The sequence below is a fragment of the Etheostoma cragini genome, chromosome 8, assembly GCF_013103735.1.
Source record: "Etheostoma cragini isolate CJK2018 chromosome 8, CSU_Ecrag_1.0, whole genome shotgun sequence".
NCBI classification, from domain to species: Eukaryota; Metazoa; Chordata; class Actinopteri; order Perciformes; family Percidae; genus Etheostoma; species Etheostoma cragini.
The window spans coordinates 3053871-3125959 of record NC_048414.1 but is presented as its reverse complement, the minus strand read 5'-3'; the positions used below and the strand labels follow the sequence as shown (position 1 = coordinate 3125959).

The window sequence follows — 72089 nt, the reverse complement described above, 5'->3', positions numbered from 1 at the left end:
ATCTGCTGTACTGTATGTAATGTAAATTCTGGATGATAAAGCACTGGGAATGCAAACTAATGTGTCTTCAACACGTGCAAAACCTGATCCTTTGAGATGTAAACTGTAATAAGCAGAGGGAAAACTTCTGGCATTAGGGTCACTCCAAATATTTGAATTGGATTTCACATCTCCCTCGTCCATTTCAACATGTTCATCATATTCACTTCACCAAAAAGAGAAAGAGGAGGATGATTGTGACACAAAAAAGTGTGAAAGGAGAATCAGCCAAAGGATGTGCAGCTGGTGGCTGTTTCATGCAATCATTTTGCTGAAGTCTTCTTTGATATATTTATACTTTTTGTTTCTGATAGCTTTTTGATCCGCCCATGTCCGCCAGACCTTCCTCCACAGCGCCGCGGAGGAGGGTCTGGCTAGTCTACACGGCATCCCAGGATGGAACAAAAATGTGCTCTGGTTTATTAGCATTCCTTTAAACCAATCACAATCGTCCTGGGCAGTGCTAAGCCCTGGAGACAATGACGGTGCCTCTGCAAAATAGTCTCAGGAAATTAACCTGTTATGGTGGAACGTGTGTACGTTCAAAAGTTGTTTGTCCTGCAACAGAAAACTCAGATTGGACAGATAGTCTAGCCAGCTGTCTGGATTTACCCTGCAGAGATCTGAGGACCAGGTAACCATAGTCCTCAGAAATCCACCAGAGTTTAAAATTTCAACACAAAGAAGGCGGAAGGTGACAAACATCCGGCCAAAATGAGGGACAGGAAATGAGTGGAGCTTTTTCCTCCTCTAACTTGCAATCAAAGAATACTTTAACAAAACAAGGAAGATTTCATTCTATCTTTTTTTAAACTCTTAGGGCTCCTGCTCATTGCCTGCGTGGCATGTCCTTTTTTATTTTGGCTACCATATTAACAGGTTAAAGTTCACACTGCTGTGTGACAAGCTCATCTCAGTCGCGGCTTGAAAACGCGTGCATGCTAGAATTAGGACAGACGCCTATTTTCACGCGACACACAAGCGTGTTGGAAGCGTTTCCAGGCAAAATAGAATATGAAAAGATGTTTGTATGTCATTTTGACAGAAATACATTTAATAAATTACATTTTGATGTCATTTTGAAAGTCTCAAGGTTTCTAATTAAAGTTGAAGAACACGCTATTATTTAATTTTATAAAGAAAAAAAATGTCTTTAATGTAATTCCTCATGTGTGTTTCCTTAATTTGCCGAGGTCCTAGAGCCAGACCATAATATCTCACTAAGATCTTTGGCCAGGATCCTTTATCAAAAATGTTATTTGTGTTCTGTGATAGAAAAAGGATGTGAGAAAGTTAGGTCTGGGGCATAATATTTATCATGTTAACAACATTTTTTTTTATCAGAGATGACTGTAAACGCAGAAGAGTAAACTAGTTAAGACACAAATAATACAAAATGAGCTCACTATGTATTAGGGAAAATGAATAGTGTTGCTTTGAACGTGAATGTGCAGCGCAGGTTACCTGAGTGCCCATTGTTAGCATGTCTCTCGTGTTTACAAAGCATCTTACATACAATGAGAAGAGCTCTGGCTGTCAGTAGATCTGGAAGAACCTGCTCTACATCATCTGTCAGCGCTGGGATGCCAAACGCTTCCTCTTGCATAGCTCTCATACTCAAGAGGTGAAGAAGTGCGTTAGAGCTCTCTGGAGTGATAGCAGGGTTTTGAGTGTTGACGTAAAGCTGAGTTTAACCTCTGACCGTCCGATAAAAAGACATTTAGACACATTAGGAAAAGGATATCTTAGTTCTGGTACATCAACAACAAAAATGATGTCAGGGTGTAGAAGCCCAGGTCAGATCTCTGATAGAATAGAGGGTTATCACTTGAGGCTCGGCTGAGACTTGAGCAGCTTTAATCTTTCTCACGGTGAGTTATTTTTCTGATAAAAGGTGAGCCGTGGCAGAAGCTTTCTTTTGGCAGCGCATTTCCCCCCTCCCATCTCCCGTTCTTGGTGAGTTAGGTAATCGTAAGGAAATTCAGGCTAAATGGGCAGAATTGAGCTTTTCTCTTCTTTGCAGTTTTCTCTGCTGCATAACTTCCCCAAGGCAACAGGAGTGCACAGACTATCCATTTAAGAAATGTTGCTGTTGCTTAAACAAAGGGAACAGATCATACTTAAAGACCTCATATAATATTATTCTCATTTTCAGGTTTTAATTGTATTTAGAGGTTTTACCAGAAAAGGTGTATGTGGTTTAATTTTCAAAAAACAAATTTTTGTTGACTGCACTTTGCTGCAGCTCCTCTTTTCCCCCTGTGTGTTGAGCTCTCTGTTTTAGCTACCGAGTGAGGCATCTTACTTCTATTCCATCTTTTTGGGGAGTTGCACATGCACAGTAGCTAGGTAACGACTGCTAGCCAGTCAGACGCAGAGTATGAGGGCGGGCCATGCTAGCAGCTAGCCTAGGCAAGCATTATAACGTTTGTTACAAAGGGTCTCACGTTTGTCACTGAAGTAAAGGCTGGACTACAACAGAGCTGTTTGGAGCAGTTTGTGTTTTCTGTGTTTTCTGTTGGAGATGGTAAGTCCCTTTAGAGAGGACTTTGTGCTTTTTCACTTTGTAAACCTATATAGTGAAAAAAAAAAGATGTAACCACAATAAAGCAAAGGGAAAAAGCCGAAAAGCATAATCAGAACACTTTAAAGTCTACTTATGGGAGGTTTGTGTGGTGCAATCTTCTCTTGTGAAATCCCCAAAATGTAAACCGATGATGCTTTTTAAATGAGATAGGTCTTAGGTTCCTGGTATGTTACTATTGTAACATACCAGGTCCTAATTGTTTATTAGGACCACCATTCTACCAGTCTACTGTTTACATTATTCTCGAATCAGAATGATCTAAATCAGAATACTTTATTTATTCCATCAAGAGTAAGAAAAGATGTATCATAACATGTATAAAAGTAACACATAGCTAAAGTGCAAGACATTTATAAAAAGAAAAAAAAAAAAAAAAAAGTCAAGCAGAAGTCAGATTAGGTTCAAAAGTAAGACTGGGTTAAAAAGATTATGTTGCTTAAAAATTATTTTTGGAGAAAGCAATTAAATAGAAATGTGTCTGTTTTTCACTACTTGGGTCTTGTTTTAGTAGTAACTGTTACAATCAGTTATGATAAATATGAACAGGCACAGGCACAGTCCTCCAGTTTGAATGTCTAACCTGAAGCACTTAAACTATCTCCTATACAATAAAGTGTAATTTAAGAACAACTTTATCAATACCTTTACCTGCTCTAGTTGTGTTCTCATGCAGTTTTATATCGCAATGGAGGATTTTAATGGCCCGTTTATGAAATGCTTGTGTTTTCAGTTTCACGTGATAGGTGTTAAGATAATTGAATTTAACTGGAAATTTGTTTAAAAGTGTAATTACTAGGATTACGATGGGATGTGAAATCAAAATAAAACACAGGACTACACAAATAGTGTAGTAAAACAAAAAAAACGTACTTCTCCTTATTAGTTTTCTTACTGCTTTAGTATTAATGTCCTTGATTGCTAAAGCACTTTTACAAAAACAAAAATGTTTCCTCTTTCTAAATAGATCTCAGTCAACTTGACAAATTGCTTCACTTGTTGATCTGGAGACCAGATCGGCGTGAAGGCGAGCGACCCTGGCAGACTCCTGCGCTGACTGGGTCATGTGTTTCCCAACCAGCTGTCTAGACAGCTCTCTGAGGCCCCATTGCAACCCCCCCCCCCCCCCCCCCCCCCCCCCCCCCCCCCCCCCCCCCCCCCCCAGTGTCCCTGAAAACAGCCATCTATTGAGCCAACCGACACACTTTCCAAAATGTCATGGACTAATTCATGTCGAAGTGGGGCTCTCCTTCCATGATTGGACTCAATTAAAGCCACTGAGGCGTGAAAGCACAGCCCCAGGAGAGTGAGAATTACACATGTCCACCTAGTAGAATGTGTTGAGCCATTACAAACACACACACACACACCTAAGCACAAACACCTACAGTCATGTAGAATCCCACCCTATGCAGTATGCTTGGTGAATCACTGCCGTACTATGGCTCCATCCCCAAGAGGTATTGTTTTTCCTCCTCTGGTTGTACAATACCCACATTGAGCTTGCCAATGGTTAGGCAGGGATAACTTGTGTTTTGGGCTGGAATGTGCTCAATTAGTTCAACACATAGGTCACTGGAAAAATCCTCTGTAATCTCTCTGACTTTTAAAAAAATGGTTTTCCCCAGATGTCCTCATGGATGTAAAACCATGCAAAACATAATCCATACTCATACAACATAGGGTGGAATTTAATATCTCCACCCTGCTTTTGGGTTGCCCTTTCCCTCCTCCAGCTGTCTCCAGGTGGTACTATATGTTAACTTCTTGGTTCAGGGATGGTGTGGGCAGATTAGGAACACTAACATATCACTATCAGTAGGTGGACAGATGTGGTGGTGAAAAAAATGCAGCAGCTGTTTGACAGTCTGAGCTATTGAGCAGATTGCATCTCGTGCTTTTGGTGTGAGTATCTTCTATACTGAGTTTGAACAACACTGTGCTGGGAGGGTATCCCGCTGTGCACATGCATACCTATATACATGTGCAAAAATATGTCATTAAGACATTTCAATGCATTCAGAGAATATTTATCTTGGGACAACAAAGACATAGAAAACACATTCCCTGTTCCCTGAGACATTTACTTGAAAGACAACTTAAAGTGTGTTGAGTGCCTCCCTACACTAGATTATTACCAAAGGAATTGACATCATTGTTTTTGTTAGACACATTATTTCAGGAACCTTAAAGTACAAGAAAATAGAAATGTATGCGGGAAAAAAACAGGGGCACCAAAAAGTACGATATTTTTTAGCTCCACCTAGATTTTTCAAATTAGGCTTTCTGGGGAGCTTATGTCTCATTGAGGGGAGTTAAGAAATGATTAATTCACCCTTACTGTAACACTGATTATGTGTACAGGATAGATTTTAAGTTAGAACACGTGAAAGTTACATATGTACAGATGTACACATATATATATATATATATATATATATATATATATATATATATATACTGTCTTACTAAGGGCATTCACATTTATTGTACAGTATTGTGTCCTGTGACGTGTTTTAAATTTTAAATGTAAGTGTAGGCTGTGTGTTTCTCTTTTTCCTAACCATACAGTGTACTGTAGGAAATCTCTGGCAGTAGCCAATGGTAAACTAGAATTTGGGTTTATGGCAATACTAAGTATTGATCCAGCCATACCTGCCTCTTCTTGGAAAGTATCAATTTCCCCACAAGTAGTATCAATGCTGCTTTCTACTGATGGCACACATTTGTTCAAACATATTAGAGATTATTGGTGAAAAGATTATGTGGAGCTACAACTGCAGAGAAAAGAGAAGAAAGATGCCGTTCAGAAAAGCAAAGAGGCTTCAAGTTGGTTGCATAAATTTGGTGTCACTGACAGTCTGAACACCCCGGCTTAAGATAAGCAAACTAACACGCCAACATGTCCTCATTTAACACTTGTGTTGTCTTCCCGTCAACCATGAAAAAAAAAAAAACATTATTTTTTCAACATTATCATCCCTTTTTCTGACATTTTTGTCACTTTTTCAATGTTGTGGTTGTTTTTCTTGATGTTTTCTCCAAGGTTTTTTGATGTTTTTAATCTTGACATTTTCAGTGCTTATTTCAACGGTCCATTTTTTGTGTCAAAAAATAAAAATACCTGAAAATGGGTCGATTAGACCCAAGGACAACATTAGGGTTAAAGGCCCTGAAAACAGCAGAGTAAATGCAAACATGCACACAGGTGTTTTCATTTGTTCTACTTAACTAGACTTCGGGTCAAGACGGGAAAAGCCATGCTGGAAAATAAACAAGGTCACCACCAAGAATTTTCCACTCAGGTGAAAAAAAAAGGACAACATAAGAGTAAAAGGCATGTTAATCAAGCACAAACTGTGCATGCCTGCACAGTCCTGAGAAGAGGTCTAATCAGGCCAAACAAGGTACACCTGAATGTTTGTGTGCCATGGTGTTGTAGACCCTGATATCTTCTCAATCAAACAATCGTCTTCAAATTACCACACTTCATTGGAAGTACAATTCTGTGTTAAAAAGTCTTTCTTTCTTCTTCTTGTTCTTGTGGAGATCAGAACATAGAGAGATTTTAGAGGTCATAGCATTGACATCAGTACAGCCAGAGCTAGTGTCTACAGTCGTTCATGAGGGCTGCCACTGTGTCTGATTAGCAACACCCTCAGAAACTCATCATACAGCAGACCAAATGGGATGTTTGACTAGGCAAGGCGAGGCAAGGTGGCTTCTTTTGTATAGCACATTTCAGCAACAGGGCAATTCAAAGTGCTTTACATGAAACATTAAAGTTAAAATGATGAAAAACAGATGAAATACAAGAATAAAATGGACAGTGCATTATAAGAAATTAACAAATATTTTAACCCTTGTGTTGTCCTCCCAGGTGAAAACTGAAAACTTGTTTCTTTAATACTTTTTTCTTGCTTTGTTCAACGTTTTCTATGCTTTTCCCCCAGCTACCGCCAGAATATACGCCCCTTAAATCAACTTATTACCACAAGTTTTACAATTACTTTTCAAAATTCATGTTCAATAAACCTCATTTTATGATTTTATACAAATTGTTTGAGTTTAAAAGCAGAAATTACTAAATATTTTGACAATCAAGCTATAATTCGAGAAATACTTTTGTCAGAGTTTAGTCAGGAAATGGTTTTTAAACCATTTAAACCGTTTTTTTTTTTGTAAATGCTGTAAAATATGATTTAAAATCCCAAATTAAATGATATTATAAAGAATGTTGTAATGAAACAATCATGTTGTTTTTTTGGCAATTTGGATAAAAGAATCCCATGTTTTTTGTGTAGAAAAACGGGTCACATGTGACCCCAAGGACAACAGGAGAATTAAGAAAGGAAACATAAAAAAAAGGTATTCAGCCTTCATTTAAAAGTACGGAGAGTGCGGATCTGCAGTTTTCTCGGAGTTTGTTATGTGTGGAGCATAGAAACTGAACGCTGCTTCACCCTGTTTAGTTCTGACTCTGCGGACAGAAAGCAGACCTGTCCCAGACGACCTGAGAGGTCTGGGGGGGTCATAGTGTAGTGGCAGATCAGACATGTATTTTGGCCCCAACCCGTTTGGTGATTTAAAACCAGCAAAAGTATTTTGTAATCAATGCTTTGAGGCACAGGAAGATCCACTTTCTTGGTCTAATGCTGCGTACCAGACACAGTTTTTATCCCGTATGTTATGATTTCAAGTCATGACTCAGGACTTGGTGGTGTTCCACGCAAAGTCACCACAAACCCTTCTAGCTAGCGTCAGCCGCTATGATATGTGTATTGTTTTGACCACAATGTGTGGAATAACTTAATGTTGCCTATTTATATATTTCTATTTTTATTTCTCACGGCGTCCGTAGGCCTATGGCATCAACAGGGGTTGCCATTGTTGTTAACGTGTGTTTGACGTCAAAACCGGGACTGGGAGTACAATAATCTGGAACAAGTTCACGACTATTAAGCTACGGTTTGACTGCCGTTTCAGGGAACTTTTAAGGTTGTGAAAACACGACTGCAGCTGCAGCTGTCTGATTTTTGTTGGGAGACCTTTAAAGACACCGTTACAGTGTAGTCAAGTCTACTGAAGATAAAAGCCTGGACAAGTTTTTCCAAATTCTGCAGAGACATAAGTCCTTCAACCGTAGATATATTCTTAATTTGATAATAGTATGTTATGATGACTATACCAAGATTTCTGGCTTTGTCTGTGGTCTTTCATCATAGTCATTTGAAGCTGAGTGCTGTTTTTTAGTCCTTCCTCTTTTACTCCAAAACAACCACCTCTAATTGGACACACTGCTTGACTGACAGATAAACTTGGTGTTACAGACAACAGCCATAATCCTCCAAAATCTTTAAATTGTAAGACATAATTTTAGTAGGAAACTTTCGAAATAATGAATAGTAATCATAATGTTAACCTGGACCTAACATAATATTACCCTGGCGGGTTATTAGCAACACTGAAGCATCTGTACTGGAAAAAAAAAAATTTCCCACGATGTACTGTGGTAATGTGTGTGTGTGTGTGTGTGTGTGTGTGCGTGCAAGAGATGGCATTGTTATTAGCTCCACTGTAAAGCTCCTACCATTACTCTTCTAAATGGACACATGAACAGAATCCTCACTGTTTCTGTGTGCCTGTTGGAGTACACACTCGGCCCTCTAGCTGCAATAAATCCTATCGGCTAACAATGCGCAGCACCATGGAGCCGTGGAAGGAATTAACGCTCGGTGCTCTTCCTGTGGCCGTTGAGGCCATGCATGCTTCTGACTGTGGTGATCAGGCTGTGAACACTCTCAATCTGTGATTGTGTGTGTTTAGAACTGCATGCAATGTTGGCGAATAGTATTTGAATGGGTCTTTGTTCCTGCTTTAGCATCCTGAAAGTGTGCATTAATGTGTGTATATGCTTGCATGTATAAACTCTTTACACCCATTGTGTGTGTATGAATGAGTGTTTGTGCCACACCCACCACGCCAACCTTTCCCGATGAGCCCAGCAGACTGAATCTGGTAAACATGTCTTCCATAATATTATCGTCACCCTATTATTTCAGCTGTTTATGCTACTGTCAGTCGAGGGCATTCTCTGCATCCCACCGCACGAGGTTTGTGTCAGCTACATTTACATTAGAAAGTGTCCATAGTCTGACAGAAGCTCTGCCCCCCACCTCAACAGTTTCATAACATATCGTAGAATTCTAACAAAGATCAGTCACATAGTGGATATAATTGATATAAATGTTTATATTTTACTGTATTTTATTTCTGTACAGTCTTCAATTTGCACTCCTGTTTGTTGGACTTGAACCAAGTAGATCATTTGTCAAGTTCTTCATTAACTAGCTTTATTAAAATTTCAGGGTTTTTATGAGAGTAAAATACACTTGTGCAGTCTGCAAATAAGATTTTTAAAGTTTATCTGAGACATTAGGGAGGTCATTACCATATAATAAAAATAACAAGGGACCCAAGATGGAACGCTGTGGTCAGCCACACAGGAGGGGAAGGGGAGGGGATTCTGTCGCATTATAGTTGACAGTTTGATACCGGTCTGAAAGACACTGATATTGATCCTATAATTGTTAAAAATTGCAGGGTCATCTTCTTTATAAACTGGTATAATCATTGCTGTTTACAACTCTACAGGCACAACTCCTTAATCTAGGGAAAGACTGAAAATATAAAGTAATGGTTTAATAATATCAGGGTAAATCGCTTTCAATATTTTACTGTCAATCATATCATGTCCTTTTAAATTGATAATTATATCTCCGATCTCATCCTTGGTAACAGATTTAAAGTTAAACGTTAGACGTTGGAAAATGCATGTATTCTAGTGGTCCAAAATGACTAGATGGAATTTTAGAAGCTAATGTTGGACCTACGTTAGAATAGTCGGTAATTGGTAACTGCTTTCTAGAATGTTTTTTTTTATCAAGAATACAATTGATCCACAAAGAAGATGGATTGTTTTTATGTTCAACTAATTTCACATTATAATAGTGGAATTTTGCTCCAACAGCTGGCGTCAGCCTTCTTTGCAAGCCGATCAGACAGCTCTTTGACGTGGGCTTGCAAAGACTTTACGATGGTTGCGTCCACAACTTCATCCTGTAGCAAAATTACAGTCTCCAGCAGGCGCCTGCTGCAAAATTTATCTTGCAGGTCTTTCAGCACACCATTGCACACTTTCTTGATGCTCTTCCCATTTGGGCCGAAGCTTTCAGTTACAGTTAGCCCCTTCATCGTCTGGTTAATGAGTCTCTTAATGTGGGAGATCCAGTCCTCCTGGCTGCGGTTCTGGAGAGCGTGACACTTGGTCATCACTCTTACTGTCAGCAGGGTAACAAACAACCTGAGACGGTCCTCACGCTCCGCCTCGGTTGTAGACTCACAAACTGCCGAGGCAGAAGGACCAGCCGACTCTGTAGATGTTTGAAGTTGGTCCATGGTGATGTTAGAGTTGTTCTCTCTCCCTTCCTTCTCGATTGTCTCTGATGTATGTTCTTCAAATGCACTTGTTTGCGATTCTTCAGTTTTTTTGTAGACAATGCATACTAATCTTCAGTAGTCTGGTAGTCTCTGGTGTGGGATCTAATTCTCGAAAAATACTTTGTCCTTTTGATAAATTTAGATTCTAGAATCCCAATATGATGTCACAAAAACTAATCATTTCACAACAACAAATTCTCCTCCGAACAAAGTGGAGCTCAGTATTGTGGTTCCGGAAGTAAGAATCCCGTTCATTTTCTCCGTAAAGATTTTAATTATTAGCCACAATGTCTAAATCATCATCATTGATGATGGACTTACTACGAGCTAGGATATTGCGAAACAAAGGTTCATGCATGTAGAAGCCACAAATCTGTTTGATGTTAACTTTGTTTTGAGAAAAACACGCTTATTTGCGATCTTATGAAAAAAGTACTACACTACCCACAATCCAAAGCGCAACAGCGATGTATCTGATTGAAGGAGATGTTACTATTGAAATGTGTACCGCACCCATGAATGGCAATAGGGAATTGTTACCATTGGAGTTTATGATTGTTTCTGCACAGTCTTGTGCCTTGCCTTTTTTTGCAGACCACAAAATAGACATCTTAACTTATGGTCTAAATATGGTAGGAGAAAGGCAAAGCTTTTAATTTCCAATTGCAAAAGAGAAAAGCAGACATTATCCAGCATTGTAAACCGCCAAATAATCTCCAGAAGTTAGATTGTTAGCTCTGGAGGAACATTTGGTGAATGAGCAGGTCACTTGGGGACAGTAGGCCACACTTTGATCACAAGCAGAACAGATTAACCCAGTAAGTGAATTAATTAGAAACCAAGACCAGATCCGGGCCTGATGCCAGCTACCCCAATAACAGGAGAAAGAGAGAGAGAGAGAGAAAACCAAGACCATGTGTGGGTATACCCACATTTGATCCTGATATATCACGGATTGCCCAACTCCATTTAACCTCCACCTAACCATCTGTTATTTGGGGTTTGGGTCATTATTCAATTAATTGTTAAAACATTTAGCTCAATAACTCAATTGCAGAGAAATGGTGACACTTTAAGAAATACGAGCAGATAGTTGGACAAAAACCTTTTAATGAGAAGAAAACAATTGAAAACATTAAAAACTTTTTTACAGATTGACCTCCTGGTTCAACTTTCACCTATTGTACTCTGCATTACAGTTTTTCCATGCAACAAGCAAACAACATTTTAGTTGTGCTAACTTTCAGCTGCTCTTCCAGATTGGTTAAGAGGCTAGGAGATAGCTTCTCAGGAAGTAGGAGGAACCTTAAGGTGTCTTCAAAAGAGTTCAGATGCTCGAAAAGCATCTGAAACAACTTCCACCACACCTCTCTGTCCCAAATGGGAGCGCTCTCCAAAACTGACATTTTAACCAGCATTAATGCTGCGATTGGCCAGGTGTGTGAGAAAGCAAGCAGGATTTAAACTTCTCTCAACTAACTTTTCACTCATCCTTCAAGTGTAGCCATCAGGAACAGCTACTGCATAAGCACCTTGCTTCCCAAAATGGTTGGACACCACATCATACAAACTACTTCTTGCTAGCATAGCCATGCCTGTACCTATTCATTTTCGACTTCACACCAGTTTTCTGTGCTAACGGGCTAAGGTTTTTGAACCCTGATGATTTTCTTTTTTTTAGAGAAATCAACAAAAACTTAAAATGATGAACCTGACAACAGCTATGGAGCCCAAACCCTAAGGTCCATCTAACTTTCTGCAGAAGCATTTAAGGGAGAACCCTGCAAGGGTGTGTCATTAGGACACAGATTGTTCTGTGATGACTGTTTTCAGGCACAAGGAAAGCCTGTCCAATCACATCAAACCTTCCCCTCATAATCCATGACAAAGCTTCCCCTGTCAGCTCTAAGGAAAACGTACAGGGTACTTTACGCCCTCTGGGATCATTTTCCCTACCATGTTTTTATGTTTTCCCTCCTGATAAAGTTGTTGAAGAAAATCTATTGGGGAAGTCAATGCCAAGCCTCTCTCCTGTGCCCTCCTCTCCTCCTCGTACACCCCCCCCCCCCCCCCCCCCCCCCCATCTCGCAATGACAATACACGGAAGCAGCCAGCTGAGGCCTATTTGAGTAACAAGAGAACACTCTGGGGTATCGTTTTCACATCCAGAGTTCCAAAAACATGCCGTCATATCCTCCCGGCTACCAGGCGGCATACAATACTCTGACATGGGACAATGTGAGCCAGAGGATGAGGGTGTGTTCCTGCATGACCGGGCTCATGGACAGATTTACACACATCAACTGAAGCCCCATTAGCACGGCTGCTTTCCACGAACAGGCCGAGGAAATCCCTGCCACAGACCCATATGTGTCCAGCCACACGCAATAGTCCATCACAAAGCGCACTCGCTCATCTGGACTGGACCACGTGGCCATAGGGGTGTCCTCAGACATGCAGGGATCATGACGTTCCCATTTGCTAATCGGCTGCCTCAGTCCAGTCTTTTTTTCCATGGGTTTTCCCTACTTCTATTGTGTGTACGTGTGAGTGTGTTTGTGTGTCAGAGTGTATGTGTGAGAGGCCTCCTGAAAGCAAATGTTTGTATGTTTCAGAGTGTGTGTGTGTGCGTGTGTGTGTGTGTGTTTGTGGTGAGAGGCTTTGGAAGGAATTTCATGGGATGATAGGGTTTCCCTGTCAGGCTTTTGACAAACTCTCCTACTTTCTATGGAATTCCCACACATGTGGCAGACAACATCGCTAGTCGTTCAAGCCTCTTGCCTTTCTCCTGTTGAGTTCTTGATATACAACCTTCCTGAGTTCTTTCCTTAAGTGTCCTTCAGAGGACCTGATCTGATCACTTGTGGAAATAAGATTTATTCAATGAAAACTAGAGGATTATAAAATATCATCATGCTAAATTCTTCTAGCCTTTTATGTCTGATTGTTAAACTCATGAATAATGGCAAATTATAATGGCAAATTGCCTTGTCTTCCTTTAAGTAGTTTCTAAGATGTTAGAGTTGTGAGGCAGTTAATCAAATTGAAATTTAAAAGTTGTGATTGTTAGGACCCATCCAGCTGCTGTTTCTCAATGGAGTTTATTATCTCATCATATAATGTCCAAGATGGCAAGATTTAGACTTTCTCTGCAAGGCAAACATGAAGTTGTAGTAACTTAGACTGTGTCAAAACAAGTCCCTCATTCACCCATTGACCCTATGGAATAGACATTGTAACCGAGTGAGCAGATACTTGAGACTGCTGACACTTATCATCATTTTTAGGTTATTCCTGACAGATTTTGAGGCCGTATTTATCACTTCTAGAAAATGCAGAGCATTGCCTTTTGGCATTAGCAGAAGAGATTGTGCCTACCATGGACTACTTTACTTGTTAAGTTTCCTTGTTGAATCTTTGAAGCTACTATGGTATGGCAACATTTTACTACAAAATAAAGATCCTGTAAATCCACTCCAAAACCCCTGGAAGTCTCTGCAGTCTTGTCTCTTTTTGGTTCACAACTGTCACACCATTTACCATCCAGCTCATGGCGACACAAAGTTATGTTTTGCGAGAGAAAGTATAAGAGCGCTAAATTCCACATAAGGAGATAGGTTCGGGAAAGGAACGGGTCAAACAATCACAGGGAATTCACTCAGGAGTCCACATCATTTGGAAATTAACAGAAGTTTTTCAGACTTTAGTCTATAAGACAACGACGTCCGTGACGTCACGTTGCATCCTCATTTTAATAGTTTTACCTGACTCATTTGAGGGCAATCCCTGACGTTTAACTAAACTTATCTAAGTATTTATGCAGCCTCAACTTGACTAGTACCGTAACAACAACATTAACTACTTGTTTAAAACTGCAACCGTTGTGTTCAATAGAACCGTCTTGACCTATCCGCCACCACCATGCAGCAGCATCGGTCTTATAATATTGGTTTGGTAGGAGGATGTGTTGATCAATCATATTTCTCAATTTTGATTCATTCTCTGTTTAAAAATACCATTCAGGCCTGTACACTATAAAAAAAAAGCTTGTCATTTGCTCTCTCTGTGGAACCTTTCTTTTCTCTGAAGTCTTCTGGAGGAATTTTGGAACAACTATCCCGTCTGGCGTGAGTCAGCCATGTTGTTCCAGTGCCCAGTACAGTATCCAAAACCACAGAACCTGGAGGAGGTGGTGGGGGAGTCATCCCTAAGTTATGTAACCTCCTCACCACGGTTGCCTTGGTAACCTAATGTTGTCATAGAAACCTACTGCCAACAACTTACAACTGAAGGAAAAAGGGAAGAAACCAGTGTTGACAGAAAAGGAGTTTGGAGGTATATTTGTGGCAGGGCAAGACGCACGTCATCTGCAGAGTATTCTGGCTCGCTGCATTGTGATTTCACAGTGATTTTGTCATAGTGTGTGTGTGTGTACGTGTGTGTGTTTCTGAGTGAATTAGCAAACTTTTGTGTGTCAGTACACATTTCTGTGTGTTTTTTGGCTATGGTTTGTGTGTATATCAGAGAGAAGTACATGCTCATACATGCTTGTTTTACATTGGTTGTCCAATACTGCATGTATGGACATCAAGCATGTATGTAAGAGTTTTTCAAGGCGGAGTTTGGACCAAGGTCTTGTGGTTTCCTGTCATGGGGAGTGAGGAAGCCCAGTTGGCATCAAAGAGGCGAAAGATGACGACCATGAGCTAAAGATGGACGCTGCTGGATGCCTGGTGGAAGGACACTTCCAGTAACGGTCCACCCTCGCTGTCCATACAGACATAATTGTAATTCTATGTTTCTATCTCTTGTAGGCAGAATTTTGCTCATGCTCCAGCATTTTAATTCCATTCATTAAGCCAGTATTTCTCTTTTTGCCTCAGTTTGAGTCTATGGGACCTTTGCTGTCATGGTTCGAGGAGTAGCACCTGCTAAAGATCCAAAGTGGAAGAAATTATTTTGAATATCAAGGGTTCCAGAAAGCGGAAAGTTTATTTAGATGAGTTTGCAGGTATTTGATTGATTTGGAGTTTGGGTGATCATGAAACTCTCTACGATCAAATCATTAGTGCTAAGGTGAGCATTGATACGAATAAGGTTTATTTGATGATCAAAGGACCAAGGTGCAAATCCTAAGAAACAGTAAGGAAAGAAACGTCCGATGATGAATCTGGACAGTTTAAAGCAAAGCCTCTATCACAAACTGGCCTTTGTTTTTCTCTCTTTTTTGAAGTGATCTGGGGTTAGTGTGTGAAAACCTTAAAAAACACACACATCGTATCGGTCAGTCATGCAGAAAGGAAGAAGGGAACTCTGTTGTTCGAAAGGCAAGACTGAGTCACCAGAACGGAGGAACACCAGAGAGGAAAAACATTATTCTTCTTTCACCACTGAGGACCACAGGATGTTGAAAGAAAGATTAGGGAGAGTAGGGAGGGGAGAGACAGATTAACTATTAACAAAGAGACACATGAGAGAAAAGGGACGTGACTAGCAGGTGTGAGTAGAAGAAAAAAGCAGAAAAGTGTAAGAAGGAAGAGAGAGATGGAAGCAGCCTCATCTTTTAAAAAAGAAATGCAATTTAGATGCAAACTTGACAAAGTAACAGATCAGTGTGTAAAAATGTATTTTCATAGGTTTTTATCCTCATGCAGTGCATGGGAAAACACTTGTAACTACTAGAGTTGTCAGACTACCAGTCTCCAAAGCTTTTCAACTTTTTTCATGCCAACTGCTTGCAGACACACATCAGGTACCAAATATTGCATTAGCATCGTAGCTCTATATCCGTAACTTTCCAGTCAGTTTGAATAGAGCCGTTGTGGAACATTTACATCCACGTTGTAATGCCAAAAAGCCTTTTCTTTTACAGGTAGCTGAGTAAAATGTCACAGAAATTCATGTCTGAAAAGGGCTATTGAGGATTGTGATAAAGGGAACAAGAGCAAGATTTAGAGAAGCAAGTAAGAACAGGGCAACACAGAGCAAAGACGACAGAAAAAAGAGAGAAACAGTCCAAAACGTTGCCCCTCATTTCCTTGTTTATCTGAGCATCTTCATTTTCCCACACTGTGTCTTGATAACATAGACATCCAGACACTCTGCCTAATTACAAAGACAGACAGTGTGTACATCCTCTTTCTCTCTCTTAATGTGTGTGTGTGTGTGTGTGTGTTTTATTATTGTATCCAAGGCGAAGCAGCCGTCTCTAAGTTTCCATCCTCCTCCTTCTTTGGAGCGGCAATTTCCTGAACCAAAGCCAGGAAACTATGTGTCGGTTGGGTGGGCTGAGAGGCATAGAGGATTGTGGGAAGAAAGGGAGGAGGGGGTTGGGGAGTGGAGGGGTGAGGGAGACTTTATATAGACACTTGTGTGCTTATGTTAGTGGCTAAGGGCTAATGGGGCATGTAAGGCAAAAGAGAGAGATATTTTTATAAACACGAGGGGGGAAAAAAGGGAAAAGTAGGGGGAGAAACAAAAGATGAGTGTGCAAGAGAGAGTGTGTGACAAGAAATAAGTGAGTGAGAAATGGTGCGAAAGGGTGATGGAGAGATAGACATGGAGAAGTGACAGGATAAGAGAAAAGCAATGAGGCTTAAAAATGAGAGAGTAACAAAACAACTTCAAGAGACTGACAGGCAGATAAACATGGAGGGCCATTGCTGTCCTCATGCCACTCATGGGTGAATGTGACCATCTGACCCACCACCGCCCACGGCCATCTCTGTAAAAGATGAGTCTAGGAACATCTATTTTTTGAATATGCTTGCAATACATTATTGCCACTTTAGGACGAACACATTAAAGGTCCCACTTTATTCAAATTTTCAGGTTTATGCTTTCACATGTGTCTGTCTGATATACAGTATACTGCAATGTACTCCTACTATACCCTGTTCACCCTCTATCTGAAATGATCCGTGTTAGCGGTTTTGTTCGGATTGGTAAGTGTTTCCGGGTCTTCCGCATCTGCACTCTCAATGTCTCTTTACTGTCATTGCAGCCGGGGAATGACTGTAACATCACTTTCTACCCTTTTTATGTATAGTTGTGACATCACAACCGTACGGAGATCCTGACGTGCTCGTTTAAAGGCACAGTTTCTGAATATTGGCTTTGTGCATTCTCTCTGTGATTGAGGGTTTTGATACTTTCACAGTATTTACATAGGACCTCAACACGCTTTATAAACAGAAAACACATTGAGATCCTACTTATTGTGACCCTGTGGCCAAATTAAAAACAAGCTGAAAGACCCACACTGGCATTTCCTTGTCTCGTTAAGTTATAGGTCAACCGTTACGGTTCCACATCCTACAACCTAAATCCAATATTGGCTCACCCTTTGACCCTGGTTTGGTCTTCTGGGGAAATATCTGGCTATTTAGCTGCAAGGGGTTCCACTTTCTTTACCAGCTACTAACTTTGTCTGAGTTAAGAACTGTTTCTATTCAGCATTTCAAAGTCAACCCTAAAAAGCTGTACAGCTTATCATTCTTCACTGCAGTTGTCACCAATTTTGTGGCCACAGCTACTGTAGCTCTCTAAATAGGAAGACGACATCCCCATTCTTCCGCCTCCAAAGCTGTAATTGGTCTGAACTCATTGATTTGCTGAACAAATCTGACATTGTGGGCAGGGATTCATTCAACGGCAAAACAACACTCCCCTACCCTACTCAAGTAACCTACATCAAAACTTCTGCCAGCCCCGAAGCTGTTGTTTCCTTTTAAACAGGGATCAATTAAAAAATGGCGACCGGGGGCCTGAGGGGCCAAGATAACGGCTCTAATTTCATGTTCAGCTGCACAAAGAAAACAAACCTCACGCTTCCTGGTCACTATTAATTAACCTAAGTTTGGCCACTTCTGTTGCTTATTCAAAATTTTGGCTGATGTGTACACAGACGCAAATACATGCGCGCTCAACCACCCCCCATTCCCATCTGCTCGTTATCTCCCTTACACCACTTCCTGAGTGGAATGTTGAGGAAGGCTTGTCTCGCTCTGGCACGATGTTGACATCCCTGGCATAGCGAGAGGCTGTGTATTTGTGTGTGCGTGCGTGTGTGTGTGTGAGGTGAGATTCTTTAAGAGTGAGCTCATCGAAGGCTCAGCATTTTTTAAACTGAACCACCTCACTGAAGTGAAGCAAATGGACTGTGTGCTATTCATTGTCTAGTGGTGATACTGATTTGCCGCTGTTACTGAGCCCCAAACTGGCATTGGTTGACCATTATCTTAGAATGAACCTATGAGAGAGCTATGAGAAAGAATGTCAAAAGACTCTTTATGTTTTGTGACCACGGGGTGTGTGTTTTAAACTTCAACTCTGGATGGTAATGTTATACTTAATTTTGTTACATAATATCCATGGAAAATGTTTCCTTCTGATTGGATGACAACTTAATGTTACAAATGCAACTAATGCCAACCTGTTTTACAGTTTTAAACGACAATTCTGGCCAAAAAATTAACCATGGGGTTAATAACATATGTGTACCATGTCGATTGTTCTCTGGGATCTGTTTTCATGCTACGAACGCCGTGCAACCAGTAACCAGTTATATGGCTCAAACACAGCGTTCGTGGTTCGACTGGTCATGCCTGTTTTACAAGACTGCGCCTGCATGTAAACATTAACGCTGCTGTCATTATACTTTATCTGTTTAATAACAATCTATATGGTTACAAAGTTCTCAATGCTTCGTTTACATGTAGGAACCCTCATTCCATTCACTTGTTTGACACATTCGATAAGCATGAAAACCAATCCCAGTAAACGATCAACTTGGTACACAGATGTTATTAACACCTAGGTTCATTTTGCATCAGAATTATCCTTTAACCTCAAACAAAGCTGTGACTAACCATAGCAACAGTACTTCTGCGATGGAGTTTCCAGCACAATAGTGAAACGTACACATTAGAGGGCATTATCTGCAACCATCTTATATCTGCAAAAATGCTTCATGTAATCAAATTCAAAATGTCACTACATGTAATGTTCTTCCAGGCTGCTTTACACTTTGCATTACTGAGGACCCAAGAAAGTGTAGTGTTGAGTGTGAGCTCTTGCGTCCTGGGGGTCACATTTATTTGTAGTGTAACAACACAATGCATAGCGTCTTGAGAGTAGATCCCTTTTCATCCCCCTTCATTGCATGCTACAATACATTCAAGAAAGAGATGAAGAGAGAGACACAGGAGTAGTTACATTGTAACAAAGTCAAAAATGTATGTGTAGCAATGTAACTTTTGGAATGAACACTTTTGCGGAAATAGCCTGCTCCCCAATAGCAACGCTTCATTTACTTACAGGGATGCAACTATGTAATGGTGGGTGTGTTGCTTAGGACCAGAGGAAGCTGTTGAATGCGAAAACCTTTAAGATGAGTGGGTCTCAAAAAACGCTGCAAGCAGTCCAAGCAATATGCCCGTTCTGAACAGGCACGTTTTGAACAGCCCTGTACTAGATTACTCACGATAACTAAGTTTTGCTTCTCTGGACAGTTGTGCGCAGATGTGCGGAAATGAAAAAAAGATTGGACTCATCAGGAGAAAGATTCCTCTGTTGTGGTGGACATCATCCACTGTCATTTTTAAATATCAAGTTATTAATGATTTAGTCAATGGCCTACTTACAATAGTTTTTGAAAAGCTGGGATATTTCTTATTAGGGCTTTTTCAGTTTCGTGTCAGGAGACACCGCTCATTTGATAAACTCATGTGATAACAAGAGAAACTCGTCCATGTTCTTTGCCAAATGACGAGTAGTACTTGCTGACTGTTCATGCTCCAAGGGGCAGCAGGGTGGTCTTGTGGTAAAAGACTCTGTCTTTTAACTAAAATGTCTAACATTCAATCCCTACAATCACAAACAGCTCTGCCTGAAATATCCAAAGTAACACAGCTCAATAATCTGTCAGGCACCCCCCGCTCTGATTCTGTTTGCTGTCTGTTTTTCTCTGTCTGTTATGTCATGGTTCCTGTTGCCATGCAACCTGGGGAGGCATGGTCTCCTTCATTCATCCACACTATCACCTGTTCCGGCTCAGCCTAATCACCAGCACTCACCTGTGTCTCATCATCACCACCACCAGCTCTTATACCGTGACCTGACATCCAGTCCCTGTTAGATCGTTAGTCTTCCTCGTTTGTGTTTGGCGCCACATCTGACTTTGCTAGTTTGTCTTTTGCTTTGTGTCTGTATTCATGTTTGGTAACATCTCTCTCTACACATCACACTACTCTACACCTCCAGATTCATCTTCACTCCCCTGCAGCCACAGCATTTCCCCCCACTACACCTTGTTTGGTCATATGGTTCACGGACTATTATCAATAAACTCTCATTTGTTCACTCCTTGTCTGCGTTTGGGTTGATTCTGCCAGCCTGGTCTGACATAATCTGTCTATTGGAAGAAAGTATGTCCAAAGCTCCATGAGAAACCCTAAAAATGTCCGGTCTGTGGATACGTACTTAACGTATAAAAACCTCAAAATGTTCAGGGAAATAGCCTACTTGTAGAAAACACTTCCAGCCGTGGTTATCATTTGGTCTGCAATGCCTGAAATGGGGTGGAAAATCATCAATTTACATGATTAAATTCAGGTTGGACAGTCTTCTAAATGCAATAAAGGCCTCTGGATGCAAACCAATGTGTTTGTGTCTCGTCTGCCCAGAAAATGACAGATTAAGATCCAACTCCCAGCTCCGCCTGATCCCACGAGGAGCCCAGATTTCTCTTCTCACTCGCTCTCTCTTAATTTGAGGCAAGTGCAGACATTTGCTCTAAAAATAGCTGACACTCAAAATAAACTCTCTCACACACAATTTAAACTAGAACGTCCATGTCTATGTGCCACCTGTCTTCTGTAATTCATTTTCGTTATGACGAAGGCACAAAGAATGTCCTACACAAGGAGCTGAGTGTTTGAGTTTGCTGCCATTTTACATCTGCTCCTTAGAATGCACTGATCCTTTTTAATCATGACTGACCAACTGTTATCTTAGAAGTGGATAGATAATGTGTTTAAGTTGGGTGTTTATGTAGATGCATGATAAAATGCAAGTATAGCTTTTCATAGTGTTATTTTGCCATTTTTGGAAAAATGTTATTTGGCTCATGCACTTTTATTCCATTATTACCAAAGTTTTAAAGAAAATCTGAGGGCATTGATGTCTCAAAAGCTGACCAAGACCAATTGGCTTCTGGTTTGGATGCGCACAAACATACACATGCAAACGTGCATCGCTCGCATGAACAAACTGCTGCAAGGTGCTACTCATGTTAGACAAATAGCTGCATAGAATCAGCTTGGCAGTCTCCAGGCGTCAGCAATGTTACACAGTGGGCGACTGATGTTTTTTTGATCCTGCGAAACAAAGCATGCAAGACTATTAATGAATGTCTGTTACATTCAAGCCATGGCCAAATGAGTTGCTACAAAGCTGATTAAGACTATTGGCTCCACACAACTCTCTCTGGATTTCTCAGTAAGGCTATGTTCAGAAGATTGTGGCGTCCGGCGACTTTGGCCTGCAGAAACTCAAGTGAAGCTAATTACCTCTTCTGAAGAATCCATCATGTTTTTTTAATTCTCCGTGTCCTCCTTGGCTACTAACAACTGCGTGGAGGAGGGGTGGGGGCTGTGCGTGATTACGACAGGCATTTATCAAACACCAACAGTGTTGTTGTCATTGTTAAGAATTCCTCAGGTTGGCAACAAAGACTATGCACTATAGCTTTAAATCCCCCTTTTAATACCATGGATTAGTGCCTACTTGGCCAGCCACGCCAAAACACCTGTTTATGCACTTCCGTTTCATTGGAAAATAATCTCAAAATGGAACAGCCCAATTTAGCGTCAACATAAAACACAGTGCTTTCAAGCCAGAGACTGGGGTTAACTTTGTGGCTAAAACAAAATACTTTCACCCAGGAAATGCTCATTTATTCCTCGGGAGAAGTTTTAACTCAACCCAAATCCTTGCCTTGCTGCCCACTACGGCATGAGGTTGATGACTTTTTCTGACTAAACTCCACTACCTTGGTTCATGAAAGGAAGGTTATCTGGCGGTGCCTGTAGCCTGCTCACAGTGAGGTATTGGTGGCTAAACAACTGTAGCTGGTAGTCAACATATTTACCTTTCAGTTTTTTAATGAAGTTTCCAGAACTGCATTTATCTACATATTCAGTTGACAAGCATTTAACAATATCAGCCTGTTGTTAGGCTCTATGTAAATGACCCCACCCTGTCTGCCATACCCAAATATAGTTTCCTCCCTTCCTTGAGTTTTTCCTTCTGTTTGTCAGCACTGTTCTGCAAAATTGCCCATATCCTTAGGCAGTGATTTCTCCACTTCTAAAGCTCAGCCACTGTGTCATTCCTTTATTCAAAACCTATGAAACGTGCCGACACAACAAAGCGGCGTGCCACAGCTTCCAGCCTGGCTTCTGTGAGACAGAAACACAGGAAAAAAGATATGCATTTCTCTTACCTCAGTTACCTGACTATACCAGGAGCTATTGATTTCTATCCACACGTTTTTATCCAAATTAAGTGATATTGAATGAAAAATGCTTTGTGGAAACATTAAATGTCACTGGAATTTCTTAAATATTGACTCAAAGGAAATGCTTTAAAGACTTTTTGAATTTAATTCATCAGGAACTTGCGAAGGAAATGGCCAACAAAGGTTAGGACAAGTCATGGGACGTCTGCCGGAGTGAATGGAAGCTGCTCAAACAGCTACACATGTCTCATATAAGAGTTGTCACTCATTTGCACAGGTTTTTATTCGCTTTAAAGCCGTTGGATGGAAACACACTTTCAACAGCTTTATTCACCTGAGTATTTCTTCCCGAACTTCAGATAATTTAATTGACAAGTGGATGGGAACTTAGCTACTGTCTGCCATGACCACTGACTGGTTGCAGTGTTGATGAGCTACAAGATGAGGCCTATTCTTAAGTTCCTGTGCTATCTGAATGGTCCAGAAACGTAACCAAATGTATACAGCATATTCCTAATAAATATTTTTGATTCGAGGATTGTTAACTTAAGAAAATCTAAATCAAAAGATTGAGTGGCTTACAGTGGAATGAGGTGAAGTCTGAAAACCTTTTGGGTAATTTAACTCTCGAAAGGGTGTATTCATCAAACTAGAACCCTTCGTCAATCTAACATGCTTAAAAATAGCCAGACATTTTCATTTACTTTGTGCTTATCATCACTGCATTATAAAAGCCTGTTTCTGCCAAGAAAAAAATGATGTTTTAAAATCATGGGATAACAATAGGTCAAATGTATTAAACAACTCAAAATCCTGACAAATCCTGAATTTGACTTGGGACTCATCTGACATCTATCATTTTGAACATTTGAACACTTCTTATATTTCTCCTAAACTTTGTAAGAGTCATTTAAAGCACCTACTAGTCTGTCTTGTCCTTTTTCATTTGCTCTTATCTCCAGCTTCCCTCTCCAGACACCGTGCACACCCCTGACCGGCTGCTCCTTTACAGCAACAGCTCCCTCTTCTCCCTCTCCTCACCCTTATTTTCCTCCTGCGAGGAGTCACCGGGTTTGACCTGTGAACTCTGGCCCGAGCCCATCCTCCCACCAGCGCTGCAGGTTGGGTTTCTAAACAGAGAAAATGTGTGGTCCGATATCTGCTCTCTCTCTCTCCAGTACACTACTACAGTACACTCCTTTTTCTCCCCAAGAATGTTCCTTGTCTACATACACAAAATAATGAGACGGACAAACACAAAGAGTCAATGACAGCGAGGTGGAATACAGGCAGTGTGCAAAACAGTCTAACCCGGGTGAGTGTGAATCGTGGGCAATGTGGCCTGTGCATTGCAGGCAACTCTAAACTTGTTACCGGGTCAACACAGTTGAAGCTTAAAACTTTAAATTTGCACAACAACAGTAAGAAAATCCAAACCAGCAGGGGATCGATGCATGAACTGAAACCTTGAGCTCCTCCTGATTTCTTCTCTTGGATGAGAGAAATATATAGTTGAAATTCAGATTCTCAAGAAGTCTCAAGATACAGTCACTTTACATCAATGCAGAACTAGGGTGCATGCATTCACCTAGAATGCACAGTCCTTGATTAACACTGCTGTACCAAAGAAATTTGCATGCGACCAATTCATGTGCAGCTGCAACCACCTGAGATATTTGGTAGCACTAAAGTTCAAATTACTCTGGAGCCTTGTATTAGTCCATTCTGTTAAGATCTCCTATCAAGACATTGCAGTTTGACCTATGCACTCATCATGTCTTCTGTAAATACATGCTTCATACATTCTACAGTTACTGACTCTCAAGTCACTCTCAGAAAGAGCACCATCCTCAAGGTTAGATGCCAAGTCAGTCCAAACGGCGGCGGATTCTCTTTAAAACACGGCGCCACACTGCTCTGATCTGGTCTTCACCTTGCACTGTTGACGGAGAAGGCAAAACAAACAGCCGCACTTGGTCAGTGGGCTGAACTATGCATGCCAGATGAGGCCATAATAAGGGAGCAAATTGAGTTTTCCTCCTCCAGAAAAGGAGTGTTTGTGGAACAAGGTCGGAAGAAAAATGGGAGGGGGGCGACCGCTAAAAATATCGTCCAGTAGCTGTTTTGTCAAAACCTGCCTGAAAGTGCGTAAGTGAAGGGAACTGGAAAAGGCAGAGAGAAGAAAGTAACAGAGTGGGCAGTGTCTGGGCTTGGATGGTGTGGTTGAAGAGAGAGAGGGAGAGAGAAAAGTAGAGGGAGAAGGATTAGAGGGGAACTGAAAGTGAGCGAGTGAGAAATCAGGCATGATAACAGACTAACGGCAAGTCAGGACGATTTTTTCGAGGGAACTCCGTGGACTTGCAAGAGGAGGGGGAGGGAGGGGCGAGGTGGCCCGTGACTCAGGGAAGGGATGTTTTTTCGACTGGCCCTGCGGTTGCTTCCCAACATGGCAACCGCCTGTTCACAGCATAGCAACCACTCGTTCCACTTTTACACCACCAAGAGATTCCTCAGCACAACGTATCCTTTAGATTAAATGGGAACCAGATACTTCACCTTGGCATGAGCCTATCCAGGGCAACTAGCCGGGCCTCCCAGGCCATTCACATGTAAAACGCGTAGAAGATCTACTCATCGACGATTATAACCAAAGTATAGCCTGGAGAGTCAAATTTATATTTGTATGAATGAAAGTCAGAGGTGAAATAAACCTTGGTGATAAAGTCTGTTTCTAAAGTTTCAAGGACTCTTAATGATTTTTACTTTTCCTAGACTTTTGTAATTTTTCCACACATCCACAAACTGTACAAAACCAGAAAAATATGTTAAAGACCAGATTATAGAATGAGCAGTATAACATGCAAATCACGTTCACACTAGAGAGGTGTTGTACATACTATCACAAACAGTACATTACATTACTGGTCTTGTTTGATTTAATTTGGCAATTGGCTTCATTTAACTTTCATTTTGTGTTGATTCGAGCAGCCGCTTAGTAGTATTAGTGTTTTTACCACACGTCTTTTCTTTACGGTGCCGTATTTCCCACTGTATGTTCTTAAGTTATCTTTACCACAAGGTCATATAGTCGCAATGAATAAAATGCTCAGAAAGAAAATCATTCATTTACAAAAAAAGAATAAGTTCAGCATCATTTCAAGTGTTACACACAGTAACTCAGCCTACTTTGGATGTATCGTGAGCTATCCGGGTATCACTGTCACTGTGCCGTAGCATTAAGAGATTGTTGTAGCAACCAACGTAATAATAACTTAGATTAATATAAAGCATTTCATGAAACCCATGGACACTTTACACAAGTAACGTTACGGGGGGACAAGGGGAAAGAAAATAGTAAGCCAAAACAAACACGGTCTAACATGGAAACCTCCGTGCTGAATGGAAGGGGACCTTATTTAATGTTGGCTTCTGACGTTTCACCCCGCTGTGCATTGTAAAGTTATTTTATGAAAAAAATAGATATATTACATACCTGAAGGCCAATTCAAGGTGGATTTTAAATCATTTACAATCCCGTAATTGTCTCCATCTGTTGATAGCCTGATCAAGTGTGACTGGTGTTATTGTTGTCTTTCACTTCCCTTTTCACTTTAATCTTTTAGTTGTTCTGGGTTCAATTTCCTTCTTTAGTGAGATTGTCCTGCCCCAGTATCAGCCATAATTACTACAGACAACTAAAATAACAGTACAGTACAATTAGGCGTATAAAGGCTAGGCTATACTTCTTTTTACCCGGCTCTGCTGGCATACACCATGGCAACACAGTTTTTTCCGAATAATTCTGTGACCCATCAGAATGTGTTACTGTACCGCCGTCTGCCTGCTGTAAATCATTCTGGGACTTTGGGAGAAAAATCGGACCCGGGCACAGGCCGGCACCGACTTCTTCTTGGACCCAAACTCCACTCCCCCTCTTGAAAACATTGTGTTTTAGTGACCCATCCATCCAACCTGACATCTTTGTGCTCTCATACAGCGGCAGTGATTGTGGGACATAGAGTGATAAATATGTGGAATTCTTACGAATTACAGTGTATTACTTTTTTTGCAGCTACAGTATATGTCAAATGGTTCGACGGCCTAACATATTTTCCCCCATTAAATCTTAATGAATGTTTTATTTTCAAACTGCTGCTGTATCAACTCCTGCTTCAGCGTGTTTTTCTCAGGATATGAAGTGTGGTATTTGAATGAAGAGAAGTCATGAGGGAGACGTATGAAATTAATCTGGGTGCTGAAGTAATCAAAAGTAATCACAGATTTAAGGCAAATAGTTTTTTTTCTCCCACATCCACAAACTCAGCACACCATCAATGTATTGAAAGCTCCGTGAAGTGTGTCTTTGGATCAATGCCACCAAGACAAACTGCACATGGATTGACTGGATTTGCATCAAAGCAAGCGTCTTAGATTTGATCTAACATTAAAGTACACAGAGAATGTGCGCAGACAGATTCAGCCAATGCAGAGCTGTGTTTGGTCCACATGCTCTGTCTTGGGGGGGACACCCTGCCACAAAGTAGCATTGTTAAAACAGGAAGATTTCCCCAACCATATTAAAAGAAAGCTTTGTGGTGTGTTGAAAGCCGTCCAGCGGTGGCCATTTTGTGTGAAAGCATCATTCACGTCCCGGGCTTAGATTTCTGTGGAAAACTACCGGCGAGGCACTGTGTGTGTGTGTTCTTGTGTGTGTGTGTTTGACAGCAAACCAACGTATCTATTGGCTCGTGGCTCCTCAGTTCGCCACACCCTCCATGTGTGTGTCAGGTGTGGAAGTACCTCAGGGATGAGAATACGCACTCAATAAAGAATGTGTTTTGAAAGGTTTTATCTGCAGCATTGCTGACCCACTTCATGTCTTCATTTATCTGTTTGTCATCAGCATTATTAGACACAGAAAAAAAGGCATCAACTCTAAAAATATACATTTGTCGAGTGTACAAAGCCCTTACGTTGAAAAAGATGATTGAGCTTGCTTACAAAGGCCGCACAGTCAGCATTTGTAATAGTTTGTCTTCAAATTTATTGACCCATTGAAGCATTCTTTTCTGTGCTTTATTATCACCATAGTAACCATGTTTGTCACATTGGCAACACAGACAATTAGTAACTAAAAACATTGGTTACTTTAAGGGTACTTAAAGCCAACAGAGAACCCTATTCAGTCACTGCATTCTTCATTTTTAAAGGTTTATCCACGGTTTGATCCTTTTTAACCTAGGGGCTTGAAACTACTAGCCCAGGGGACCGTTCTGTACAACCTCATAAAAATCCCACTACATGTTGATATTTCATTCATAACTCTGGCCAGCAAATCTTCAGCAAAATCGGTTTTCTGCTTATGTGATTTCAAAGTAATCATTTAAGTTTTTTAGCACAGCTGTCAAGTGGGAGAATAAAAATGTGATCTTTATTTCACATTAAACTTTTAGCAAGCCAGTCCAGTACCCCGAGGAGTCATGTCCATACTGTAATAGGCAATAGTTCACCTTATGATTTACATTTAATGCCAATGTTCAGATCCACCAGAGGAAGGAGCGTGGCTCATATGTAGCAAGATATAGTAAGGTAAGGTGTGGATGTTGTTCTGGGGGATGGGTGTGTAACATGTAGCGTGACGGCCCCTGCTAGCTGTGTGTGTCTGTTTGCCTTAACAGTGTGTTCCATTTGTACTCGGAAGTTGGATTTTCTGAGTTCAAAGTCATAAACATGCCCCCTGACCTCGGCTTTCTGACCTCGGTACTCCGTCAACCAACAGGTTCCCCAAGCTTAAAATCCAACATGGCCGCTCCGTGCAGCAACAGTTGTGAAAGCTGTAGTAACATGCAGTTATTAGCATTTATGTCTTATTTGTGTCTCATCTCTCTTAAATGTTGTTATGCTGTTTGTATGCACAAAAAACTGCATACTGTGTTGTTTTAAATTGGTATTGCTAACAATACCAGGTTATTGTTAGCTAGAGCTAATGAAAACAATGAATATCCGACTTTTACATGTAATGCATTCAACTCGGGTGTGACGTCATTCCCAGCTTTAGCTTCGAATTCCGTGGTAAATGGAACGCAGAATCACCCAAAACGTAACTGTTTCCAAGGTGTCAGCCAATGCAGCCTGACTTGGAGCCCCCGGGCCCGGTGTTTCACAGGAAGTAAAAGGCCTAGCTTCCTGAACTTTGCTCGCTCTCCACTCTGCCAACACTGTACTCCTTGCTGTTTTGTTTGTTCTATTGTTGTTTTGTAGTTCTATTGTAGTTTATTTTTATATATATACCCTACATTACACACATTTATTACTATCCACTATGGTATTGATTTTCACACCCTACACTTTTTAGTTCACCCTTATATATTTTTGGCAATACCTTAAATTATTGGCACTTTGTGTCTGTTTTTGTCATGACCTGGAGCCAGGTTTATGACAAAGTGGGGGCTCGTCCAGGATGTCCATGTAGGGTATGGGGGTCATAGTCTTTCCCTAACCTTAACCATATTTTATTTGCCGTAAACACAAACATTCCCCAATCTTAACCATATAGTAGTCTGCATTCACAAATATTGTTAAAAGCAAATGTTTTACAAAACACTGGCATTGGAGGCAACAACACAAAATTCAAGGTTTTGAAGAATCATCTTGTCTAATGTTCCCATTCAGCTCCATCGTACTTTGCTGACAGCAGAAATCTGCAGTATTTTCCAAGACTAAATACCACTAGACCAAAGTAAGAAAGAAGTTTTCTTTTGTAAACTGGGTGAAGTGACCCTTTAAAGTGTTAAAGGGTCATTTTCAGCCTTTCTGTTATGCCTGTGTCTCTGTGGGTTTCCTCCTAGTTCTTCTGTTAAGTCACAGACCTGCACAGTCAAAACATGTGCAGGTCAAGTGAGATGGAAACTCCAAATTGCCCATGCTGTTGGTTTGAATGTGTGTATGTGACACGTTTTGTGATAGGTGATACGTTTTTTCATCTCTAATTCTATGCATCCATGAGCGGGAGTCAGCCTTCTATGACCTTCTATGTAACAGGAGAACCTGCAAGGGAGAGATGTTATGTTTCAGTTGTATTAAAAGCAATTCTAGTCTTTGCTCTTCTTTTCTGCCCTTCTATCACATTCTGATACGGCTATTGCATCCAAACTAAACAACCACGCGCCTCACATAAGTGAGCAGAATGACAACACATCTGTCAGGAAAATATCCGTCAGTTGCATAGTTTCAAAAATCTTGTTTGTGCCAAGTAAAAGCCAAGCCCTCACATTCCGCTGCCTGATGGAGGGTGATGGAGCAAACAGGGCTAAAAAAGAAAGAAAAAGAAAGCAGGCATCTTTAAACAGTTATTCAGAGCTTCCAGTTAGAGCTGCTGTGGTTTGTGTGTGTGTGTGTGTGTGTGTGTGTGTGTGTGTGTGTGTGTGTGTGTGTGTGTGTGTACGTCTTGCAGAGTATGTGCTGATTCTCATGGATGAGCAGGGTGTGTCAAACCCAGCCCATATTTGTATCAGGGTTAAAAGCATGAGTTAGGCTTTATGGTAAGAAGTAGCAGGAACCTCCTGAGCAACTGAGCACATATAATCCTTATTCCTGGGAAATCTACACCATGACACATTATGTATTATAACTGTTATAGATTGTATGTTATGTGATTTATTTTCCTTTTTATTCAGACTGGATATATTGGTGTCCGAATGGTTCATGCATTATTTCAGCCCTGTTATTACATGAGATGGGTACTTCAGTAGCTCAGGTGTGCTCCAAGTCCCCCTCCGGTCAGCCCATGTGTCATTGCTACAGTCAGACTATAACGTGCCCTAAGGTCACAACAATAATCCTAAAGCCATGCTCAATGACAAACAAACCAACAACCCAAGTACAAACAGTTTTATCAGATCTTTGGATCCTGGCTTATCAGCCCTGATAAGCAACACTTGTACTTGTTTTTACTAGCTACCTAATTTAAAGGAAACAGCAGATCAAGTAGCTAAGTGGCTGATGATAAACTGATTAGCTTGAAAACTGACAGTACATATGTTTTTTTCAGTATTAATATCATGTTGCCGTTGGGAACAACTTGGTTAGACCATGTCTAATAATACCAGCTCTGCTGTAGGTGCAGTGGAAATGGCTTTACCTGACTTATTTCCCCCAAAACTAGGAACCCCCTAGCTGAACAAACACCAAATACGCAAAAAAAGATAGATGCAAAATGAGTATTGTTTTAACTGTGATAAATGGTGCCTTCCAGTTAAACAAGGAAGTCGGAATGTCCAAGTTTCCAGGTGGTAATGTCAAATGGAACGCCCCATGAAGTCACATTTTCAACTCGGAAAGTCAGAAAGACCTCACTAACCGCAATATCACAATCCAACATGGCTGCCACATGCATTAACAGCAATGAAAGCTGTATAAACTTTGGGTTTACTTGCTCTTCTGTTTTGTTTGTGTCTCCTAATGTGGACATGCTCCCACAACGTTTGAATGTCCAAAATACTGCATAATGCGTTGTTACTAACTGGTTTTGCTCACAAAGCCCCCTTGCCTAGTGGTATGTCCTCGTTATGGACATGCTAGGGACAGCAGACCTTGTGCAGTGTATCATTTGGCACATTCAACGGTAGAGTAAATAAGTGATATGGAGCAAGAGTGAAGAAACTTGGCACCATTTAAGTCTCTGGCATTGTGAAAATCTGCAGCTGCACCATTGAATGATTTCAAAAACAGTTTCACCTTTGGCTCGATTTGCACAAAGGTTTGACTGTGCTGTTGCTATCTGGAGATGAAGTCTGACATCCACACGTAACACGCGTTGGATCCGATGGGATTATCTGCTAACACTTGATCTGATGAAGATGAGCAACACTGTCTGACAGAGCTGGACCTCTGTGTTTAAAAATTGGGAAAGGGTGTGTATCATTGCCAGTGTTCGGAGTTAAAGAGTTTGTTACAAAAGTAACGCAGCAACATGACACATTGCTAATTAAATTTTATTTTCAGGAGTCGTATATTATTATTATTATTGTGTCCCGTCTCCGTTCCCATATTCAGAGCAAGAACCAGACAGGTACGGACAACATGTGTCCAACAGGTGACGGCACAGCAGTGTGTCCGAGCTGCTGACAGATAGAAACATGTTATTGATGTTCAGGCTCACTACATATAAATATCATCACATTTGCTCCGCTGTAGAGACTAACTGTGCCTGTAGTGGAATGGCCTTGAATGACAACCTTGCCTTCAACTGTGACCCTTCACTGTTCCATATCTTGCGGTTTCACAAACTTGATAGTGAACAACTTAAGCTTGACAAACATGTTTCTCATCTAGCGTCTCACGTTCCTCTTAGTAAACTAGCAAGAGTACACGTCAGACAACTTCTGTCTAGGCTGCTTCAAAATTAAAGCACTTCCTGTGACGGTTCGCAGTAAAACTAATTTCCTGTTAAACAAATAAGGTTGTGTACCTTTTTTAACATATCAGATGTAAATCAAGTACTGTAAATAATGTAAACCGTGAGTTTTAATCACACAATAATTGACCATTTTCTTTAGACAAACTCAGTTTTAAACTAAACAACATGCATTTCTTATTCAACTGCTTTAAACTAACATTTTACAACAATTCCGCATTTCACTACAACTGTGAGGTACTTTTAATTGAGTATTTTCGTTTTCTCCCACTGGCCTATTGTATGTGTATGTATCTATTTCATAAATTTTACAAAATTATTAATTAAAAATGTGAACAATCCATGATGTTTTAAAGTGGATAAAGAGGAGACTTTATCGATCCAGTGGTGAAATTCACAAGTTGTTTGCCAAGTCAAACCTCCGGAGTTATTTTGGTAAAAGTAACTCAAAAGTAATGCAAAAATAGTGTGACGCATTACAATTCAGAGACAGTAATATTATATATATATATAATGTATATAATGTACTCAAATGACAGTAACTAGTAATCTACAGTGTAATGTATTACATTTTGGAAGTAACTTGCCCAACACTGATCATTGCTCACAAATTCAGTGTGAATTTGTTCAGTGTGAATTTGTGTGTGGTTAACACTTCAAAATTTACAGAAAAACAGTTACATTTTAATATATTTATTTATATATATATACACTATACTTTACTTAATTTAAATACAATTTTGAATGCACGTTTTTTCCTTATACATTATGATAATTTTTACTTAAATAGGCATGGAATGAAAGATGATGCTTTTGTTTTCATGCAAAAAAACGGTTGCCAGTGGTTCAGTGACTCAACACTAGAAACATTGTACCAGGGGTTTATGCAGTGCATGATCCAACAGCTGCTCTGCATATTTTCCAGTGCTGTCATCATGTTAACGTAATCCAATATTACTTTGAAGGATGGAGGAAAGCATCAGCGTCTCCCACCTGGTTGGAGCCAACACTCATCACTTAAGAGAGGAATTCTTTGTCTGCCATCCATGAGTGGAAATTACAACTCCTTGGCACAAGGCGTGAAATCAGTCAGGATGACAGGGTGTTGCAAAAGATTAGAGAGGGATGCAGCGCAATTTATGTTGTCGCTATTTTCCCTTTGAGATACATGCTGCATTAGTGACTTTGTAGTTTCACTAAATCCGAGCATAATAACCCGTAAAAACCAGAGACATTAGTGATAATTCTCCCCCGGGAGTCTCTGTATATTCTTGGTGTTTATCTGTCAGCAAAGGAGACAAAGCCCTTACAGGTGCACACAGTACTCCTGCTTAGCTTGAGGTCATGTTTTCCATTTTTATGTTCTGCAACGCAGCACATGATATCACAGGAGGCAGTATTATGGATGATGTTCCCAACAAAAGGGTGGCATGTTGAAAGGTGATCAAAAAGCTTCCTGGAAACAATAGTTTCTATGTGATCAAAGCTCTAATAGCTGACTTTTCTATATTACTGTTTGGTAGATGGTTTCTTTCACAGCTCCATACAATACTCATTACAACAATGTATACATTGTCAGATTGGATGCCTTTAGAGAGAAGTTAACCCTTAATCATCACATGTTGAACACAGTTCTACAATTGCATTTCATAATTGTCTTTCCAATACAAGTCCAATTCTTTCTATTCCACGTTTCATATCTTCTTTTTCTTCTGTGTCGGCCTCTCCTCCTCAACATTAATTGATTTAATTGGATTAATTTAATGCTTTCCATTCTGGTCCTCATACCGGTGACATGGTTCAAGAAGAACTTTAAAAGACTGTATAGTGTTGCTTTAAACAATTTTACATAGTTTGTTCCTGTGGCTCAAAGTTGCTGAGAAGAAATGGATCAGGTGCGGCGACAACATACCATGATTATGGTCATGATGGCTCAGTTATCCGTGAGGAACTCGGAGTAGAGCTAGCTGGGAGAAGGGCCTTGGGGAAGACCCAGGACTAGGTGGAGGGATTATGTCTCTGGCCTGGGAACGCCTCTGGATCAGAGCTTGTAATTGTGGCTTGGGGAGGTAAGTTTGGGGTCCCCTGCTAGAGCTTCTGCCATTGCGACCAAACCTCAGATAAGCGGACAAAAATGGATGGATCATTATTTTATTGCTCTTACTGTGCTCTTGGTACCGTAGAAAATGAAATGAAAAGCATTGACGCCTGGTTTTGTGACATGTCATCATGCAGCAGCATCTTTAAATGAGGTGCACCTTCTGACATCACTCCGTGTACCTCTCACCAGACATTTCTGCTGTAATCTCGGTGCAGCATTCACACTGTAAAATGACAATAATAAGTCTTCTCAACACATGTTTTGATTATGATCAATATATTTTACTATGAATACCTTCTGTATTCATAATATACAAAATGAGAGATGACACCAATATGTAACATTCAACTCCAGGAAACAGTTGTTTTGAGTTGGACCAGAGGGGTTTTCTGGGCTGCATCCAAGTTAGACAACAGCTTCAACAAACAAATGAAACTCTCAGGGACAAAAGCATTGGGTTTGGATGAAAAAAATTTAAAAAACATCTTAACAATAACTCAAAGTTGGAAAATGTCACAGTACCTGGCTCAGGGGAAAGTGCCTTCTCTACCAACCACTGCAACAAAATGCACTTGAACAAACTCAGAGACACATGATTGAGGCCTGAGGTTGACGACTTGTCAACATGTGGCGCACTGATGGTTAGACATGAATCAGCTCTGGTTAACTTGGCCTACCTGCACTCCAACTGTTAACAAACCACTCTCTCTGAGGGCAGAGCTGCTTCACCCTTCACTTCCTGTGTGACAGACAGGCAAACACATGCAGGTTTATCAAAATATAATGCAACCATAAACTCCAGCCATCAGCTTGTATGATGTTTGTTTTGTTCTCGTCATGGCAGCAGATGGTTCCTGCCCACTCCACACATAACAACAGGATATTATGTCACTGAGAGAGGGGAGGGCACCAAGGCAACCTGTGTGGAAGCAGCTGATACTAGGGTAACTGATATATGGTCATTTACATGGTCAATAAAAGAATACCTTATTTTATAGAATTCATGACTGACAGCAGGTCAGGTTTAAGAGTGATCTTTCAACACTATTTGATTTTCAGTTGTTGATATTGTCTGTAAAAATGTCTAATCCTCATAAGTAAATGAATTATGTCACTCCAAAGTCTCAGTTTTAAGTTAATTTACATGATATCTGTAAAGGAAAATGTGAATGAATATACATTTCCATCCGTTTCTGTTATGAGAACAATTTTTCATCTCTCCGATGATTGAAATTTTAAAAAAATTGCCAGAAATGTCCAGAAATCAACGATATCTAGGCCTTGTATGTACTGTCGAGTTGCCTACTAGAATTATCCCAAAGGTTTCCAACAATGTTCAGATCTAAGGTTACGGGATGTTACATTTGGTTGCCTGTCAATATGTGTTTGCAATTTTAAGCCACAGGCATTTACTTTGTAAAATATGTTATTTTCTATATCTGCACACACTCTTTGCAGCAAACAGTGGTTCATGTTGTGGTGATCCTGGTCCGCCCAATGTTTTTTGTATTTGGACACCTCAGATTGTGTTTAAATCCTAATCCATTTTATAAAGTTTGTTAGTATTGCAAATGTGAAAGAAACCCATTTGATTTGGGTTTTAATGAGTGAAAGAAGCCAGACCCTTCTTTGATTGGCCAGCTGATAGACAGCAGGTGACAGTTTTCCGATGGCATCCATCATATTGCGAAACCGATCTGGCCTATTTTGGAAAATGGTTTGAGGGGCTTTCAAGCTTGTTGATTTGTTTCAACTGACAAGAACAAATGTGACATTCAGTGCCTCAGTGTGTCGGGGCCTGTCAGGACATTCCTTCCTCCAAAACTGACATCCTCCTTCTCTCCCTCTCATCTCTCCATCCATCCACCACATCTGAAGGCTGAGCAGGAAAAGAGGTGCAGAGACAACGGGTGTAAATACTACATGTGCGTGTTTGAGTCTGGGGAGCTCTGTGTGTACTTTTACCACTGAAGGATATGCATTGACTTTTATTTAAGTATGTTTTAACTAAGTTGTTTCTTAAAGCATCAATGACAGGGTACGATGCTGTGTGTGAATGTGATTTGTGACCCTATGGCTTTTGTTCATGGGAGATTGGGCGCAGCGCTGTGAAGGAAGGTCCACACAGTCCACACTGCATTCTGAGATGAGAGAAGAACGTGCTCTGATTTATTGGCATTTCTTTAAACCAATCACAATCGTCATGGGCGGCACTAAGCGCCAGACGGAGCCATGGTGCCGTTGTAAAATAGCCTCGGCGAGGAACTTGTTTCGGTGGAGAATGTGTACATACAAAAGTTGATTTAGTCGTGCAAGAGAAAACTCAGATTGGTCAGATAGTTTAGCTAGCTGTCTGGATTTACCCTGCAGAGATCTGAGGACCAGTTAACCATAGTCCTCAGAAATCCACCGGGGTTTGAAATTTCAACCCCAAAAAATCAGAAGGTGGTAGACATCTGGCCGAAAAGTGGAGCGTCATGGACCAAGACTAATGAGATCTATTCAACATGAACCAAAAACCTGCTTTCTATTTCTTAGGCTATGGTTCAGTTAATTTGTCATCTAGCGAATATCTGACTGGTGCTGAGTAGCCAGTCGAACATTACTGAACTTATGATGTTTGAGGTTATTTTAGTTTTTTTGGTAACCTCCAACTAAATAATATCACAAAATTACAACACTGAATCTTCAAAACTGTCTTTGTAGTTTATAAAACTTGGTAAAAATATTTTTGTTCTTACTGCAAAGTGTCTGCATCTTCTGTTATTAAGCAACCAGTTGGCAACCTCTGGCTCTCCATAACAGACGCTTGTGTCCATGTGTAAGCCTAGAAGAGCCTGAAGCAACAGAAGTAAATACACACAGAACACATGCATACACAAACAGGCGTTCACAAACAGAATCATGGCAGACTGGAAGCACAACACAAGCACTACATGGATAAAGATAATAATACCACAAAGCACGCTCCTACACAAAAACAGATTTGAACACACATGTACTTAGACACATATCGTCACACAAGCCCTGCTTTTACAGTATGTGTTTGTATCAGTGTTGCTCCTCTGTAAGACCAACGTGCTCTATCAGATAAAAGCTTCCCAAATAAATCTGAACTGACATACATTAATCATCAGAGTGGTGGAGATTCCGAGTCTAAGCCAGTCTGGGTCTCATTTATCATATCTTTCCCACATTTATGTTTCTGGTTTGGCTCAAACCTGAGCCAAATCCATGATCCACCAAATTATCACGATTTCTAAATTCAATTTCTAAATGATATGCTACAATAAATTTAAAAAAGTTAGAAGTCATTTCCTTCATTGTCTGGGGAATAAACTCTTTATATTAAACAGGTGTCAGTTTAGCATGTTTTGAAGATGTGATCTGCAGTTTACTGGGATGGATTTGCTTCCATTCTGCATGTCTGCATTCTGCGTCATTTTCTCTTCTATTTTGTCTTTGTTTTGATTCCTTGGAAACTGTTGTTTGATAAAATCTGAGATTAAGTCAGAAGATGTTTAATTCATTTGAGTGTTGGAATACAAAATCGTGTCCTGAGATGAAGAGTGAAGGAAAGTTTGGGTGTTTGTACACCTGCACACATTACATCTTCCCGCACCTCCTCACACATAAACACGTTTTAATGCAAGCACACCCAGTGTACACACAAGAAAAGACACAAACACAACCTTGAAGAGATGTGTGTTTCACACCTTAGAAATGAGGGTCCTTTGGGTGTAACGCACGCACAGGAAATCTCAGTGCACTGTGGGTGCGCTGATTTCATTGTTCCCCCTGGAAACTTTTGGACAAATATGCATTTGTTCCCCTTGAACTCAGAGGAAACATTCCACGCCGCTCCTCAAGGGAATGCTGGCCGGGATGTCCTGGAATGTGACTGTTTGGTGAATTCATTACCTGCAGGATTGAGAGAACTCGCAGGCCAGAAGAAGGTCAGCCGATGACGCCTGTACTATAGTCAAGCTGTAGCAACACTCGACACCCAGCCCAGTCTCATGGCAGTTTCTGAAATGGCCACATCATTTAATCTATTGATTTGTGTACAGGTCACCTCAATGTCGTTATTTCTGTGTGTTGATTGTGAATTTTAAAGTAATGTATTTTAATGGGAAGCCTATTCCGTGATCACAGAATGATGATGGTAGTGAGTAGTATGGAAAAGCTGAAAACGTGCGCAGGGAGGTTGGTCCGAGTGGTGGATGGGTCAAACACAGGCCTTTCATCTCGGAGACCGGGGATCGCATCCTGTGACTTGGAATTTCCACCACTGTTAAAAATGAATGTATGTCAGTTCAGATTTATTTGGGAAGTTTTTAGCTGATGGAGCAAGTTATTCGCACAGAGCAATACAGATACAAACATGTACTGTAAAAGCAGAGCTTCTTCCATAATCTGTTTCTAAGTACATGTGTTTCTAAGCACGTCTATTTTTGTGTAGGAGCGTGCACACACACACAGTACCTTTCCCCGTTATTCTCTTCCTAACCACAACCGTCCGGTTGTTGTCGCCGTGTCCTGCATGTGTAGGTTCCTTTCCCCGGTCTTTTTTTTCCTAACTACAGCCATCCCGTTGTTGTGGTCTGCGTGGGGTGCTTATTTTCCCATTGTTGCGTGCCCATTGTTGGTGGAACATGTGTACATTCAAAGGTTGTTTCAGTCGTACAACAGAAAACTGTAGAGGAAACTTAATTGATTGGCTGAATTGAAAAGAGTTATGCTTTGTTACAATTCATGGCAATCTGCATATTTTATTTTAATATTTCTTTAGTATAGAACCTAGACTCAGAGTCTTGTTCTGATTACAGGAGACGTGCACACATCTCTCCCGTTCTCTACACCCTGCATTGGGTCCCGGTGCGTGTTAGAAAAGATTTAAAGATTTTATTGTTTGTTTTTAAAGCTTTAAATGGTCTCGCCCCAGAGTATTTGTCTGAAATTTTAACCTTGCAGGAGCACAACCGGTCATAGTGGTCTTCAAATCTGTTGGTTTTAGAAGTCCCAAGGTCCAGGTATAAACGGTGGGGTGATCAGGCTTTTGCATTTGCTGCCCCGAGACTCTGGAACAAGTTACCCCCTGATACACGTACTGTTACAGATGTCACTCTTTTTAGGTCCAAACTTAAAACACATCTGTTCAGTCTGGCTTTTAATACGTAGCAGAGATTTCTTTGTAAGCGTTTCTGATTTTACTGTTTTCTATGTTCACTCTTTCTATTGTTTGTTGTGATTTTACTCATTATGTTAAGCACTTTGGATACCTGCTGATTGTTGTAAAGTGCTATGTAAATACATTTAGATTTTGAGGAGATCAGAGGCCCACCAAAACACAACATCATCTGGGGACCATACCCATGGGCCAAAGAGAAATTTTGACTTGTGGGAACTTTTACTTTCATATCCTTGTCACCATTATTTGTTGAAATATGCACAACCTTTTAGGCAGACCAAACGGTGACCAACGTCTGCATCCTTATTAGGCCCTGCCGCTGGCTGAGCAAACATCTTGTTAAAATCCCATCACACCATTGGTATCCAAACTGTAACACAAACCAAAGGCAATAACTTCCTCTGCCAGTCTCTCCTTTACACACTCACATACTCTAATGTCAACACTGTCCTCTCGTGTCTCCCCCCCACCTCACCCTCAGGCCAGCGAGCCAGGTCTACCCCCCACCCCCCCTGAATGCTTGTCTGTCAGAATCATTCTCTGCGTGTTAATCCAGGAGTTTTGTGGTGTTGTATTGCCTTGCTGTGCTCGGAGCCAGGGATCACCTCGATTGCTCTGAATGCCCAGCATGCCTCTGTTCCGCCTGATGTGTTTCTGCTTTGCTGTCACCCACCACCTGGCCTACTTTTTTTTTTGCCTCTGTGCGTAATGTCCAGGCCCTGGTGTTTAAACAAAAGAGGGTGTTGTTTACAGGTTGCTCATCAATAGGCAGGAAGCTGGACCTGCCGCATCAACAAATGAGATGCAAAGTGCAGAGGACTGCAGGAGGGTTGGCCTTTTAGTGAGACAAACATTTTGCAGCACTGCACTCGAACAGAAAGTTACGTTGCATATCTATTACATGTGGTCTCGCATTGCCAGACCTTCCTCCATAGCGCTGTAGGCTAGTCCACACATACACTACACGATGGGAGAAAAACATGCTCTGGTTTATTGGCATTTCTTTAAACCAATCACAATAGTCTTGGGTGGCAATAAGCGGTGGACGGAGCCATGGTGCCACCGCAAAATAGCTTTAAGAGGGAATTTATTTTGTTGGAACATGTGTACGTTCAAAAGTAGTTTTAGTCGTGCAACAGAAAACTCAGATTGGACAGATAGTCTAGATACATGTCTATTAAAGACATGTCTAGTTAAGACATGTTTCTTATCTGAATTTCATTCTTATCTAGCTAGCTGTCTGGATTTACCCTGCAGAGATCTGAGGAGCAGTTAACCATAGTCCTCAGAAATCCATTGAAGATTAAAATGCCAATACAAAGAAAGAGGAGGGAGGCAAGAGATGCATTAAAGTGGGGTCTTTTCCTTAGACAAAACATCCAGCCCACCACTTCATCACTTTGTCTTTAGCTAATCTATTTAAAGGTGAACACTCTGCTCCCTGTTATTGGTTGGGGTTACACACCCACATGGGGCCCAAAGGCTCTTTGTTACCGCCCTGAAGAGTCCCGCACACATGAAAACAAAAATAAATGAGACAATACAGTACTAAAACACACCAAAACACACTTCGAGTGGGTCGTAAGTGATGATTAAGAGAGATTACTTCTGTATTAATCTATACACAAAAAAATATATATCTTTAAATGTTTCACTTTTCTCGTTCCTTGTGACACTTGTCAAAATCACGTCCCTCTCTCTATGTCCCTAATGCTTGACGAGCGATTCACCTACATCCAACAGAAAATGAATAGGTGTGTTCTTCTCTGGTCCTTAAGTACAGTACTTCCTGTACATACAAATCTTAGGTAGCTTACAGGTACTTGCGTACTTGGCTTTTGGAAGACTTTATAATTATACACCAAGTACTCATTTCAGAGGGAAATGTTACACATATTACTCCAGTAAGTTTACCTGACAGCCATAGATGTACAGTAGCTAGACATTTATTGATCTTTTTGGAAATGTATCTTGCACCATACAGCTGAGCAGATAGACGGACAGACAGCAGACCCCTGGTATCATTGGCCCCAGTGGGATGTAAGGTGCAACATCATTAGTGACATTTTAAAGCAAATACCAAAAGAGCAGTATTATCAACATTAAAAACACACAAAATTGTTGTAGAGTTAAAATTATCTTTTCAGGAAAAAACACAGTTTGATATCAAAATGACAATTTGTGGAATCTAAACATGAAAATCCCGATAGTATCCCAACTCTATAAGCTAACCCTCATATTGTCTTTACGTCGACCGTGCACTTAGTCTTGTTTGCCTATTTATAACGCATAAAGTTTAAGTGATCACCCAATTCTGTGTTACATCTTCCTAGCCAAACTTCAGTCCAACTAATAACTGTCAACAAGCCTAATTTGTGTGAAATTATACCTAATTTTTTAGTTAGAAAAGCAGAAATTATGAGTAATTTTGACTAATTGTTAAGATAAGAGGAACACATTTGATGATCACAGGTGGTTATATGTCAAAGTTTAGTCAGGTTACGGTTTTGAAACCATTTAAAAGAATGATAAGGGCAGCACATAATCACAATTGTTGTCATAATAAATGATTAAACCACTAAACATTCTGTAAACGTAATCATTAATTGTACTTGCAAAGAGCGTTGTATGGAACCGTCCATGTTATTTTGGGGCAATTTGGTTGAAAGAAACCCAAGATTTCGATATAGAGACTTTACAAAATGGGTCAATTGGATCTGAGGACCAAAGGAGGGTCAATAAATACAACATGACCATCTTATTTTGACATACGTCATAAGGACATGTTGCTGAGGGGTCATGGGGTCAGATTGGACCTCGTTCCTCAGAGAATTCCATGTGAAACACAGGTTGTCTGAGGAGAATGTCTTCCTTTTGCGGTTTCTGTTTAGAAATCTGAGGACCTGAAGTTATTCTAACAGTGTTGGCCGGCTTGTTAAGAGCACAAAACAGCCAGAGACCAATAAATCAACGCAGACTAAAACACATTTGTTTTCTGCAACAAAATCCAAAAGTGCAGGTTTGTTACTTTTTCCAAAACATCAGAAAAAGAAATGTCTCCACTTCGCTAACAACTAGTTCTTTAAAATATCAGTCCTTCAGTTTCTAAAGACAACATTGCCTGCAGGTTCTGCTGCTGTTTAATCACATGAAGAGTGTTGTGGTGTGTTCAACAGAGGTCTCCATGGCTCATGACTCTCTGGAGGCCATTACACTGAACAGTAGTGTCAGTCATCACTGAGCTCTTGAAACGGCCCCGGGGATGTGACTGATCTTGTTGTGTCTCCTCGGCCCCCACGCTGCGCTGCTTTCCATACGGGGCGGGGTGGCGCTCAGTCCGGCGCACAGTGCAGAGTGCACCGTCACCAGCGGCTCTCCCTGCACCGTCGCTCCTCTGACTCGACAACATGGGTCTAGAAAAGGAAAAATCCGACTGCAGTATAATTATGGACGAAGATGAGTTCAACAGATCGATAGAACCCATTCTGTCGAAGAAGGGGAAAGTGTACACAACGACGCCGGACCGAGATCCAAACGATATCAACGCGCATTTGAAGGTACAGTCTGTAGCTTTCATAGCGCGGAATCTGTCTTTGAAAGTGAAACTATAAAGCAGCGGTTGTCAAATTGAATTATCTACACTTACCAAGTATCGTGTGAAATTCTTGTTTCCATGTAACAAATTGGGAGATTGGTAATCTGCATTTCGATTACCTGGAATTCAGTCGCTGCCTGCGCGTCAATTCATCATCTCCAAAATCCCTCCTGCCAGTGTTGAATGTGTTAATATAAATATATATAACACTCAGTGTGTGTGTGTGTGTGTGTGTGTGTGTGTGTGTGTGTGTCACTGACTTGTGTGATGTGACAGGTTGATTTTGGAGATGTCATCGCGGAGCCCATCTCTACACACAGCTTCGACAAATTGTGGATAGGAAGCCACGCTGCGTTTGAGCTGGTCAAATTCCTCTTTTACCGCCTGCTGACCACGCTGCTGGCCGTGCCCATGGCTTTCATCCTCGGACTGGTCTTCGGGGTGCTCAGCTGCATCCACATCTGGTAGGGAGAAGTTCCTCTTAACTTGCATGTCTCTGTTTGGTGCTGTGTTTAGCCTGGCTCATCTGGCACACTGCCAAAAGTTGCTCTCACTAGAAACTATTATGGGTTTTTGACAGAAAGTAGCACACAAACACATAGCGATGCCACGACACATAAATTACAAAGCCAGTAAATCTATAGAAGGTACTGCAAAGAGATTAAAAGTTCAAATAAACATATTATATGATAGTGATATGAACAATGTAACTAAGAATATACAAAAGGTCATCATGCAACTTGAACTGAGTGATGCAAAACTGCCAATACAAATAGGATATATTTGTATTATAGTTATACAATAATAATATTATAGTTATAAACTAATGTTTAAATTACAATTAAAATATGATATCACTTATAACCCTGTTTTGAGCACCAAAAAAGCAGTCTGTGGAAAAAATTATGGGACTTTCCCCCAGGGGCCACATTGTAGACTTGTTCTGGCTCTTTACTGAGAGAAGTTATTCATTTAACCTCACATGTAATATGAAGTTGAAACATTTTGTGCATTTGTGTTTTTTTATTGGTTTAACGATGTCATGCTTATGTCGGCTATATGCATCAAGTTAAACCTGATGCCTTCAGGTTTCCAAACAAATCTTGCAACACACGCATACGCTCCCAACCCCAACCCAAAGAGTCCATTTATTAACAACATTTTATGCCCAAGAGCTCCCATTATGTACTATGGAAAGTTGGGAGGAATGTTGAGGTCCACTGGTACACCAGTGGAAAAAAAACGCCCCGTGCCCTTTGCCGGAATAGCTGGCATTCTGGCAGCAATACACACCGGCCTATTTGCAGACCAGAGTGGGACATTCTTCAGATCGGGCAGACAGAGCCCTGCAGTTACTTTCACATAACCTTTTACCTGGGGCAGGTCACAAGCTCAGGGTGATTCCTTCAACCACTGTGTTTGAACGAGGAAGCCACCACAGGTATTTATCAATGGAGGACTGAGTGGTGACACCGAGCTGGTCAATACTGTATGTGTGGAATGTCAAGAATGGACTTCACACTGAGGGTTTGCTGCTTCAAAGGAGAACACAGCTTTAATTAATCAATCAATCCAACTTTATTTAGAGCATGCTAAAACAACCAAAGTTGACCAAAGTGTTGGACAAGGCCCAAACGCCCTGAAAGCGATAACTGACCTGTCTCATTTGATGCTGTTATGGAGTACTGCAGGCATCAGATGTGACGCTCCAACATCACAGAACCAGCAGTATTGTAGAGAAGGTCGCCTTTTGGCCAAAGGTTTTGTATGTTATAGATCCCCCTATCAGTGCTGGATTTGGTTGTCTCCCTTGATGGACAGGCTTGTAAAACCTCCATAGGGACTTTATACAGAGGGCCAGAGACGTAGCACAAAACAGTTTCGGTTGGGCCCTCCCCGCATCCACAGACGTTCATTCTAGCATCTTTTTGGGCCCTCCTCAGATGAGGGCTCTGGGTAGAGAGATCACTGCTTCACGCTTCACTTACTCTAGATCATGTAAAATATAATATTCCAATATAAGCTCTGCCCTTTGCTTTCCATGTGCTTTAATGGTTGTCTTGTTCATGGTGTCTATTATGTCTGTAATGTCACTGCCTGTACTTTAAAGAAAAGTCTGAGAAGCTCAACAGTGTTCACAATTATCAACCCATTGTATTAGCCAGTTTCTTGTCTAAAGTACTGGAGAGAATGCTGTTAACAAAGCTAGAAATGTATGTCGTCACTTCTGACCATCGGTTTGGGTTCAAAAGAAGCATGGGACTGACCTGTGTATGTATACATTCTGTATTCCTATGTTTTATTGCTGCGACAAAGGCATTTAATAGAATGAATCATGAACGATTGTTTGTAAAATTGCTAGATAGAGGTGCTCCGAAATTTTCAGTGTGAATTTTAGTGTTTTGGTATGCCCATCAAACGTTTAAGGTTAAATGGGACAATGTTGTATCTGCTCCATTCTGTGTTGATAGTGGAGTGTGGCAAGGAGGTGTTTTGTCTCCTATTTTATTTAATTTTTGTATAGATGAATTATCAAATCAGCTTAATAGGTTGAAAAACTGTCTGGCTTGTGGGCAACACTGTTTTTAATCATCTTATGTATGCAGACCATCTGGGCTGTTCTGTCTGTACAGTGCTGGGCTGCAGCAGCTGCTGAATGTTCTCAGTATGGTCTTGATTAGGACATAAAGTATGACGCTATGGGCAATAAGGACAAGAAATCAAGTTTTCCAACCTTTTGTTTGTCAGATAGTCCTCTTGCTGTGTGTGAGGAAACTAAATATTTAGGTCATGTCATATCCAATGACTGGACGGATGACAAAGACTTTCACAGACAGCGATGTAACATGTATTCTCAAGCTAACATGCTTCTAAGGAGGCTTTGTATGTGCTCTGACTCTGGGACGTGCTCTTTGTTTAGAACCTACATCACACCGCTATATACTGCTCAACTGTGGTCAAACTATATGCAAAAGAGGATGCAGAGGCTCAAAGTAGCATACAATGATGCAATCAGGCTGCTGCTTGGAGTCCCTAGGTGGCATAGTGCCAGTCAGCTGTTTGTGTCCACTAGAGCCCCAACCTGTGAGGCACTCTTAACTTTTATGTGTTGTCTGGACAAGTCAGAGAACCATATAATGGAATCCCTAGTCAGTCCTTTGAAAAGCTGTTAAAGATACACTTCTACAGTAGGTTAAGACCACATTGGTTCAATAGCCTATATGCTATAGGCAAATATGGAATTATTATGTATGTTTGAATCTCCTTTTATACTGTATGATGTGTAATATGGACCTGTCTCTGCAATAAAGCTTTATTATTATTATTATTATTATTATTATTATTATTATTATTATCAATATTATTATTATTATTATTATTATTATTATTATTATTATTATCAAAGTTTCTACAACACACCTTTTTATTTCATGTAATACAATGGAATGAAGGTCACAAGCTGCAGGAATGTAACGATATGATACAGTTCCTTATACACTAATAAAGATTAATTTATAGATGCAAATGCACCCATAACATGTATATTCATGTGGGTTATGCCTTTAGTAATGACCAGGGGCTCACTGAATCTGCAGCCACACAATCCCCTAGAATTTTTAACAAATTAGAAAAACATTCATTCTGGATCACGGCGGAAAACTGAAAGAATATCTGCAGATTTCGTTTGGGTCTGGTAATAATATATTATCACATGTATTTTTTTCTTATATCTAAATTATTGTGAAGAGAAAAGTGTTTTAATACTTTTTGCAGAAACATACAGGAAGTATCAACACAAATCCGTCAGCTGCTGGCGTAGGCATAGATTTTAGCAGGGATGCAGGGGATATGCCCCCCCCCCTCCCCCCATTTTTAGAGAGGTAGATTTTTTTTTTAAATATGAAAGAAAAGGCTAAACAGAGGTTAAAATAACAGTTTAAGGGGCTCAAAACAATTGTTTATCCTTTTTAACTGTAAATATACAGTATGTTTCCCAAAGATTTCAGACACACCTGTTGTGGACCATACCATCTTAACCTTGCAGCGCACATGTCTTTTCTTTCTCACGTGTGATGTTTTTCATATCCAGAAAGTTTGGAACAATACAGGAGAAATATTAAAAATGATAATAATAACAATGAAAGACATTTTCACCAAACTGATTCCGAAAAGGCAAAAATTGTCTGATGAAAATGAATTGTTTGACGCTCAAAGTTCTCCCTAATGTCGAAACAGCACCTAGGCTACACCCTTGGCTGCTGGGCAACATGTTGGCAAATTAAATCCCAGATGTTTGGTCTGAACCCCTTTTGTACAGTGTTGAGTGTACTTTTTTCTTTTTATCTGGACCTTGAGTCTGTAAATAAAGAAATATAAATATAACGGAGGCAGCAATTTGAGTTACACAAGCAGGACTCAAAGGTTGTTGATTCCCAGGATTGTGATGTCTAATTTACATCTATTGCTCAAACTCAGTTGCATTTCCTTCTTTAGATGAGCTCATTAGGTCAGGTAGAAAACTAGTCTATATCCTTAACGTTCCATTTCTGGGATTGATGTGTTGCCGCCGGGAATACCTCCAGATTTCAGTCATTTCGTCCGGATATCCGTTGCCTTGGGCTTTCTTTGTGTTGGCATTTTAAACTCTGTTGTATTAAAGAAGACCATGCTTAAGCTTTTTTTCAGATCTCTGCAGGGTCTCTAGCTAAATAATAAAGAAATTCATATAAGACACATGTCTGAACTGTCTGAACTGTTAACTGGTCTTGCCTTTATTTTTCTTCTGGCCCGCTAAGAGACAACTCTTTTTTGAGACATGTCTCGCTGTTTAAGCGTCGTCCATTTACTCCGGAGGACATCCTTGTCATAACCTTTGTTGGCCACTTCCTTCGCGAGTTCCTAATAACTTATGGCACTTTCTTCCTTTGCGTCAATATTCCTGAAATTCCATTGGATTTTACTGTTTTCTTAAGGCATTTTTCATTCAATATCACTTAATTTGGCTAAAAACCTGTGGATAGAAACATAGCTATTTAAGCAGACATAAGCAAGATAAAATAAATTGGTAGCCTTATTTATTGCACTTTCTGAAAGCATCTGTTCTGAGTTGACCTTTTTGATCTCTTCCTTCCAGGTTGGTGATGCCGGTGATCCAGAGCCTCATGATGCTCCTACCATCAGTCCAAGTGGTGTGGAGGAGTCTGACAGACATGTTCATAACACCGCTCTTCCACAGTATGGGAAAGAGCCTGTCCTCCATTCAAGTGAAATCCACAGAGTACTGATGCTGCAGACACCTCTCTGTCCCCTGCAGAGACAGAAATGTAGGACCGATTGCAGTCAAAGAGAGTGAATGATGTTTGTAGTGTAATACATGAGCTCTTTATAAAGTCAAATGTGAAATCCTGAAGAGTCCTGCATAAAGTACAAATTATACTAATTGTACTTTAAAGTATAAATTACCAAAACAATGAATGAAATCAATTGGAAAATCAAAAGGAAATATACTTTTTTAATCAAATGTACCTGCAAATTGACAAAACCATGCACTTGGTCCTTTAGGATTTACTAGTCACATCACTATAGGAAATTATATGATCATGATACTTTTGGGGATTTTATGAAAAGCTCATGTGCTCCACCCAAAATTGAGTTTGTTTGCTGATTGTGACCAAACTAAATTCTTGTCATTCCATTGCTTTGTGGCTGAGAGAGCCGTGGAATCAGTTGGAGGAGTGGAACATTGTTGGTGAGTCAAAGATACTTGCTGAGAGATGTAATATTTCTGCTTTTTCATATATTGTGCTGTATATATTTCAAGTAATTCAGCTAGAAGTTGAATATAATAACGTGAATTAGACTCGCAAAGGAGTTCACATGAGTATTAAATGCTAAGCTTGTTGCACATTTCAGGCTTATTTTACTGTCTGCTGTGTTGATTTCACAGAGCATTTGGCAATAATGTTGGGCATTTGCTTTTTTTATGGATGATAGCTATACATAATAGAGTTATTTTAACATGTTATTTTAACTGTCAAAAAACACGATTGGATATCTTTGAAAGGGTTTCTTTCTAATTTATTATTTATGCGACGACCAATTCGCAACATTTGGCAGTATCTGACATGGGAGGACTTCAGTTGATTAACTGTAGTGTGATGAAGGCGTCCCACATGTCGTACTGTGTTTGGTTGAGCTGATTGTCCTGTACATGCATATTTAATTTAAAGGTTGTTGTTGTTCGCTTCAGCACTGGGAGTTAATAGGCTGGGTTTTGGAATATTTCTGCAGCCAGAAACGGATCAACCATGATTATTACCTCCTTGCAGAAGACTTGATAAAGTTGAGTTTGAGGTACAAGCCTGCGCAGTTCCCACTTGCTATGAGCCATGCAATCTAAATCTTAGGGTTAGGTTGGGGTAAGTCTATATCCTCAATGTTCCATTTCCGGGATTGCTCTGGTGCAGCAGGAAGGTTTACTGGATTTATGTATTTTCGCCAATGTCCGTTTCTTTTCTCTTTCTTTGTGTTGGAATTTTAAACTCTGGTGGATTCATGAGGACTATGATTGACTGCTCTTCAGATCGCTGCAGGGTAAATTGAGACAGCTAGCTAGACTGTCTGTCCAATCTGAGTTTTCTCTTGCACGACTATTTCACAGCAACTCGGGGCGCAACTTAATGCCGCCCATGGTGATTGGTTTAAAGAAATGCCAAACAGTAATGAACCAGGGCATGATTTTCTCTAATGTAGAGACCACTCAGACTTATCCGCTTGGCAGTGTGTGAGTGTGGATGGTCTGGCAAGGCGAAACTAGGTTGGGGTTAAAATGCAAGGGTGGGGTTAAGGTTAGGGTTGGGGTTAGAAGTTCATATAGAGAGAATCAGTGAGTCAGGTATATAGTTATACTGATATGTCATTATAAATGCAAACCAACATCAGATAAACAGACACAACATGCTGGAGTGTTTCTGTCATCCTTTTTTCTCTTGAGACACATCTGGATCAGATGTTTGATGTGCCACTTTAATCAGTCGCTCGTTGCTGACTTTGTGTGCCATGTGGAGCTGGACAGACAGTGTTAAAACAGCTGCCTGCCACTTCTTAAAACAGGGTTCCTGAGGTCACAAAAAGTAACTTATTCAGCAAAAGTGCTGTTAAAACCAAATTAATGAACTAAAAGCAGCTACAAAGTTCAGTAGTGCTGCAGGATTGGCTGATAAATCAAACAGCTTTTATATTACAGCATATGAACTCATTGTATCCTGTTGATATAAATTTGGATTAGTAAGGCATGACTGGTCTTAGGTAAATGTACTGTGCCAGATGATCCCCCAGAAAATGGATTTCAGGATAATAAAGGTGAATAATCATTTATCGGAAATTCAGATTGTCACAAAGTTAGCATATGAACCAATAATCCTGTTGCAGTCATAGTAACGTTTGCAGTTTGTGGTGATCAGACAGATTTTCCAGAAAAAAGGGGGACACATTTATACTTGCCTTTTCAACCATTCCAACTTGTTGGTCAACATTTCAGTGCGAGGTACACCCCAACCTCCTGAATTTCTAAACTACTAGAATCCGACAGACTGATTCACCTTCTGACACAATGAAAGATAGATACTGTATGACGAGATGTCTTATTTCCTGCTACTGACAGATAACTGAAGGCAGCAGTTCTGTCGGAGCTTTTTAAATCCTTTCAAAGCTGACAGCCAATTTGCTGTGTTTAGCTTTTTAACTCTGAGAGGAGATTCTAGGTAGGGTTGTGTAATAGTGGAAGACACAGGTGTGTAGCTAAAGCCTTTTCTGTCCTCTGGAACACCATGCAGCACTAATCACATAAATAAATCACAATGTGACATGCATCTGCCAGTAAAAAAAAATGCTTTTATTTTTTTGTATTTTTATTTTCTCAATCTTTTTTATCTGTTGCTTTCTAATGCTTGTTTTGGAGCTTTTGCTTTAACAGGCTCAAATGTGTTCTTCACAACAAAAATAAAGACAGTTTTTTTCCTCTTCAAGTAACATTTTTCTTTGTGTGGTTTCTTATTTTGTGACAGGAGATGAGTGTGGTTGGGATTTGCAGCTGAGTGCCAGAATGGTCTCGTAAATCACTTTTCTGGGATTGCATAAGACACTTTCCTACACAGAGACGAGCTGTGGGTCGATGGAACATGACCTGAGGCTTCGCTGTTATGACCTGTTGTGATCTGCAGGCCTGCAATGCACCTCTGCTTATTACACTCACTTTTCTGCAAAGAATATCCATTCATCAACAGTAGGGTTTTACACATTTGAGTGTAATTGTCATGTTCTGTACTCCTGCTGTGATGCTACTACCATTTATTCTGCTGTTTACTACAACTATTTCCCTTCTGCAATGTCCTTAGTGCTAAAAACCTACTATTATCTTAAATGGTGTTCAGTTCTAAGTCATGGAAGTCTTTTGTTATCTGACTTGAGCATCTCAGGCACACCTCATTCTTATCCTTCTTTGTCTTTTTTTTTAAATCAATAGGCATCAATAGGAGAGGGTCAACTCTCTTTGGTTAACATAAACTTCTGCCATCAGGGAGACTCTGAATGCTGAGAAGTAAAACAAATGAACTTATGTCATTGTTTATCCCAACCTCTATCAAGCTACTGAACTTCAACAGTAAATCTTAGCAAAGGTCAACGGAGCAAAGTGCAGTAAATGCACCAGCACTTTTTGCACATATCACTTTGATTCAAGTCACTTTTTAAAAGATGGTATTATCTGTACATGTGTCCTTCCTTCGTGTTCTTAGGTGGCTTATGTTAATCTCGTGTTGATTTCATGTTGATTTTTGAACAGTTCTCTGTTACATGTTTGTGTTGTGAAGCAGCAGACTGTTAGCCTAGAAATCTACACGCACCCTAAATGTAATTTGCAGCTGGGTCGTCTAGCGACTCTCTGTTGGCTTGCAAGATGACAAAACCGAGAGTCGGTAGGCGGGCTTAACATAATCACGCAGAGTTGCGACGGTTCTGCGTGAATTCCCTGCTACTTGAAAACAAAGAAGGTGGGTGCTGCTGCTGGCGAACAGCCGTCTTTGGAATTGACTTTGGCCGTGACTCTGGAAGACTTGGAGTTAAGCTTTTCTTTGAGAAAAGAACAAAGAACTGCACTGAAGTCATTCTTCACTCTGAATACATCACCTTCTTCGTTGCTCTGGTTGGTTGCAGCGCTATCCTATTGCGTGAAGAGGGAATTTGAAAGACAACCCTTTCTCAACCCCTCTGATTGAGCCCTGCCAACGGTGAGTTCCCACAGCCAACACCTTGATGTGGGTCTGCCTTCTCAGGCTAACATGTTGTACCACTGTCCAAGACAAATTTCCCTCATGGAACAATAAAGTCTATTATATTGTATTCTATTCCATTCAACTGACCCCATTCTGTGTCAAAACTGCATGGACACTTTAGTGTTAAACTAAAACTTTCTCATGTTTAGCTTTTTCCTGTGAAGCTCAGTTGCTTTGACTTGCATTGCTGCTGGCAATATATCAGTTACCAGCAGCAACATGACACAAAGCTGTGTGAAGTTTAAAATACAAGTGTTACTATTATCTCCTGGTGTGTTGCAGCCACAAATGTCTGGCTAAAGCATTTGAAAGGGACCCCTGACCTTTGACCTTAAGCCATAGACTGATGCACACACCATTCACACACATACAAGGTGCCACCTGCTCATCACACAATCACTGAAACACATTCACACAGTTGGCACAGCATCGTTCAATGGCTTGATCAAAGACACTTTGACGTGGGGCTGCAGGGCCTGGGATCGAACCGCAGTATTTCCAGTTACCAGAGGCTGTTCTTGCTCTGATGGCTCTGTATTTCATGCCCCAATGTGAAAGGGGCCAACAGACTATGATACACATCCATCCATATATATTTAAGAACAACAGCTTCTTCTTGTTTCCTATCACTACTACTCCAAAAGGACTTCTGTTGCTGCCACTCCTGCCATTGCACTGCTATACTTTACTCCCTGTTGCCTGTGTTGCTGTATAACTGCTGTTAACACACACACTCCCTCTGTTATAGTCAGGAGGTCCTATCAGTCTCATTGTCCACTGAGCTAAACAAAGCATGTGTGATAGTTGTATCATTCTACTGTGTGTTCATCTGACAAGAAACCACAGGCCTTCTACTATGTGCAACTTATCAGCTCTTTGTTCCTGTTGAGTTTGATGTAGTCATTGAATTAACTACATTTACCTTTAGTTAGCACCTTAATAAAAACCTGTAATGAATCCAGTCCAAGCTTTCATAATGTTGACTCATCGGATTTCAATCATTTAGGTTGGATATCTGTTACCTTGGGCTTTCTTTGTGTTGGCATTTTAAACTCCAGTGGATTTATGAGGACTATGGTTAACCTTTTTCTCAGATCTCTGCAGGGTAAATCCAGACCGCTAGTTAGACTATCTGTCCAATCTGAGTTGTCTGTTGCGCAACTAGAACAACTTTTAAACATACATGTTCCACCAAAACAAGTTCCTTTCAAGGCTACTTTGCAGCGGGCAATGCAGCTTTTCTCCGGTGCTTAGCACCTTCCAAGACAATTGTTATTGGTTTAAATAAATGCCAACAAACCAGAGCATGTGTTCCCTCCTCCGGCACGCTTTGGAGGAGGGTCTGGCAAAGCGAGACTAACAGCAACATGACATCTCACTTTGAAACAGGTTCTCCTTTAGATATTATGATCTGTGTTCAGGGTCTCACCTGATAAAGACAAAGTAAAGAAGTAAAGAAGATTGACTAAGTATGTGTATGTGTATACCACCTTTCCAGAACAACCCAAAGTGCTTGACAATAACAGACAAAAACAAAAATTAAGATCCCTGCAGCTCTTTCTTCTTTAATTGCTGCAACAGCAACAAAAGAGCAGAATGAGGTATGTCACAACATGGCTCACACTGAAAACAAAAGTTAAATGCCAATAGTATATTTCAAAAGTTTAAGTTCTCTGGTTCTGTGTGTTGATTTATATATAGGAGAAGAATAACATGAGCAAATGTTTTGGCTAATGTCTTCCTTCGTGTTCAGGTTCAGTGGCTGGTTGCAGTTCAACCTCTTTATAGAATGCTGCCAATTTAAAACAGAACCTCTCGTAGCAATGGGAAAGGTAACACATATTTACAAAGAAAAGACGTAGTAACACACAGACTCAAAGATATCGCAAGGCAGTGTCACCACATGTTAGAAATATGAACTCTAGTCATAAAAAAAGGCCTACGGTTTAAAAAAATCCTTTTAGCGAATGTTCAGAATTACAGCTTTTTTTGCCACAATCAGTTTAATTACCAATGTATTGCCATTTTTCGCGTTTTACTTTTTAAATGGCTTACAGAATTACCATTTATGACTGCAGACTTGATGGCTTATTAGAAAATGAAAATCCCATGAACGACCAAACTACCTTCCAGTAGTAGTGGCTTATAACTGATCTATAAAGCATTAGTAATGTATTAATCAACCATTCATAAAAAACATAACTTACTTTTTGTAAACTTAATATCAAGACAGCCTTATTGGAAAGTGGTGCTGGAATCATTTAGCTATCACAGGACAACCCAAAGCTAACTAAAGAAATGTTCCACAAAAAGGATTGAAAAATCACATAAGGCTGAGCACACGTCTTTAACAAAAAGTGTATGGAACTCCAAAACAAATTCGAAAACAACCAATTATTTCAGTGCCACTCCTTTCAGACACACCCAAAAGGAACCTCCTATCCTATCCACTGCTGGCTGAAAACAGCTGAGTGTGCCAGCTGGTGTGCCTCCAAGGTGAGATGATACAAGAATGTAAACAAACCCGAGTGACCAGCATGGCTTCCCAACTTTGTAAAACCGACAACAACAGCTGGAATGTCAATTCACCATGTGTGAATCAATCATCAAAGCTGTACATAATACGTGTCAACTCATTTTGAGGGATGAATCAAGTGATGAAAGATTGGGTTTTCTAGTTGATGAAATATATAAATACATTTTGAAAAAAAATCTTTAACTTTTCTATTTTTGATTTAAAGTATACATTTCTTGCCCTCCTCCATCCTTTACTGTATAAACAAGCTAGGGTGGGGCAAATATCCACACCTTGCCGTAGTCACTTAACGCCCACATTTCACTGAACAAAAAGGTTAGTATACTCTTCCCTGATCCTCAAATAAAGTAATTCCACGCAAGTTACAACACCACTTTAGTTTGTGATCACGTCAGTCTCTCCTCCAGTCTGGCAGATTGCAGGGTGGCTCTCCTGTCTCGGCTCACAGGTGACTCCCGGGCTGCGAGGACGCGCTCGGCGGGATCCGAAGAAACGCCTGAGGTTTCCCCTCATAGCTCTGGCATTAAATTCTAGTCACGTTCAGCGAAAAGGGCAGGAATTAGATGACTATACAGGTCCCTAAGAAGAGCCCCAGTCCTCTGAGTTTGCCTTCACGCCTCCCACTCTGCTTCCTATATTGTCTTCTTGTCTGTTTCGCCGCGCTAATCTGTGCAAAGTTGAGGGAAGAATGACAGGAGGACTGAAGGACGGCGAAAAAGAAGAGGTACAGTATGGCTCTCATGCAGCTGGCATATTTTTCAGTGAAAGTTTTTAGCTGACATGCATTTTTCTTCATCGAAGAACTCATTATTTTCGCTCACAATTTGCATTCATAAAGAAGAATTTGGATGGGTTTTTTGTTTTTTTTAGTTATAGGTCTCTTATCTTCTTTTTTGGCACCTAGTCATGACCGCTTCTCCCACACACGCTGGGGGAATGTGAAGTGTCATTGAGTGTACATTAGCATGTGTGTGTGAGATTTAGAGCTGCTAAAACCTTTATTAACCCTAAGAACAACCGATGGTCATTTTTACGCATCAACCATGAATGATTCGATGTTCGTGCGTAAAAGCGCCAAGGAGAGTAAAACCTTGTTCTACATTATGGACATGCTTAAACACAAATAAGCTATACGGTTGTAAGTGTAAATGAGAATGCGCTTTAAAGATTCACGAAGGACACAGCAGTACTGTGGGGACCAATGACGTCTTTACGCACTCCGTTTTTAAGGCAATGGACACGGAAGCCCAAACTGCTTTCAAACATTTTCCTCAAATCTTTCCATATTTTCATTAATAAGATTATTTATATTCCCTATTTGTTTCATAAAACATCCAAAATATAGTTTAAAAACTGCTAGTCAAGAGAGAGTGATTTAATATTTGCAACATGCGCTTTGACGCATTTCCTTTAAATGTATTGCTGTACATGTACTGTACATGAATCAACTGTATCAGTCCAGGATATTAGAGTTCTCTCCGGGTGGCGAGGACCCCTTGTGGCTGGATCGAGGGGTGTGGTGCTTCACTTTCTATTCATTTAAACCCATCCCTGTTTGTGGGGCAGGCTGGTTACACTCAGCTCCAGTCTCTCTCAGAGCACTCCACACTATCCCTCCTCCTGTTCACTCTCTTCTTTTTCTGCCTTCTCCGGATCCTGACAGGAGTTTCTGCATCCATTCATCCGAAAACAAGGGAACATATACAAACCAAACAACAAAGACATGGACAACGACAGTCTGAACGAGAAGACGATGGAGGATGTCCACACCAAAGAGATTGACCTGGTCAACCGGGACCCAAAGCGCATAAACGACGATGTTGTCAAGGTGAGTTAAAACTTGAAGGCTGTTGACTTCTGAGCTTTGTATTTGGGGTTAAACATGCCGCTGCTGTGTGCTTTTCTCTATTACCGTGGCAACTGAAACCATAACGTCACCAGAATACCTGTTGCAGAGTTTGCACTTAACTTCTGCTCAATGGAGGCGCCAGACAATCACTGTAAACTGAGATAAACTGGGCCGAAATGTAGTCGACTGTCAATAGCGTTATGTGCGGGTGTGCGCGTCAGAGGCGCACGGCAGTTCTTTTGCGCACTGTATTGGGCGCTGTGGTTCCTGCAGTGTTCCCCCCCAGTAACTTTCCCCTATTAGGAAAAAGGTTTTGAAGAGTAACAGCCCATTGAAGCGATACAATAGCAAACTATGCCCGTGTCAATATCTGCGCGTCTACAACTTAATAACTTGAACATCTTCGCTCCAACAGAGGAAACATTACCAATTTCCTGTTGATGGAACACACATTTCCCACAGTCCTTGTTGCACACGCCTTGCTGTTGGGAACGTAGAATTCTTTCCATAAGAGAGAGCAGCCTGGCCGCATAAATACGGAGTGTTTATTTTGTTTAAAGGAGTTAGCCGAGGGAGAGAGGTTGTAGGAGCAGAGGAGGTGGATGCCACCTGACGCGTCTGCATAGTGGCGGAGAGCAGCAGCTGTATGAGCCCGGCTGCCCCTTCTCTTCTGCTGGGGCACTCTTTTTCATAAGAGTGCATGGAACAGGAGGGGGCAGCTCTTTGAAATGCCTGAACTCTGCCTTGTTATAACAGGGAAACACCCAAGTAGCCAAGTAGTAGTCTGATGGGATATCCCTCACCACTCCCATCTCTCCTCCCTTTTTTCCTTCCATTACACTCTTCTCCTCCCTCTCTCCCTTCTTCCATACATGCCTGTAGTTCAGAGGAGCAATTGTCCATGTGTTGATCTTTATCAGCTGCTGTCAGCTTCCAAATGATTAAGACGGTCTGACATTTTGACCTAAGTGTTTGGAGAAGTGATCCTTAGTAGATCAGCTTAATTGGCATGTGGTAACTTCCCCACATGTGAAGTGTTGATTCACGTGAGATGGCTTTCATTTCACATGTTAAATATGTGTTCTTATGATCTGAATTTTTGTCTGAAAACCACATGTGCCATCAGTAAATTTTCCTCATGTGACAAATATGTGAAATGTACGGGAATGTGTTCGCATGGGATTAATTCACTTTTGCAAGGTGAAACAGGACACATTTAGTGTATTGGATTATGAACGAAGGAGACAAAGTCCTACACAGTCTTGCTTTTGAACAGCAGATATCTAGTATATCCTCCTTCCAGTTCTGCCACATGAACAGTTTCACCAAAGTCTCTGCTTTCTCTCCCCCCCAATTCTCCTCCATTGTGATAGTGAGTCAGACTCTCCTTCCAGTCTCAGAATAGAATGCAGCTCTCTATGACTGTCCCGCCCCTCTCTAATCAACTCAACAGACCGCTGGTGAAATTATATGACATATGACATGTGTGTGTACACTGTAAAAAATTCAAACGGCTGTGGGGAACTGTTCAGAGCCTGAGACTTCAAGTAAGCACATTTCCTCAAGTACTGCACTTAGAGTTCTGATGTACTTTTAGTTTAATTAAGTAGTCTGATTTTATGTTATACATCTTCAATCCAAGGATTTACAGTTACAGTAACTGGCTACAGATTAAAAAATGTAAAAGTACAATAAGCATATGAAAGACTACACATTCTTATACTCAAAGATAAATCACCCAACAGAATGTTAAACTGCACCTCGGCCAACTAACATTTTGAACACAGGACTGTAACTTTCAACAGAGTATTTTTCACATGGTTCTATCACTCTTTCTTAAGTGGGACTCTTAATATTTCATCCCCCACTGCTCTGAACTATTTCGAAAAAGAGAATAAAACGCTGATGGTTTTACAGTGTGCTGTACACAGCTACACTGAGGTGCTCTGAGGTCAATGAAACAGTCTTGCCAAGTGGAAGCGTGTGTTCGGTGCGCCCCAATGAAAAGCACAAGCAGGGAATCCCTTCGAGCAACCCTCAGTCGGCAATCTGCCCCCCCCCCCCCCCCCCCACCCCCCCCACCCTTTCCCTCCCCGTCCCCACGGCCACCCCCAACCACACACAGCACTCACACGTAAATGTGTGTACTTTGCATGCAGACGTGCTGAATGTGGTGCATGAACAGATGCACACACACATACACACACACAGATGCACACGCACTCACAGACACACACTGCCTTCTTGTAAGAAAAGCCTGCCTCATGTAGCTGCTGCAGCTGGCCTCAATCACCTGGCCACATCAAACAAGTTCCATTACTAACATGCATGTGGAGTTTGGCTCTTCGAAGAGAGCCTTTTTCCTCTCGAGAATTTGTGGGTTTTTATATAGCAGAGAGGGAGGGATCAGTGGAGTGAAAATGTCCCCAGTGGAGACATCATTTTAGATAGAACTGTGACAAGTTTGATCCAAAGTCCTGATGGTCAAATTGAAAGGTGTAAAAACACTTCCTCTGGGAATGCAAAGTCCATGATTAGGTGACTCTTGATCTTATTTTGACTGGACCATCTCATTCTGGGATGCTCATCTAATTATAAGTTTATAGTCATTGTTGTGAGAAAGTCTGTTACCTGTGCATGGGGATTTGTTTACAGCCAAATGTCACGCAAAACTAACTGAACTATGAATACATCACAAAGATATACCCACAGAAGGGGTTGCATTGCACGAATAAGCTTCCAAAAAATGTTTTTCACAGATTGATTCAAATCGATTAGGTATTTTTGCAAGTAGTTATCGCTAAAACCCGGAAAAAAAGAGAAAAAATCATTTATTTTCAGAGCTTTAATAGGAGATACATGAACTTGTGTTAAATTCCTAATTTTTGGTAGCTTTCTGAATCAAAAGTACACTTTAATGAAATAATTTATAGTGCAAGTCATTGGTGAGATGAGCCAGCAGTCTGTTGCCGTTGGTTGCATACTGTGTCTCTCCGCTGCCAATCATCCAAATCTCTCTCCTGAAGCAACTCAAACATTTCCTCTGAATACTAAAGCCCTCAAACCAACAACAGAGTCCGTTAATGTGAGACAGTCTGCCCTTCTCCTCCAGCGACGCACTGTCTACTCAAGCATAGTTGACAGCCTGAAGATAGAGCTCTGGAAATAGCACATCGCCTTATTTACTCAATAATACAGTCGCCTTGCCAACTGGTCACATGCTGACCCTGAGACTCTGTCATATCAAACTCTGATTGGACCACAAAGGCCCGTGCTTTGACCCAGCATAACTGGGCTGCTGCAGTAAAAGTAGACAATGTTTTGGTGTTTTTAATGTTTACATTGCAGATGTTTACATTATTGAATTTTCTCATTCAACGATTGTTAAATCTTGAGGAATCCCGTAAAACATGGACTTTTGGGATCTTCAAAAACATCCTTACTTCAATCAAAAAGTTGTGGATTCCAGTTTCTTTTGGACAAAACTCTTCAAATGCCAATGATGTACATGGAGATTTCTAGATTATATTAGTCACATTTTAGCCAAAATCCAAACCTCATATTAGAATACAACGAAATAAAAACCCTCTGAAGTCTAAATAACTTATGTTGTACTTTGTACAAGTAAGAAACCCCTTAATGTGAACATAGTAGCCAAACTGTGGAATTGTAACTCCTGGCCAGCCACGGAATGCCCTACTACATACAGTACATGATGGAAAAAGGCCCATATTAGATTCATTTCGAGATTTTTTTAATCAATATCAGATCACTCAAATTTTAATTGGAGAATCAATTTTTTTAACCCAGTCGTATTCTATTTCTGCCAAAGATTCCCCTACATCCCATACGCTGGTCCTTTACGTAGCAAAAAAACAACTCACATCTAACTAATTCTGAAACTGTCGAACCTAAAAGAGATTTGTTTACACACAGTAAAGTGCCAAACATCAGGTAATGATGACAATTTTCCTTATAATGTTACAAACAGTATTTAGAAAACTAAAAGCACGGAAAGAAAAAAAGCACAAACTGCTTGACTTTATGAAGTCAAATCTCCCCACCATCCTGCTGTGGCTGTGTTTGTGCCTGTCTGCAGAAGGCCCTCATTTAGTCTCTATCAAAGTTCTGGAAACTGGAGCAGAGTGGGTCCACTTTAAAATGTGTAGCTGTGGAAAAATTAAATGGACGGCTTGCTGGTTTTGTGGCTGCAGTCAGATTTATATTATAAGGCTGTCGTGAGCTCTGCCAGTTGGTGCTGTGAGAAACGCTTTATGCTGCTGCTTGGAGTAAAAGAATTGGACTTCTCTCCATGTTCTTACTGCCCTGGCAGATTCCTTTTTTGGGAAAAGCACTTATTTTGCCGAGTTTTGCAGAAGATCCATATTGCTTTCATATCTGTTAAATATACAGGGACAGTCAGACAGTTCTATATGTATTCTATATATCAGAGAAAAGGCAGACATATCTACCCTAAATATCTACACTGGGCAACTCAAATCAAAACAATCTACTGATAAATACTGATAAATACCATTACAGGTAGGAGAAAAATGTGCATTTTGATTTTGAACTGTCCCTTTAAGGTGGAGGCTGGTGGTGTAGCCTTGACCAACTGCCACTTTGCTCGTTTGAAAGCCATGATGTCTCTCTCTCATGGGTTGGCCAAATTCTCTGGGCGGGCAAAGCAGAGAGAGGGGATGTAACCTTGACCCTTATGACGTCATAAAGGAAAATATTCCATTCGCATCTGAGCTTTCATTTTCTCAAAGGCAAAGCAGGATACCCAGGGCTCGGTTTACACCTATCACCATTTCTGTCCACTGGGGGACCGCAGGCAGGCTGGGGGACTCATATTAATGTTAAAACCTCCAAAAGTGAAATTTTCATGCCAGGGGTCCTTTAAACAGAAACAGGGTTTCCCCATTTCAATATAAACTTGTTGTGTGCACAAGCAATCTGCCTTTTCATTACAACGAGTGTACAGACACGTCTCTGCTGATTGGGTTTCTCGTGTGACACAGTCAATAAACAAGAGACACACACACCAAACGAGAGAAAACGCATCTCAAAGCCTGCTGCACAACGTTGCTCACCGTTTCACACAGTTCCGAGGAAACAGGTCATTAAGCCCGGAAACCGTAGCAACACAGTGCACACTGTTTCGAGATTGAACGTGCCCCATGAGACAGTGGAAACAGGAAGAAAAATTGGTTTATCAGTGCCTCTACAGCTCACTTGTTCATTTGTTTAATCTAAAGTGTGGTTTTACGGCTGGAAATGAGCCGTAGTAGCTTTAATTCGCACAACCCCGTTGACTTACAAGGTGTATGCACAACTTGATGTTTCTACACTCTAGTTTGTCCACTTTAACCATTTTTAAAAATGAGTAGGCTAATTAGTGAGCTTCAGAGGTGCTGCTAACCTTTGGAAGTCACCAGGCTAGCTGTATCTCCTTGCTGGAGCTTGCTTAACATTTTACATTAACAGACACATATGAGAGTGGTATCCGTCTTTCCTTCTAACTTTGGACAATAAAGCAAAGAAGCAAACTTCCCAAAATGTCTAACTAGAATTTGGTTCCATTTTAAAATAGTAAAAGTAAACCATTATGTGCTTTTAACAGTTAGTTTGTGAAAGTAGGCGAGCATCACATCATTCATATAGTTGATAGTACCTCACTTGGAAATGAAACACTTCACCTTTCCATTTCACTGTCAGTTGACACTGTATAATATCTGTGGGACTTATCGATATTACAGCCATCAGCCCTCAGTGGCCCAACTCTAGTTTGTTAGACGAGAAACTGTTTCTAGGTAACTGTAAATAAACATTGACTACGCTCAGAAGCCTGTGGAGAGGATGAGAGAGAGAGGGAGAGTCTGCATTGTGTTTACAGTGTGGGAGTTGCTACTCTTCCGTCCGTAGCTTAAACAGTTGCCCTGGTGGGACACTTGCAGAAATTGTCACATTTAAGGGCCTGAGAGATGTGTTTGAGACTAAAACACAGCACGGTAGGGGGGGTTTGGACATGTCTTCATCCTCGGATTTTCTGAGGAGGAACTTTGAGTTTCTGTGAGGTTGCAGTGTGTCTGTTGTTTGCCCATCACTGGTCACACTAACTGGGTAGTCATCCTTCTGTATATTCCACACACAGAAAACAGAAATGTAAAACCCACCACATCCAGTGCATTACAGAATCCTTCCTAACAAAGAAACCACACGCTGAATGTTTACAACAGCAGCTTCTCCATATAGCTTGATAATTATTTAGATGTCAAACAGACATGGTGTCTTCAAACCACCGGGCAGACTTGTTTATTGGCTACATCTGGTTCATCTGTGGCCATCATTTAACATAAGAATAACTGAAAAGGTAACTACTTTTTTTTGTCCATTTTGGTCCAAATTTTGCCTCAGAATGACGTCTGTTTTATTCATTAATGTCACCCATCCAAACTATCTAACTATCTATCTATCTATCTATCTATCTATCTATCTATCTATCTATCTATCTATCTATCTATCTATCTATCTATCTATCTATGATGCAATGATTGGAGACAAAAATCCTTTGCAGAAAGCAAAACAGATGCCAGAGATAATGTGTAGAAATCAGTATTTTGGGTGGGGCAATGGTGGTTTGACTGTGTACCAGTCATCAGGAGGAGAGATGTGAATATTTCCTGGAATCCTACCCTCCTTCTCAACAAACTGACATACAAACAGGGAGTGAAGCAGCTGATGTATGAGGAAACAATGAAGAATTATAAAGTCTATGTGATTTAATTTGCACCATATTAGGGCTCTTGTGAAATACTGTTGGCGGTGGATGAAGGTATTCGCCATAGCGACGAGTCTAATGTGAGTAAGTGTCTCTGTATACAGGACAGAAGACGTTAGTGTGTGATGGTTACTTGTATTTACTTTTCACTTTACAATACTTAAAGGTCCCATGACATGGTGCTCTATGGATGCCTTAATATACCCCTTATTGGTCCCCTAATACTGGATCTGAAGTCTCTTTACCAACCTTCAGCCTTGATGCAGAATTACAACCACTAGAGCAGGTCTCACAATGAGCTTTCCTTAGTATGTCTGAGATGTTGCCTGTATGTTTATCTATCTTACTATGTCTGGTGAGCCAAAGAAAAATGTCCACCCTGGTGGAAAATAAAGATGTATTCTATTCTCTTCTATTCTATGTAGGTAACAATGATTTTGGATGCCAGAAGTGTCTTACTCTTCCACTTTCTCTTTATCAGGTAGACTTTGAGGACGTGATCGCCGAGCCTGCAGGGACCTACAGCTTTGACGGCGTGTGGAAAGCCAGTTTCACCACCTTCACTGTCACCAAGTACTGGTGCTACCGGCTGCTGACGGCGCTGGTCGGCATCCCCTTGGCGCTGGTCTGGGGTATCTTCTTCGCCATCCTGTCCTTTATTCACATCTGGGCCGTGGTGCCGTGCATCAAGAGCTATCTGATCGAGATCCACTGCGTCAGCCGCGTCTACTCCATCTGCGTGCACACCTTCTGCGACCCGCTGTTCGAGGCCATGGGCAAGTGCTTCAGCAGCGTCCGAATCCGCACAATCAAAGAGGTGTAGCATCCACAAAGACGAGGAGGAGGATTAACGGAAAGAGGGGAGGGAAGATGGGAGGGCTAGAGCAACACGGATGGAGGGAAAGTCAGAACAGAAAAGAAGAAGAAGAAAAATAGACCTCTGGAAAACAAGAGGTGAGACCTTTCCAGAGCTGGGCGGGGTTGTTTGAAAGAGAAGGGGTGTGGTCACATGGCATCTGATCTTGCCTTTTTCCCCCCAACTGTTTTTCTCTCCAGTGTTAGTGTTACCAAACGGGTGGGCACAGGAAATGAAAGGGTCGATCTCTGGGGGTTTTGTTTGTGTTTTGTTTGTCTTTTAGTTTTTTTTTATATTCCTCACTGTTAACTTTGTCAAGAAGGCAACCAAGCTCCATATTTGTTTTGCCACATGATGTATATTCCTTCCATTCTTACCGTTTCAGTGGATTGCTTATCACTTCGATTGATTCATGTGAAGAGTCAGGGTGTATCACCGTCTTCTCTCGCGCTTATTTGTTTTTTGGAGCCATTGTGCAGGGCAGGATGGGTGGGTGTCGGGGTTAGGGAGGTCAAAGCAGAGAGAAAATGAGCGATGCCAAACTCAGCAAAAACTAAACAACCCCACAAGCCAAACAGCTCAGCAACACCCCTCCCTCTGCCCCCCGCACACCCACCCACCCCTCCCTGCGCCCGGCCTCCCCTCCCAGCAGTCTGACACACTGAACCTGCCCTCGTTCCTGCATGCACCTGCGTCGCCTTCCCAGCAACTCGCCGTCCGCCAGCGCCACGCCCCGCCACACAGCCTTACAATGCAGAAAAGAACTGCAGCTCACTCGCTCTGTGCCTCAGCTTCTTACTTCTCCTCCAACCTAAAAAAAAAATCCAGTGCAGGTTTCATCACCATTATCCTCATGATGCATAAGTGTGACAGAGAATGTTAGCATTTGAATTGAGCAAAGACTATTCTTTCTGACCAATTTAGCCTTTCATCTTTCAGTGAAGCCACATGCTTTAAATGCACATCACCATAGTTCCATAGTGAATGTTTTTTTTTGTGTCCACACTATGAATATGAAGAACTTCGAGGGTTTACCTTCAATACCGTTGTTTTAATATCCTGTATGTACTGTATGGGTGTTGATGCAGAAAATGAGACTTAACAAGCTATGTCCTCATTCCAGTGCACTAATCTATGGTAATTTATTGTTAGTGAATGGCACTAATGAAGATCGCCTGTCTTTATTTGCAAAGGTAGTAGAGTACTAGCAGTTACTGTTGCACACACTGCACTGAGGATGTGCGGTTACAAGCTTGTGTGGAGTTTTATTTTTTTCGCGCTGTGGTACTTACAAAGGTTAATGCATTGGAATAAAGATAATGTGAGATGGAACGTGTGGTTTTGAGTGCATTTTAATGTTTTATTTGGTCACAAGTTTGCTCCATCCCCCTTTTTTGTCTTCAAATTGTTGTTGTTGTTGTTGTTTTTAATTTCCTCGACTTGGTTGGTTCTGCTGCCCTGCTTCTTGACTAAGGACACAATGCTGAAAAGCATCAAACTGACACCTCCCAGCCCAGAGATGGGGTAAGAGAGGGATGGTTGGGTGGGGTTCATGTAACTGGGTGGGTGGGGTTATGTTCTATTGAGACACTAAGCTCGCTTTGACTTTGTCACCTGCAGTCTGCCTTCTGTCTTCTCACAGAGGTGTTAATATCTTATCACCTGTTCTTTGAATTGAGTGTTTTTAAGCTCCAAAGGTGATATTTTTTATAAGAAAATATGTTTTTCCTTCCTTGCTTTTAATGTACATTATCACGCTGTGCACATTAAAATTTAATATAATCCAGTGGGCTTTTGTTGTTGTTTATTATCATTTGTTTTCCCAAGATGGATAAAGTGATTAACAGCATGTGACTTGTATTAAAGTCAGATATTCACAGTAGATTTTTTGTTCTTTTTTACTTGTGATACTGAGTCACTGAGCAAATCTGATTGTGCAGTGATTAACAGTAGAAACTTGGTGACTGGTTTCCTTCATCTGTACTGCAGGAACCAGCCAGTTAAAGCTACTCGTGGAAAAAAATACATAAGAATGAAGTTAAAGCAAGAGCAGCTGAACAAAAAAATTCCAGCAGCAGCCCCCTTCCAAACCATCTCTAGTATTTGTATCTGAGTCTGTGCAAGTAAAGCCTTTAGAGTTGCTCATGGGCTTCTTTTTCTCCCAGAGCCTGGCACAACATTTCCATGGTTACTCGGTAAACAAATGAATGTGTTGGGCAATGTTCATGAGACTGGAATCAAGTCTCTTGGCTGCATTGAAGTTCATTTCCAGTAAAGGCAAGCACATAATTATGCTGCCTGAGGCAAGCCTGGACTCTCGCTGTAAACTATTGTTCAACAGTAACATGTTCAAGGATGAAGTCAATTTAACAGTGGTTCATTGTTTGAACCATTCAAGGCTGATTTGTGGATACAATGGATACAATAGAAAAGAAGAACAATGTGAGCTTTAAAATGCCGCGTCCAGGTTTTTGTTTCAATTGATGAATACATTATTAGTAGCCAGTCCTCTCAAATTTGAGTCACAGAGCCATTTTAAATGGCCAAAAGTAAGTGGACAGACAAACATTCCAACCACATGGTTGGAATGTTTGTGCAGGGTTCAAAATTAGCGCCATCTACCAGCCATGGCTGGTAAAATTTGATCATTGACTCCTAGTGAAAAGAATGAGGGAGATCCGGCTGGGTCGAGACGTTGCAGCACAATAAAACGTATGGGAGTATTAGCAGAGTGTGGGCATCTCATTCTTTTCAGTTGTTTTCAGCCCCTTTTTTTGCCCTGCACCTCACCGTTGGGGATGTGCACACATTTGTGACTATTTACTATTTACATACATCATCCACTCTTCTGGCAAAAACTTTCAACAAGATTTTGCAACCAGTCAGGAATCAGTGTTGATTGGCTGGTGATTATTCCTGGAGCTGCCGCATACTTGAGTTCTCAAAGACTCTTTGGATGAAAACAAAAATTATATTAGCTGCACAATAAAAACCTAAACTGTGAATATTAATCTAAGCATCCAAGCAAAGATAGCAGCCCAAAAAGCTCAGTTTGGGTCAATAAAATGAAAAAGTTGATCATTGTCATGTATGTTGATGTATATGTTATTTGTCGTTATAACACATTAAAAATGTTCTTGCATTGTCTTAAACGAGAGTTACAACACTTTTTCTCTTTTCAATTTTTCAGAATTTAGGAAACAGGGTGAAATCTGTCACATTGTACAGTTGACAAAACAGTTTCTGTAAGAAATACCTTCAGAACTGCAATAAACAACCTTTTTTTTAAATATCAAGTATATTTGAGAAAACCTGATGCACAGAAGAAGCACAAACTGGGTTTAGGGGTTGAACTCAAGTCCCTAATAAACAGATTAAGAAAAGAAATTATGCAAAAGGAAGATATTGAAAATAGAAGAAAAAAAACATTTGACTAATTTCCATGGACAGAAACCGTCTAAGTGGACTCTCTGGACACTCAAGTGTCATTGCAGTAACACATCCATGCTGTGTCACAACAGAAAACTCCTGAGCAGGGTGCAAAAGGTCTTGGCTAGAGTAAAACCTGCACGGAAATTTCCAGTGATTTGCAGTGGTGGACCAAAGCAGACATAACAGGAGGATGAGAGAACACAGAGACGGCTCTGTTACCTCCATGCAGATGACAGGATTGGACAGTGGCACTTGTGAGCTAATGGCAATGACCCGATACAACCAGGGTGAGAAGTTACCACCAGCTGCTCAATGCTCCTCTGTGTGGTGGAGGTTAACTTTGCTTGGTCTATCGGATATCATTTAGGGGTTCCTAATCTTTACTATAAACCTACCTGTCTTATAAAATAGTGAAGAATCAAAGGATCATAGGGTACACGCACATCCATAGCGATCAAGATTAAGGCAAACATTGGCCAGAAATCTCCTTTAAGGAGTCCTTGAATGAAAAAATATTGAAGACCCCTGTTCTATGTTATGGTATGCATAAGTCAAATATATAGCATGCATAGATTGTTATATACATACAAGTTATGGAGCAAAAGTTTGCAGAAACTCTAATATTGTGTTTTAACTAGATATTTTGGCTCGTTGGTGGTTCAGCTGTCTGAACTCTCCCCTCCAAACAAAGAAACCCCTCGGCTTTTTCCTGTTCTCCACCATGTTTGAATGTTTTCTCCAGGGGTTGAGGTGGATTAAAGACTCTAAATTTCCAATAAATAAGACTATGAATGTGTGGATATCTGTGCTGAGCCTGGGGTAGAAAACTATCCTGGGTGTTATTTTGCCAAGTGCATGCTGGGAAAGGCTCCATTATCCTGTGACTATGAAAAGAATGATATAAGGTTGACAAAATAAAAGCATGATCCCTGAAAGTATAAAACCATTTCTGGGGTATTTTGTCATAATGTCTCTTGACTCTCCTCAGCTTTTACAATGCAACAGTTCCCTCTTGTGGGATAAATTGAAAAGTGCAACTATGTTACATGTGGTCAAAAGTATGTGGACACCCATATTTTCCATGTGTGCGTGTAGACTGGGTCCTTTGGGATCAAGTCTGACCTGCAGCCCTTGCTGCGTGTCACTCCTCATCTCTCCCAGCTTTCATGTTTACCCACTGTCACTACTGAATAAAGGGAAAAACCTTACTGCAGTGAGTATCTGGATGACGTGGTGGTCTACTCGAGTGGCTGGAGGAGTCACATGTCCAGTCTAGAAACTGTTTTCAAACGGCTGGCGGACGCCTCCCTTACCCTTAACTTGGCCAAATGTGAGTTTGGTAAGGCCACTGTCACTTACCTTGGTAGGCAGGTTGGCCAGGGGCAGGTTCAGCCGGTGGACGCTAAGGTGGCTGCGGTTGTCTCTCTACCAGTGCCCAGCACTGGACGTTACTATCGCTGTTTCTGCAAGAACTTCTCGGTAGTAGTTGCTCCTCTGACCAGGTTGTGTAGTCCTGTGGTTCTTTTTGAGTGGAAGGAGGAGTGCAACCATGCTTTTAACTCTGCTAAGTCTCTCCTCTGTAGTGCTCCTGTGCTGCACCTGACCTCGCCCAACCTTTCTTGCTTAAAGGTGGATGCCAGTGCCACTGGAGCTGATGCAGGGTTGTTGCAGAAAGGTGATGGGGACGTGTGTCATCCAGTTTTTTTCTTTTCCACCAAGTTCAAACGTCATCAGCTGAACTGCTCTACCATCGAGAAGGAGACCTTGGCGATGCTCCTTGCCCTACAGCACTTTGACGTGTATGTAGGATGCAGTTCATTTACAGTCGCTGTCTACACTGACCATGACCCACTTGTCTTTCTGGCCCAGATGTACAACAGCAATCAACGCTTGATGCGCTGGGCACTCCTGGGTTACAACATCTGCATAAAACACAAGAAGGGAGCCAACAACATTGTCGCTGATGCGCTGTCCCGTGGGTGAGACTGGTTTTGGGGGGACTTGAGTGAGTTTCTGCTTGGACGGGAGGATCAGTGTGGGGAACCGAATGAACTGATGGTGATCTTGTAATTTATGATGATGCTCCATGGGGGTGCAGAGAGGAGGGGTTCCCTCTTATGGGAGGGGGTGTCAGGTGATTCTCTGCAGGTGTGTGTGATTCTCTGCAAGTGTGTGCTGCTGATGACAGGCCAGCAGGTGAGGCTGATCCGTTGATCGGGGCCCTACAGCTTATGAGAGGGCAGCATGGCTGTGTGCAGGAGAGAGGCTTCTGGGGAAGCCAGCGTAGCGAGAGCTGCTGGGAGCTGCTGTGTGACCTGCTCTGAACCAAACCTTACGATACCTGTGCCTGTTGTCGTCTTCCTTTTGAAGATTGTTTTTAGTTGCCTCTTGTTGTGCGGGCACAAAAGATTTGTCTTATTTAAAAGTTTGCTTTCTGTCCCGAGTTTCTTATTTCAAGCAGTTTGCGTCCTCCACCCCTAGACTACTTTGGGTCGTAACAATATTTTTATACATTTAAAGCTTTTAATACGTTTCTATAACAGCCTCCAGTATTCTGGTGTCAGGCTCCACACCTTAGTATTCAACCTGGCTAATGCACATGAGCATTAAAGTGAGGTCCAACACTGATGTGATCCGGTCTGGGTCACAGGTGGAGTTGGATGGAGGTCAGGGTAGTCTATATACATGACATTCAACTTTTTAAGCTATGGTTTAGGACCATGGTTAACAGCTCCTCAGATCTCTGCAGGGTAAATGCAGACAGCTAGCTAGACTATCTGTCCAATCTGAGTTTTCTGTTGTCAATGACTAAAACAACTTTTGATCGTACACATGTTCCACCCAAAAAAAAATTCCTTCCGGAGGCTATTTTGCAGAGGCGCCGATGCTCCGCCCAGCGCTTAGCTCCCCCAAAGACCATTCTGATTGGTTTGAGGAAATGTCAATAAACCAGAGCAATGTGGTCTGGCAAAGCAAGGTTTTAATGTTATCCTTAATTATGTGTGTTCTCCCTTATTTTTGTCTTTGAGCCGACAAGACACACACACACACACACACACACACACACACACTTATAAAAGTCCTCACATAAATGTAGGCGTCGTCTGCTGATAGTGAAATCTGACCTGATCTTCAATGGAATTCAACCCATATTCATTCTGTGTGCTATATTTACTACTATATGCTTTTCACGCCTTTGAACATGTACAACCGGTGTGACCAAAAAGATCTTGAAACTTGTTTGTTACCAGAAAGTTTAAAGCACACTGCTGTCTAAACTTTAAATGTGTGCTGTGGCATTTAAATTTCCCTTTATTAAAACTGAGAAGCTCTGCACAAACCATGAAAAACAGTCTCTGATCAAGTACCCATGTAAAAGTAAAGTAATTATTAGAATTGCTCTGGTTGTGCTGTGTTGTATCACATAATGCTGTGACTGGCGTGTGGTTTGCATATTTAACATTAATAAATCAACAAAGATTGTTTCTATGAGAGAAGTGTTGACTGCTTTATCTGACCTCTTCAGATGATTTATTACATGTTTGGCATAAAACTCCTCCCCAAAGTGTAGCCGCAGTAGATCACACATAAATTCTGTAGTTGTCGACTGAACAAGCATCCTGTGGTTAAAGAGTGAGAAACTGCAACAGCCTAATAACAGATGTAACAAACGTAAGGTAGACATGATGTTCGGTCTCTTCACTCGATGACTCGGATAGATGACGCAAACCTTGTTGCTTTTAACCACCTGGAGCTGAGGGGTCAGCAGCTGTTTTCTCTCTCTGCACACACAGCAGTGATTAGAGTGAGTTCCTGGTCATTCTCTGTGATTTGTTGCTGTCAAAATGCATCAAGTTGAGACATTCACCTTCTGGTGATTAAGACCAGGGGCGGGGCTAGAATGGGGAAACCCTGAAATATGATCAGCCCCTCCTGGATTATTTATAGTATCAATTCATACCAAGAGTTATCTCAAGACACTTTACCGATAGACCACACTCTAAAAATGTCCTTTTAGGAAGAAACCTCGGACAGACACAGGCTCTTGGTAGGTTGTGTCTTAAGGAGCCGGTTGGGGGTGCAATGAAGAGTGGCAATAACTCACAATAAAAGAGAATGGAACAGTGACTAGAAATAGTAGTTTGTAGTAGTTCATGACATAGCAGGTCACTGCAGGGCATAGCAGGACATAGCAGGACATAGCAGGGCACCGCAGAGCGTAGTAGGATCTCTTTGTAGTGATTGGTCTGAGTCAATCTAATTCTCAGCTAGAGTCACACTTTCAAAAGTGGAAGGCTTTACTTATTTTAAGGACATTTTAAATCAAGGCAAAACAAAAAAACAACACAGGCCTT

The 72089-nt window shown here is 41.0% G+C and overlaps 2 protein-coding genes across 4 annotated transcripts; both read left to right on the top strand.

Annotated features, from left to right (window-relative positions):
• Positions 1-42654: 42654 nt before the first annotated feature.
• Positions 42655-48427, top strand: cav2 (caveolin 2). The gene is made up of 3 exons (XM_034879447.1): positions 42655-42907; positions 43222-43409; positions 48080-48427. The coding sequence occupies exons 1-3, from the start codon at positions 42758-42760 to the stop codon at positions 48228-48230; spliced, it is 489 nt and encodes a 162-aa protein (XP_034735338.1). The 5' UTR covers positions 42655-42757; the 3' UTR covers positions 48231-48427.
• Positions 48428-55208: 6781 nt separating this feature from the next.
• cav1 (caveolin 1) lies at positions 55209-69870 on the top strand. 3 transcript variants are annotated; one of them, XR_004657642.1, is made up of 4 exons: positions 55209-55537; positions 56477-56641; positions 63928-64723; positions 69859-69870. XR_004657642.1 is itself a non-coding variant. In XM_034879245.1 (3 exons), the coding sequence occupies exons 1-3, from the start codon at positions 55502-55504 to the stop codon at positions 64267-64269; spliced, it is 543 nt and encodes a 180-aa protein (XP_034735136.1). In that variant the 5' UTR covers positions 55209-55501; the 3' UTR covers positions 64270-66089. The 3 variants fall into 3 exon arrangements, 1 of the variants encoding a protein (XP_034735136.1); XR_004657641.1 differs by lacking the exon at positions 69859-69870 and adding an exon at positions 65168-66089 and having other exon boundaries at positions 63928-65135; XM_034879245.1 differs by lacking the exon at positions 69859-69870 and having other exon boundaries at positions 63928-66089.
• Positions 69871-72089: the final 2219 nt, after the last annotated feature.

Bases quoted from the DNA above. Each gene is read 5' to 3' on its own strand.
- cav1 (XM_034879245.1), top strand. From the start codon at position 55,502: ATGACAGGAGGACTGAAGGACGGCGAAAAAGAAGAG. The intron at 55,538-56,476 runs GTACAGTATGGC...GGATCCTGACAG, and splicing joins AGGACGGCGAAAAAGAAGAG to GAGTTTCTGCATCCATTCAT. The intron at 56,642-63,927 runs GTGAGTTAAAAC...TCTCTTTATCAG, and splicing joins TAAACGACGATGTTGTCAAG to GTAGACTTTGAGGACGTGAT.
- cav2 (XM_034879447.1), top strand. From the start codon at position 42,758: ATGGGTCTAGAAAAGGAAAAATCCGACTGCAGTATAATTATGGACGAA. The intron at 42,908-43,221 runs GTACAGTCTGTA...GTGATGTGACAG, and splicing joins ATATCAACGCGCATTTGAAG to GTTGATTTTGGAGATGTCAT. The intron at 43,410-48,079 runs GTAGGGAGAAGT...TCTTCCTTCCAG, and splicing joins CTCAGCTGCATCCACATCTG to GTTGGTGATGCCGGTGATCC.